Source organism: Amaranthus tricolor, chromosome 11 (assembly GCF_026212465.1).
Source record: "Amaranthus tricolor cultivar Red isolate AtriRed21 chromosome 11, ASM2621246v1, whole genome shotgun sequence".
NCBI lineage: Eukaryota > Viridiplantae > Streptophyta > Magnoliopsida > Caryophyllales > Amaranthaceae > Amaranthus > Amaranthus tricolor.
The window spans coordinates 1,067,250-1,137,249 of NC_080057.1; the positions used below are offsets into that span (position 1 = coordinate 1,067,250).

General features: G+C 36.6%; 3 protein-coding genes across 4 annotated transcripts; 2 read left to right on the plus strand and 1 right to left on the minus strand.

The window, feature by feature from the left end:
- The first annotated feature begins 14,739 nt into the window (after positions 1-14,739).
- On the plus strand, positions 14,740-28,875 carry LOC130827502 (J domain-containing protein spf31). Of its 2 annotated transcripts, XM_057693234.1 has the most exons (9): positions 14,743-14,908; positions 20,263-20,353; positions 20,455-20,515; positions 20,825-20,902; positions 21,146-21,219; positions 24,064-24,174; positions 24,255-24,362; positions 28,374-28,412; positions 28,523-28,875. In XM_057693234.1, exons 1-9 carry the CDS (start codon positions 14,826-14,828, stop codon positions 28,607-28,609), a joined length of 732 nt encoding a protein of 243 aa, XP_057549217.1. In that variant the 5' UTR covers positions 14,743-14,825; the 3' UTR covers positions 28,610-28,875. The 2 variants fall into 2 exon arrangements, with proteins under 2 accessions (XP_057549218.1, XP_057549217.1); XM_057693235.1 differs by lacking the exon at positions 20,825-20,902 and having other exon boundaries at positions 14,740-14,908.
- Positions 28,876-29,041: 166 nt separating this feature from the next.
- LOC130827501 (serine/threonine-protein phosphatase BSL3-like) lies at positions 29,042-45,342 on the minus strand. Its single transcript, XM_057693233.1, has 21 exons — positions 44,637-45,342; positions 43,723-43,783; positions 43,501-43,579; positions 43,313-43,392; positions 43,132-43,226; positions 42,932-43,031; positions 39,763-39,832; positions 36,318-36,419; positions 36,158-36,239; positions 35,612-35,791; positions 34,816-35,089; positions 33,789-34,029; positions 33,346-33,516; positions 32,652-32,890; positions 31,757-31,841; positions 31,552-31,650; positions 31,244-31,443; positions 31,080-31,155; positions 29,861-29,996; positions 29,634-29,773; positions 29,042-29,536 (listed from the first exon to the last, which is right to left on the minus strand). Exons 1-21 carry the CDS (start codon positions 45,013-45,015, stop codon positions 29,453-29,455), a joined length of 2,973 nt encoding a protein of 990 aa, XP_057549216.1. The 5' UTR covers positions 45,016-45,342; the 3' UTR covers positions 29,042-29,452.
- A 12,914-nt stretch (positions 45,343-58,256) lies between these two features.
- Positions 58,257-59,561, plus strand: LOC130827344 (uncharacterized). The gene is made up of 3 exons (XM_057693027.1): positions 58,257-58,574; positions 58,731-58,935; positions 59,068-59,561. The coding sequence occupies exons 1-3, from the start codon at positions 58,257-58,259 to the stop codon at positions 59,559-59,561; spliced, it is 1,017 nt and encodes a 338-aa protein (XP_057549010.1).
- Positions 59,562-70,000: the final 10,439 nt, after the last annotated feature.

Consider the following 70,000-nt stretch of genomic DNA (forward strand, 5'->3'; position numbering starts at 1 on the left):
ATATATATGTATTATTCTTTAAAGTTATATTTTTATATATTTCATACTCATAAATTCGTGTATTGCACGAGTTTTTATTCTAATACATATATATTAATCCAAATTTAGACATATAAACGTAAAAAAAGAACATTAAACAAGAGATATACTGTTGGCTCTCTTAGATTTTGATGATGACTACAGTTAATATAAACGAATGTATTTTAGAGATTGTGTGCAGGTCAATATCCGATCTTGATAAAGATTGTTGATAATGCCTATGACTTAGTCTATGAACGTTGTACATGTCAAATACATACAAGGATGTTAGATAACGAAGATCGCTTAGGATGTTAAATGTAGATATGAGGTCTACTGTTTTCAAGTTTGATGATCTGACAATACTTGTTGATGGAGACAGTGCTCTGTTCCCAAGACTGATGTCTGGAAGAATCAACATCAGCTGAAAATTCTGTAGAATATATTTTTCTGGTTTTTAGTTGATGTATTGGTTAAAATTAATTTGTTGCATTATTTATTTAATAAGTTAATTGGCAAAATATTTTTTAAAAGATATATAACCGTTCCATTTAAAGTGAAGAAATTTTCTTATTTTTCTCCACATAAATAGGCTTGCATTATGGTTTAATAAAGAAAAACTAGCTTACCTATTTTAGAAAATAACCTTGGCTTTTTGTTGCAAATCAAGATTCATTTACTCCTCCTTAATCATAGGAATAAGGATGTGGTGAGAAAATAATCGTGGCTTTTTCTTTAGATTTAAGATCCACTTAATTCTCCATAATCTTAGGAATAAGGATGTAGTGGGTAGTTATTTCTTTTTACTAGCTACATGAGCTCCTATATAAAGGGGACTTGTTTTTCAACTGAAAAAAAGGGTGTCCATACGTGAGATCGAAATTAAAAAGAAATATTTTTGCTCCAAAAATTTCCAATTAACTTAAAATATTTTCTTGTGCAACTTATCAATTTTATCCTTAGGAATTTATCCTTTGTAAAGGGTTTTTGAGAGAATTGTTGTAATTAGACTTGGGGAAGTCTAGGGGAGAAGAGAGAAGCTTCGAGTGAAGCAAGAGGAGGAGAAAGAGAAGGAGAAGGAGAAAGAGAAGTTGGCCTAGTTTTGTTTATTTGTTTTATGTAAATGTAACTAATTGCCTAAAACATAGTAGAGAATTTTGAAATCCCGAGGGGTTGTGGTTTTTCCTTTTATTTAGTCCTAGAAGGTTTCCACGTAAAATTGTGTTGTCATTTTCTTATTTTTCGCATCAAGTTTAAGTTTTTAATTCCGCAAAAAATAAGGCAAAAACACTTAAACTTATCAAACAACAATTGGTATCAAAGCCTTGTTCCTCAACTGATTAGGAAACCCTGAGAGCAATATCTTGGTATTTTAGAGATGTCGAATATGAATGAACGAATGGAATAGGGGTACTCAACTCAAAGGCCACCTATGCTCGATGGAAAATTCTACATGTACTGGAAAAATAGAATGGAAATCTTCATTAAAGCCGAAAACTATCAGGTATGCAGAGTTATCGAAATTGAGATTTTAAGGTAACTACTACAAACTCCAATAACAAAATCCACTAGTGGAAAAAAACGTATTTGCTGCTTTTCATTTGCTGCGGTTTTTGTATATACGCAGCAATATATAGGAAAAAGAATAAGAAAAAAAATAATCGTTAATTGCTGCAGTTTTAAGGTGTGACCGCAGCAAATACTCCATTGCAACATTAATTGCTGCGGTTTTGCTAGGGACCGCAGCAAATAACCCTTACACAATTTCCTTAATTGTTGCGGTTAATGAGGGGCCCGCAGCAAATACCGTTAAAGCAATTTAATAATACGTATCAGTAGCATTAATTGTTGCGGTTGACAAGTACCCGCAGCAAATAACCGCTGGTTTTTATTAATTGTTTTATAATGTACAACAGCTACAACGTATGTTAAAATCCGCCATTTCTTTTTTCACAAAACTCGACTACAACGTACACTATACACTTTGTTTCATTCTCTCAAACCCATTGAAAAAACGCTTCATCTTCATCTTCATCTTCATCTTCATCTTCATCTTCTTCATCTTCACAAACGTAACAGCCCTCCTAAAACCCACCATTTTCGCATACCTGTTGTATCAGTAGCTACTGTTGTATTCGTTCAAAAATCCACCATTTTCGTACATTCCTACAGTTGCTTCTTCATCGTTGTACTGTCTGTTAATTTTTATTATTTTAATATGTTGTTAATATATATAAATATTAATTATGGTTACTACAATAAACATCATTTGGACAATTTAAAAAACATTGTGTTATTATTTGGGTTAATTAGTGTTAAATGAATGATTATTACTTAATTTTATGGTTAGTTAGAGTTCGTTAAGTATATATGTTTAAAATTTATGTATTAATTTTGTTTTGAATCAATTAATCACACTAATTAGGATGACAAAAGATCGTTCTTGGATGTATGGAAGCATTGAATCGTCGAAATTTGTTGATGGCGTATTAGAATTTTGTAGTATTCCGGTTGAACATCAAGTTAGGACGGGGGGAGTTGGTTTTTATTGCCCATTGTCAGTTGTGGCAATGTATCAAAGGTAGATAGTGTTGATATCCTTAGGGAGCACATACTTTGACGTGGGTTTAGGCCTCAATATCATGTTTGGGTTTGGCATGGTGAGGAGGGAGTTTACAAAGAGAAAAGTGTTGTTGAGGACGTTAATAATGTGGCCGATGTCAATGAGGATGTAGTAGATCATGTTGATGGGTATGAGACAGATGAAGAGAATGTCGATGAAGATGTGGATCGTGTTGATGAGATGATGGAGGGAGTCGAGGATGAGTTAGGAAAACGTCCTCGTGTTTTTGACTTGTTGACAGAGGCTTCTCAAAAGCCTTTATACCCTGGATGTACAAAGTTCACCAAACTAACAGCAATGTTGACAATTTTCAACATTAAGTCAAAGTTCAATTGGAGTGACGCTAGTTTCACAATGTTATTAGAAGCGTTAGGTGAGATGCTTCCTAAGGGAAATGAACTTCCAAAGTCGACATATTATGCCAAAAAGCTCATGTCCTTTCGGCTTAGAGTACCAGAAGATTCATGCGTGTCTGAATGATTGTGTGTTGTATCGGAATGAAAACGAGAACTTAGAAGAGTGTCCTAGGTGTGGGTTATCGCGCTACAAGCGTAAAGGGGATCGAGATGCTAAAGGGCACCCGGCTAAGGTATTGTGGTATCTTCCAATAATACCAAGATTCAAGCGCTTGTTTTCTATAAAGAAAGATGCGTTAAATTTGAGGTGGCATGCAGATAGGGTGAAGAAAGGTCACTTGCTCACACATCCATCTGATTCTCCGGAGTGGAAGAGTATTGATAGGTTGCACAAGACTTTTGGGGATGAGGTTCGTAATTTAAGGCTCGGACTGTGTACGGATGGAATGAACCCATTTGGCAATCTTAGTACTCAACATAGTACTTGGCCGGTACTTTTAGTGATCTATAATTTGCCACCTTGGTTATGTATGAAGCGTAAGTACATAATGCTTTCGCTTCTTATCTCGGGTCCTAAACAACCTGGCAATGACATAGATGTGTATCTTGCACCTCTCGTTGAGGATTTGAGAAAGATGTGGGATGAAGGCGTTTCAGTGTTTGATGCATATGCTAATGAGGAGTTCACCTTGCATGCAATGCTTTTATGCATCGTTAATGATTTTCCGGCATATGGCAACATATCGGGGTATAAGAACAAAGGGAAGAAAGCATGCCCAATATGTATCAATGACATGGAATCCACGTGGATTCCTAAGTGCAAACACGTATTCATGCACCATCGAAAATTCCTCCCACGAGACCACCAATATCGTAAGAAGAAGAAGTTGTTCAACGGAGAGGTTGAGGACCGTGTAGCTCGTCAACCGTTGACCGGTTATGGGGTTTATGAACAGGTTAAGGGAGTTGATACTGTATTTGGTAAAACGGGGCAAGTGCAAGGGGGTGAAGATCGATTATGGAAAAAAGAATCAATCTTTTGGAAGCTTCCATATTAGAGAGATCTACAGGTCAGGCATTGTCTTGACGTTATGCATATAGAGAAAAATGAATGCGATGCCATACTCGGGACTCTCATGAATATTCCGGGTAAGACAAAGGATGTTAGGGCTATGCGAGATTGGTTTGAATGTAAGGGTCTTCGTCCGGAGTTGTGGACAAAGCCTATTGGACCTCCCACCTCTAGACATGAAGGAAGGCTTGAGAGAAAAGGAACAATTGGCTCCAAATCGGTCACACCTCCTCGAGAAAGCCTTCTACAAGCACACTTGTATGTGTTGCATCATATTCCAGAAGTTCATCCTTTTTTGAGTGAGCATTTTGATATATTGCGCGCAAAACATCCTTCTAAAGGGGATAGGGCATTGATGCAGTTGCATAACAAGACGTTTATTAATTGGTTTCATAATCGAGTAATATGCGAAGAACTCAAGGGTGTATCCAAATTTGTTAAGTGGTTAGCTTTTGGTCCTCGTGATGATGTCAAAAAATATGAGGATTACGATGTCAATGGCTTCACATTTTGGACTGAGGGTCAAGATAAGAAGTCATTGTATCTACAGAATAGTGGGGTTTCTATTTTGGCGTCATCTATATTTTACGCGAGTGCGAAGGATCAAGCGCCGGTTGATGCTAAATTTGTATATTACGGGCGGGTACATGAAATATGAGAGCTTGACTACTCTACTTTCAATATTGGTCTTTTCAAATGTAAGTGGGTAGATAATAATCGACGATGCATAAAAAATGACGACTCTTGTGGATTCACTCTTGTAGACTTAGCTCGTTTGCGTGATAGTGAGGAGCCATTCATACTAGCCACACAAGCTAAGCAAGTATTCTACATTGTAGACCCGTCTGATAAAAAATGGTCTATTGTTGTACCGGGAAAAAGAAGCATCCTTGGTATAGGTGATGTTGAGGATGAGGAAGAATATGAAGCATTTGAAGACTCCCCTCCCTTTATCAATCCAAAATCAGTGGATCAAGATGATGTAGATGATGTAGATGTTGGTTATATGCGTGTAGACGCCCCACCAATGGATGCTCCCATTACCAGTAAGAAAAGAAAAGCGCGAGGTCCTACGAAAAACCTCAAAGTCACAGAAACCATGCATTTGGAATACAATGCATTAGGTCAACCCTGTGGAAAATGGCGTAGGCAATATGGAAAACAAGTGGGTCTATGTATCCGCAAGCTTTCCATATTGCACACATGGAACGAGGTTCCAGAGGGTTTGAAGAACTCTCTATGGAATGATACTGTGGTAAGCAACTTTACTATTTTTACTCATTTAGTTTCATTTTAAAATTAATTTGATTGACAGTAATAAATATAATTTTTTTTGTAGAATCTTTTCCACATCAAGTGCGATGAGGAAAAGAAGAATGTGTTTCTTTCAGCTGTTGCTGAAAGATTCAGAGATTTCAAATCCAAGCTAGTAACTGGCTGGATTACGAAGAGGCGTGCCCGTACGACCAAAAAGGTCAAAACGGGAAACGAAAGTGGAGAGCAATTACCTTCGAAGATGCCCTACGAAATATGGGGTCACATATCGAAGAGGGATTGAGAGGCCTTTGTTTCCAAAAGAACAACTCCCATAGAAGTTGTAAGTATTTCATATTATATTATAGTTTACCAATATGAATTTACTTCTTTTGATTCAGTCATTAAACTAATACATGACATTCGATTTCTATTGATTAATTAGGAAAAGCGTGGTAAAGCTTCTGATTCTGCAAGCAAAAGGAAGTTTTACCATCGCTTGGGCCAGAAAACGTACGATGAGGTCCGAAAAGAGTGGGTGGATGCGGGTTTATACCCCAATCAAAGTTCATCCACGCCCTCATCTACGAGTACCTCCGCATCCGTGAATACTCCTGCTAGAGATCGGGTGCGTGATTGGTATTGCGGGCTTTATTCCCGAGATGCAAGTGGTAAATTTACCATTAATGATCCGGGAACGAAGAAGGTTGCTGATGCTGTGGTGAGTTTTGAAATTATTAAGTATATTCTTGATTTGTTTTGTATTCTTTGGCTTTGATGTACTTATACTAATTGCTATATATGTCACTTTTTATTTGAACAGATGGGCTGGAAGGAAAAAGAAGCTACGAGAGAGTTCACCCCAAGAGGCAATGTTGACGCATTGCATATGGTCTTAGGGAAAGACCACAGTGGACGTGTAGTCGGAAAAGGAGGCGTCCGCGTGGGGTTACAGAAGGCATTCGGCAAAGAGTGTGTTGCTACTCAATCCCGAACGGCACTGTGGGATGAAGTAGCAACCCTCCGAGCGGAGATTACGAAGGACGTTCTCGCCAAGCTGGCTGCCGTGTTGCAGAAGATGGGAGCACCCTTTGTTGACTTGGCAAACCTGATTGTCGAGGATCAGGAAAGTCAACATGGGGATCCTAACGCTTCGGCCGAGCCAACACCCGAGCCCATTACCCCCGTAGCACCCCAGCTCATTACTAATACCCCTGAAGGGGAAAACCCCACATCGGAGAACATAAACTCTGTTGCTCAAAATCCGGAGCCAACTCCAGAGCCAGTGCTACAGGTACATAGTTTTTAAATATATAAGCACTTATTAATTTAAATTGCAACGCGTTTTAATATTTTGTTATGATGCTTACTATACTAAACGACACAATTTTCAGGAGGCGACTCCTTGTTCTCTTTTGCTGCCTCAGTTAGGTGTTACTAGTGATGGTGACTTAACTGAGGTTGCATATGGTGTGGCCCAGCCAACCAAAGAGGGCCAAACAGTGCATTCAATGCCTGTTATAAGTGGCCACATTAGTGTGGCCGTGGAAACTATTGTAAAGGGGTTTGAAGATTTCTCACTCCCGGTTCCAATGCAAGCATGGAGCCTTGAGAAACTATCAGACGCCCTAGGTAGTTTCGTCACATGGCCATATGCTTGGGTCCGATTCACTAACATGGTAAGAATCATTTGTACCTTATTTTTTTTATTTTTTTAATTGCATGCTCACACTAATTTAATTGTTTAAATTGAAATAGCAAAAAAGTCCAAAAGGATCTTGGAGAGAGGTCGGTTTCTCAGCAAAGGTGTCGATTAGGTCAAAGTCGATGCCAAGCACTCCAATTTTGACTGATGAGGAGCTAAAAGATCTCTCTCAAGATTGCAAATGGTTGCATTATTGTGCATCTCACATAAGTGAGGAGGACCCACTCATTCTGAACCTGATAAAGGAGCAATACTGCTTTTTAGAGAGCCTATTTGTAATTATTGGTCCTAGTGACATCGGGCAATTTTTGAGAGGAGAGATGCTGAACGTAGCTCTTTTCCATGTCTACATGAGGTGATGTTCATTATCTTACAAGTTAGGCATTGTTGTTTAATTGTTTTAATAACCGAATTATTAACAAAATTTTCTTATATGTGAGTTTAGTGCGGCTTACGAGGAGCTAAATTCTTGCGAACCTCCAATAAAAATTGGATGGTTTTGTCCTGAGTCGATTTCGGGTACTAAATGTGTAAATGATCCAGATGACGTCAGAGCATACATTGAGACTGCTTTGACTAATTCCCTTGCATCTAAACACACGTTCATTCTGGCTCCATATACGGAAGAGTAAGTTTTATTTTTGAAATTGAACTTATCTTTTGATTTTTAAAGTCACCTAGTCTCTAATTTGTTGATTTTAAATTTGCGTTTGTAGTTTGCATTGGATACTTTTGGTCATATGTCCTTTAACGAACACTGTGAACGTCTTCACTCATTACAAAAACCTCAAAGCCTGCCTCGCAACACAAAATTCAAAGCGTTGTTGAATGCGTACGTAATATTAATTATTTTACCAATTTGATTTAATTAAGTGTTATACAGATATATAAATAGTATTACTTTTCCCATGCATTTCAGCACAATGAAAAAAGTGCGTGGACAAATCTAATGTTTATATATTAATCTTTTATTTTTATATTATATTATAGGTTTTAAACGACATTCCGAGGGAAACACGCCCTTTGAGAAGTGGAGCCCTTTGAGAAGTGGAGAGATGAGCGAATTAAAAGACAAGATTATCGCGTATCTTGTTAATTTTTGTCCTTGATAAATTGTAATTAGTATAGAAGTGGAGAGATGCGCGAATTAAAAGAGATTATTGTTGATTATCTATGATTATCATTGGATTAATCATTGTTATTACATTGTATTATTATTGGATTATTATAAGGACAAAACGAAAAAAGAAAAAAAAATAGAAGTATTTGCTGCGGCCAGAGGCAAAACCGCAGCAAATAATGTCTGACTGCAGCAAATACTCCTCCTTATTAGCTGCGGTTTTGCTTTGACCGCAGCAAATAATGCTCTTTTTGCTGTGGTTTTTAACCGCAGCATTTAAAGTAGGACATTTCTTGCTATCACTATTGCTGGGGGCCAAAACCACAACAAAAAATGGCCAAAAAACCGCAGCAAACGAGGTTTTTTCTACTAGTGATCATTCTTAAACCTATAATCGAATATGAAAAGGAAGATTTTCAGAAAATGGAGATGAATGCTCTTGCCATCAATTTACTTCACTTTGGTCTTGAACCTAACGAACACAACCGTATTATGGGTTGTAAATTTGCCAAGCAGATTTTGGATCTGCTGGAACTTACCCACGAGGGTACAAGTGAAGTAAAGCGCTCCAAGATAGACTTGTTAATGTCTAAATATGAACGGTTTGTTATGGAACCTAGAGAAAGCATCCAAGAGATGTTTACCAGATTCACAAACATCACAAATGAACTTGTCTCTCTTGGGAGACATATTCCCGCTGATGAACAAGTCAGGAAAAAAATTCTACGAAATTTTCCTCAAGATGAACGCTGGAGAGCCAAAGTCACAGCCATCCAGAATCCAAAGATTTCACAAAATTCAATCTGGAAGAACTGGCTGGTTCTCTTATGACTCACAAATTGCATTTGGCAATAGCTAATAGTTCCCGAAATAAAGGCTTGGCTTTGACAGCAATTGATCAAGAAGAGTCAGAATGTGAAGAAAAGGAGGCTGCTATGTTGGTGCGAAAATTTAAGAAATTCTTCAAGAACAACAAATACGCCAATCAAAGAAACAACAATGAAAGAAGATTTGCAAATTCCAAATTCGTCTACGAATGCCACAAATGTGGAAGTACTGATCACTTCATCAAAGATTGCCCAACATGGAAAAATGAAAAGGGTAAGGGAAAGGCAAAGGAAACTGAAAGACTACCAATGAAAAGAAATCTTAATAAAACATTACTTTCGCAAAGCCATGATTGCTGCATGGGGAGAATCGGAGAGTGAAGCTGAGACAGAGATCCCCGAAGAGGATAAATAGCCAATTGATGTCTCATGGCTTCACACGACAGCAAGAATGAAAAGTCTAAAGGAAAAGAGGTAATGTCTTCTAATTCATTTCCTAACCACCTATTTAGTTTTGATAAATATAAATTAATTGAGTTGCTTATGGAGACACAAGAAAAATTAGAAGAAAATAGTGTCTCTAAATTGAAAAGGACCTTAAGATTAGTAAAGACTATGTTTCCTATCTAAATACTTTTAGATCCGATGTTCATAATAAATTCTTTAATCTGTTAGATCAAAACATCACCTTAAAGGAAACATTGGAAAGGGTAAAACAAGAGAACATTATTCTTAATGTTGAGTTAACCCAATATAAATTATTAGGGTTAAACAAGGACTTTAACGACATATCCACTCATGACTTTAGTTCTGATTATCAAAAATAAAAAATTGACCTAGAATCCAATAAAGCCCAAAATGAAAAATTGAAGCTTGAATTAAATTCAAGAGGAAAAGAGAAAATGAAAGATATATCTAAATGGATTCTAGATGCTAGAACTAAAAGTACTGAAGGTCTAGGTTACTATAAGAATAATAAAAAGAAAAAGGTCTATGTCGATCTCCCAAGTAGTAAAGTCTATACCTTTTGTGGAAAAACTAGAAACCTAAAATATCAATGTGCCAAAAGGGAACAGCATGATAAATCTAACAAGATTTATATCGATCGCATTTGGATAAAGAAATATGATTCATGTCTAATCAACAAGGAACCCAAGGAAGACTGGATTCCTAATTCTAACAATTAATTTGTTTTATAGGTTCTAGTGAGGAGGAACAACTCATAGTATTTCGACAGTAGGTGTTCCAAGCACATGAAAGGTGATAGATCAAAATTTCTCTCACTAGAAACCTGTGATAGAGGAACTGTGACTTTCAGTGACAACATGAAAGGCGAAATCACCGCTAGAGGGAAAGTAGGAAGGTCAAGTTCCCATGCAATTGATAATATATTTTTGGTCGAGAATTTAAAACATAATTTACTAAGTATTTCTCAGTTTTGTGACAAAGGTAACTCTGTAAACTTCAATTCTGAAAAATGCATTATTTATAGGAGTGACACAAGAGACACTATTCTGGAAGGAATTCGTAAAGGGAACACTTATGTTGTGGACATCAATACTGTTCCCAAATCGAGTCTAACTTGTCTCAATGTCATAAAAGAAGATCCTCTTCTTAGTCTAGGTCATGCTAGCTTTTCTTTGATTAATACTTTAAGATCAAAAGACCTAGTAAGAAGTTTGTCGTCCCTTAAATATCTAAAAGATGAAATTTGTGATCCTTGTGCCAAAGGAAAACATGTGAGGTCGTCCTTTAAACCTAAGAAAGTGGTGACCACCTCAAAACCGCTTAAATTAATCCATATGGATCTTTGTGGACCTATAAGAATTCAAAGCCGTAGTGGCAAACGATATGTATATGTTATTGTTGATGATTACAGTAGATTTACAAGGACTATCTTTTTAGTAAGCAAAGATGGGGCTTTCAATGAGTTGTTTCTTTTGCTAATAAAATACAAAAATCTAGTAATAATCAACTTATTGACATAAGGTCAGATCATGGTAAAGAATTTGGAAATTCAAGCTTTTATGGAATATTGCAATGAGTATGGCATAAGTCATAACTTTTCCGCATCTAAAACACCACAACAAAATGGTGTGGTATAAAGAAAAAATAGAACATTAGAGGAAATGGTTAGAACCATGTTAATTGCTAGTGGTCTTCTTAGGAATTTTTGGGCCGAGGTTGTTAATACTGCATGTCATATTTTAAATCATGTACTAATCAGACCTATCACTTCTAAGACGCCTTATGAACTGTTTAAAGGTGTAAAACCGAATATTTCCTATTTTCATGTGTTCGGATGTAGATGCTTTGTTCATGTTAATGGAAAAAGAAACATAGGAAAGTTTGATGAAAGAAGTGATGAAACAGTATTTCTTGGATATTCATCTCATAGTAAAGCTTATAGAGTTTACAATAAGAGAACTATGTGTTTAGAAGAATCTGCTCATGTTATTTTTTAGGAGACTAACTTTATGGCAAGTAAACAGGATACAAATAATTTTAAAAATAGGTCTTGCAAATTTGGAAGATGATGAAGATGTAACTAAAGAGCAAGATCAAAACAATCGGAGAACAACTGATTCAAGAAGAAATCAAAGTACCTGACCAAGCAGAACAGCAAATGAAGACCAACAAGGTGTTCCCAATCTAACTGTTCCCAGAAATGAACAAAATGATCAGGTTGAAACTGAGCAGAATATCAATCAAGTCAGTGATCCTGTTTCCACAACTGTTCCTACAAAAGAATTTGTGCCTAAACCGTGGAAATATCATAAATGTCTTCCACTTGAGCTGATCATTAGTGATTTAAAAAAGGGCATACAAACAAGATCCCAAATGAGAAATTTCTATGCACATTTTGCGTTTCTCTCAACATTGGAACCCAAAAAGCACGAAGAAGCCTTAAAAGATTCCAAATGGGTTGTTGCCATGTAAGATGAACTGCATGAATTTGAAAAAAATAAAGTGTGACTTTTAGAACCGAAACCAAAACTCAAGAAGGTGATTGACTAAGGAAATTTGTTAGCTCTCTTAAGTTTTGATGATGACTACACTTAATATAAACGAATGTATTTTAGAGATTGTGTGCAGTTCAATATCCGGTCTCGATAAAGATCATTGATAGTGCCTATGACTTAGTCTATGAACGTTGTACATGTCAAATATATCCAAGGAAGTTAGATAAGGAAGATCGCTTAGGATGTTAAATGTAGATAGGAGGTTTACTGTTCCAAATTTAATTTGATGATCTGACGATACTTGTTGATGGAGACAGTGCTCTATTCCCAAGACTGAAGTCTGGAAGAATCAACGTCAGCTGAAAATTCTGTAGAATATATTTTCTGGTTTTTAGTTGATGTATTAGTTAAAATTAATTTGTTGCATTGTTTATTTAATAAGTTAATTGACAAAATATTTTTTAAAAGAAAAATAACCGTTCCATTTAAAGTGGAGAAAACTTCTTCTTATTTTTCTCCATATAAATAGGCTTGCATTATGGGTTTAATTAAGAAAAACTACCTTACCTATTTTAGAAAATAACCGTGGCTTTTTGTTGCAAATCAAGATTCACTTACTCCTTAATCATAGGAATAAGGATGTAGTGAGAAAATAACTGTGGCTTTTTCTTTAGATTTAAAATCCACTTAATTCTCCTTAATCTTAGGAATAAGGATGTAGTGGGTTGGTATTTCTTTTTACTAGTTACATGAGCTCCTATATAAAGAAACTTGTTTTTCAACCGAAAAAAAAGAGTTTCTATACGTGAGATCAAAATTAACAAGAAATATGTTTGCTCTGAAAATCGCCAATTAACTTAAAATATTTCTTGTGCAATTTATCAATTTTATCCATAGAAATTTATCCTTTGTAAAGGGTTTTTGAGAGAATTGTTGTATTTAGACTTGGAGAAGTCTAGGAGAGAAGAGAAAAACTTCGAGTGAAGCAAGAGAAGTGGAAAGAAAATGAGAAGGAGAAAGAAAATGAGAAGGAGAAAGAGAAGTTGGCCTAGTTTTGTTTAATTGTTTTATGTAATTGTAACTAATTGCCTAAAACATAGTAAATTATTTTGAAATCCCGAGGGGTCGTGGTTTTTCCATCTATTTAGGCTTAGAAGGTTTCCACGTAAAATTGTGTTGTCTCTTTCTTATTTTTCGCGTCAAGTTTAAGTTTTTAATTCCGCAATCTAATTCCGCAAAAATAGGGCAAAAACACTTAAACTTATCAAACAACAAATCCCCCCTCTTGTTGTCGTCCACAATCTCTAATCGTTTCTACATATACGAAAATGACGCCTTCAAGAATTCCACATAACTAAGGATTCCGTATTTAAAAACGTGAACAATAAAAATGAATTCATATCCAAAAAAAAAATAAAAATAAAATAAAAATTTAACCCTAAGCAATTTGACATAACCAAAAAAAAAATACAAAAATTAAAAACCCAAAAAATAATACACTAATATAAGAAAAATTAAAAAATTACACATTACCTTCAAATTAGGTTGAAAAGAAATCAAATAACTACAGAAAATAATAAAGAATTTAGGGAGAAATTGGCAAAAATATGATAAGAGTGATAAAGAGAAATTAATGCTTTAGGGAGGTAATGAAACCAAAAAGAGAATAGAGAGTTGTATATTTAAACTTACATTATTTTTATTTTTAAGTTCATCTTAAAAGTAAGATGACTTATATTTGGCTAATCTAAATTATATTTATTTAAAGAAAGATTTAAAAGTGATTGTATGAAATTAATGTAACACAAAATTTTAAATGAAACAGTCTCATGGTGTCACCATCTCTATTGAGCTGGGCCATGTATATTTAGTGCGTTAAAGTGATTACTTATAAATTTAGAGTGATCAATTAGAGAAATGGACTAATTATATGAATCCATCGGTTTCGTACAAGACAATTTTATTTTTAAATTTTTTATTTAATTCTGGTTGGCCTATTTCGATTGGCTTTTTCAAGAGGCCGTTTCAGATGGAATATTTGAAATAAACGTTATTTTATAAAAAAATTTAAAAATAAATTTGGTCCTAAAATAATTCTAAAAATAATCGTTTTTGTGTCCGAATCTAATGTCAACACTTATTCGCTATTACTAATAGCGAATAAGAGAAGAATATGTTAAAAATTTAATAACGACCAACAAGCTCTGTTATATAGCTCTAACATATGGACGCTTATATGGAAAAGACAAATTCTTTATTAAGACCGTCTCACCGTGAGACGGCTTAATATGGACTGACCCAATTTTAAATTTCTTAAGATTTAATGAAAAAAAACTGTTTTTATTTAGTTAACTTCTATGTGAGTTTAATTTTGGGCTGCTTATATGGGTCCGTCTCATCATGAGACCGACCTATATATTAGCCTATTTCTTTAATTGATTACATTAAAATTGTAAATGATCGTTTTAAGGTTATAAGTAATAAAAATTATTTAGGACTAAACTTATTTTTATAAAATTTTACAAAAGAAACTTTCAGAGATGGTGTTACGATAAGACCATCTCGATTTGGCTGGCCCAATACACACATTTTGTCAGTAATTACTTATAACGTTAAAGTAATTACTTAGTATAATTTTAAAATAATTATTTTTTTTTATAGTTTTTGAGTGATTACTTATAATCTTTAAACGATCGCTAAGTAATCAATTAAAAAATAGGCTAATATATGAACATGTCTCGTGGTAAGACGACGGTGTTGTGCTTTATTTCAAATATTCGGCACATGTCCCGATTGAGCCAATTCGGATTCTCCAAGCCCATATCACAAGTTTTGTTGTTCGTTAGTTAATTCATCATCGTTCAAGCAAAGTCTAGAGAGAAAGAAAATGGGAGAAACAACAGATGAAGATCTTCTTAAACAATTCTTTTCTGAAGTTGGTGAAGTTGAACGAGATAACGAAGTTATCAGGTATATTTATTAAAAAATCGTGGAACATCCTTCCTGAATTTCTTATTCAAGCTATTGTTATCATTAAATTCGTGGGCGATACCTAAATTTTTCTGCTTTGATTGGTATTACTTTTTATTGCGTATATGTGATTGTACCCGTCCTTGATGGGTTGATGCTTGCTTAATAGTGTGAAATTGTAAATAGCAGGCGCAAAATTTTAAAACTGATTCTAGTTGTTAGCTTTAGATGTTTTTGGTACCGGATTGGCTGAGGGAAGGGGACGTTAGGGAATGGGGTAGTGAGAATCAAACCCAAGTTCCTCGCCAAGTTGTTAGCAATTGAGTTAATACTGGATCCTCTGTTAGCTTTAGATTTTAATATGATGAATTTTATTTTTGTGCGTGTATTGGGTGAGGCAAATTATAGGTATATGATTTTTTTAGGGTTTAACTTGAAGAACCATGTAATTGATCGAGATTTTTGAGGATGAGAATGTGAAGTTTGATAAGTTTTTATAGTAAACGATGTGAAGCTGGAATTTATGATCATATAACAACTACTCCCTTTGTCTTTGAGTTTGCACAATAAATCTCAAATATGTGAGCGCTTTTTGAGTTATATGGTGTAAGTCAAAGGCACAGTGGAGTATGATGGCATAAGCTTAAGCCAAGAGATGGACTATATTAACATGAACTAAAATTAATCAGCATCAGTTATCTACACGTCACCAAAAAATATTATGGAGTACTTTATTGGATCCTTCCTTTAATACTAATCTACAATTAGCAATACAATTCTAGTGATTATCCATATATATTGTCTTCCCCCATAAAATTCTTATCAATTTGCATATGCTTTTGCAAATTTAATTCTTGTTGTGACTTTTCACTCATATTATCCGAGCCAGTTTTAGCGTACATTTTATTCAATATCTATGGACCTGTTGAATGTTGTGACTAAATACTTCAAACACTCACTTAGGTGGACTTCATTCACATCTAACATTACAACACATCTACAATGATTCTCCAAACCGACACTCATATACTAATTTTACTTCAATGTAATTTGAACCCTATTTTATCCCAATTTTTGCCTCACAGCTCTAGGTTAGAATTGATAGAATAGTTTTGTCCATTAATATGTTATCATCACTAAACAATACCCACCATAGAATATCTTTTTAGATATGTCTTCTTATTCCGTTAAGGACTACTACAAACAAGAAATGACTTTAAGAAAAACCCCGATGTAGATTAATTGTGATTGGCAAATATTTAGTCGTTCCTGATATGTCTTAACATTGGCTTGGACTCCCTCATTCTTATCTTGGACATATTGACAATGCTTACGTAGTTACGTGGCTTCTCATTTTTCCCATAATCCATCACAATACTTCCCTTATACTTTGCCATATGCCTTGTCTAAGTTAAAAAAATTATGTTTAAATCCTTTTCCCCCCAGTAGTATTTCCCTTGTTGTCATATCAGATGAATATCTTTCGTGGTAGATTGTCCATGCATAAAAACCAAATTGGTTCTTGCAAATGTTTATACATATTATGAGGCGATATTCTATTACCCTCTTCCATAGCTTAATGGAGTGACTCATCTGCATAATTTTTCGATATTTAGAAGTCTCACACATCTTCTTTGTTTTGTAGATAATATTATTGTGCTCATCCTCTCGTCTTTTTTTACATCTTTGTTCTCCATATCTCGTTAAACATGCTAGTAAACCAATTCAATTTTATATGTCGTGAACATTTCCAAACCTCAATAATAATATTATTAGGCGATATTGCTTTCTTTTGTTTTGATTTTTTCAATTTTTCATCTACCTCTATTTTAGTTGTTTGTTTTATAAAATTCTTATTCTCTTCCACAACTATATCAATGGTTTTGTGTTTCCCTCCTTGACATCTATTTGAACCACTCGCCAAAGTACTCTTTTCACCTTCTTTTAATCTCTTCATCTTGGAAAAGAATGTTTTGTTTTCTATCCTTGACACACTTAACCCTACAAAGATAATTTATATGAGTTTGTTACCTTTTGGCTATCCTAAAAAGATTTTTCTCCCCACCTCTTGAACCCAACTTGTTGTATATCTCTTTGCACACTTTTAATTTCGTCTCATGTACCCCTTGTTTTGTCTTTTGCAATGCTATCCTATAAAGGCTTCCCTGTATTTTGCAATGTTCCTTTCACTTTTATATTTTTCAGAAGTTAAACCATTATTTCTTCTTATTTATTGGGATTTTAATTTCCTGATTCAGCAATGTTGCGGCTTTTCACTATGATATTCATGCCACCATTTGATTCTCCTGGAGTGTCCTTAGTACCATTTGGTTCTCCTAGAGTACTCTTAGTCGCACAAACTTCTTCATCCTTGTCCAAGACTATGCATCTGTGATAAATTGAATTCAATCTAATACAATTAGGAATCAAGAAGCAAATTAATGAAGATATTGAGGCAGTTTCGAGCCACAGCAATGCTCCGACAAAGGTTTTATTCATCAAATCAGTTAATCCCTATTGCATATACATCTTGAGTATATAAAGACAACTACATAGGGATGCTATTTATAACAATGCCCCTAAAACAATTACACGTCATTTAAACTGCTTCTCCCGTCCTGCTCTCTCCCTTTGCCCTGGCCGACTTGTTCCCCCTCTTTTTACAGGTTATTATAGAGCTTGGATGTACAGGAGGTGGATCCCTAGTGTGACAATACCTTCCTCATTTCCAATTAATTTCTTTAACGGCCCTAGCTACAAAAAGTTTAGCATTCCATTCTTTTTGATTCATAAATTGATTCTTCCTTGTGCTTGGATTTTATTTTTGTGTGGGTTTAATTACATATGAACATCAATGTGCAAGACTCAATGCATTCACCTAATATGACCTTTCCTTTCAAGTGACTTTTCCAACCATTTTTCTAATTAAAAAGAAATTTATTTGGTAGCTTTCACTCCACTTTTATAAGTTCCCAAATGGTTTGCATGTCTTTTATACAACATGTGAATTACTAAAAAATCATATATTTGTGAAAAATCCATCATTAACTCTGTCTCCTCATTTGTTGTTACTTTTATAAAATCTTCCATGGACTCTTTAAAAGTCACTTCGTATTTGTCCAACATGAGTGCATGACCATCACACTTTAGATAAATATACAACCTTTTTTGTATTAGGACTTAAGATGCTTTGCATTACACCATCCAACTCCTCCCAAAATTCTCATTTGAGTGCTTCCTTTTCTCTAACTTGAGGCCCATAAATACTAATGACATTTAATATTTCACTTTTATAAATAAGTTTTATCCTCACAATTCTATCACATATTTTACACACCTTGACCACATCAATAGCTAATCACTTATCCATTATTATACCAACTTCGTTTATTTTCGTATGTTATCTCAAATATCACAATTTTTATATTTCTCCTTTCTTTAGAATGTCATCATTTAGTAACCATCTTGTCTCATGCATACAAAAAAGCATTCATCTTTTTCTTACTTTTTCTCTTAAAGATCAACCAATTCAAAATGCTTCTTTGAAAGAGTTCTAAGTTCCAAAATTTAATGATGTTAATCTTGACTTAGATCTAAATTTTTTTTCTTTCGACTCTTATATGTAAAACATAATTATTTTATCTCATTTGACATCGCATTCAGGAGATGTAACGCGTTGCTTTTGATGGGGACCTAATTATCATTGTAATTAACACACTCAGAGTCTTGGAGATAAAGTGTAAAGCCCTTACTCATTTAAAACCACATTTGAGCGATGTGGCTCGTCGCTTTTGGATAACAATCTTCAAATACATGTTAAGTTGGACATCTCCACGTTAGTTTGATTTCATCTCTTGACATATGTCACAATGTTTTACCTTGGTGCCACTACCCTACCACAACTCTACTTGTTTGCTTGAGCTTAGGACCAACTTGAAAGGCTGACTACAATTACGTTTGACAAACAAAAAAAGTCGCATGCATGAGCCGAGGTCATAACTCATTGGTGTGGTCGTGCATATGATTGATTGTTAACTGGAATTGAAATGCTTATCAAAATGAAAGAAATGGATGGTTATATTAGGTGTTTTGTCATTTATTTATCTTTTTATGGTGGAAAAGGGAAGGTTGTTATATAGGAGAGATTTCAAATCAATTTGAAACTAGGCATATTGGAATTGTTTTGTTGATTTTATCTATTAGGTGGGGTTGTGTGAAAATTATGATGTTGATTCAAGAAAAAAACTTGAACACTTGGTTCAAGAGAATGAGCTTGATTGCTAGCTTTTACTCCATCAATTATGCCATTCTTTAGGCAACGATTACGTAGATCATTTGTTTGTTGATCTTGGGCAACAAGGGTTTGACCTTGTTGCAATTTTAGGCTAGTTCTTATTATCCTCTACTGATCTCAGAGCAGTTCTTAGGAGTTTAAGTTTGGATATTTTACAATCAAACCATTTCTTTGGAGAATTAAGATTAGAGGGAAGTTCTAATAGAATCCTGTTGTCCCATGAATTCTTATAGCTTAACTGTGTTGAATTGGTGCATCGTTCTCTGCATTGCTGCAAAATATATTCAAATTTTTTTTCATTAAGCCTAATGAGTGACTACTTTCCTTTAAAAGGTAGAGTATGCAGAGAAAGAGAGAGAGAGAGAGAGAGTATAGAAAAGTGTTTTGAAAGTAATATTGTGCATTATCAGTAGAGTCCAAAGATCTTTAGATTTGATTATAAGATTATTTCAATTGGCTTGAATCCTCTACTTAAAGAATACTAGATTCTGTGGAATCATATTGCAATTTGACGACCCATTTTTTACCTGGGTAAAGAGAGATCCTTGTTTACCAATTATACATTTTCTAGGCAAATGCAATTTTCTCAATGTGTTCCTCAAAAAATCTGATTCACACAGATTCTTCCCCCAACTAACAAATAGATTTTGGTGGAATCATCACATTTGAAATTGAGTACAATTTTACAAAAAAGTTTACTTACTTTTTCCAGAGAGATGGGAAATATGTTCAATAGGATGTGAATGAGTGATTGACTAGATGACCCAACCCCTTTTGGAGCTCTTCATTGCTGTTGGATTTTAACAAAAGTAAACTCGAAATAACACATCCAGTGCTTAAAGCTATTTTGAGTTCAAGTTGATTATGTTTCAGATCTACCTCAGATAAAGATAACATAATTTCCAGTTATGGTCCTTCATATACAAAGGGAAACTAGATATTGACATTTTCTCTTTGAATATATGATTCTGATTTCTAATAGCTGGAAGTATAATAAAGTAGTTATGCATCAGCTTCTTTTTTCTTTGAAACTTGTATGTTTAACAGTTAACACTTACAGAATCCTCTCATGCTTCAAGTTGAACCCGTATGAGTTTCTTGACCTATCATTTGATTCATCAATAGAAGATGTGAAGAAACAATATCGAAAGGTATTTTTTTTCATCTAGATGTCATCAATATATTTTATACTGTGTTTATTCCTCTCCATGTATGCCATAACTAGATGCTTTGTATGTTATGTGATGTGTAGTTATCATTGATGGTTCACCCGGACAAATGTAAGCATCCACAGGCAAAAGAAGCATTTGGAGGTGCGTTGAAAAACAATTGCATTTTATACCAAATTATTTGTTTCCAAATTCGTATATTAGGTGTGAAATGGATGTGTAAATAACTCTTTCCCGTTGTGCACTTTGATACATCTTTTACTTCATGTATCAACTACCCCCTAGGAAAAGAGGTTGTTGGGAGATGGGTTCGCTTTTCCTCTTGGGCAGAGTTCAGTTACAATTGCCTTAAATTTTCCAATTTTACACTTGCTTCATGGGCCTTTCTTGTTTTTTGCCTTCTCATCAAATGATAACATTTCATGTTTGCTGATGAGCTCCTTACTTGAGCAGCATTAGCAAAAGCTCAACAGCAACTTCTTGATTTACAAGAAAGAGAGTATGTTCTAAGTCAAGTCAAAGCAGCAAAAGGTTAGAAAAACAGTTCTTTTTCATCAACTTATTGGTTTTATTTCTTTCATGACATTTTTTTCATATTTCTTGTGGAAATTTTAATCTCCATTTTGCTGAAAAATTGCCTCTTTAGTTCCTCTGTCACATCTCACTCTTTCGCTTCCATATTTTTTTGCATTTTTGTCCCTTGGGTTTCACCTAGTATAATTAAGAATTGGCATCGGTTCAGTTCAAATGCTTAATTTTTCATTGGTATTGCAGAGGAACTTCTATCTGTGAGGAAGAAGCAACTAAAGAAAGATGCTGCGTCAAAAATAAAATCGTTGGTAGATGAGGTATATGCATGTGCCATTTCCTTGTACTATTTCATTTTTTTGTTGTAGCATTCGAGTGAATTTGAGTTGTGCTTTTATCGCAATGATGATATTGTTGTTCTCTATGTTCACTCCCTTGCAATCAATATCATTGTTGTCGAAGATGGAAATAATCATTGTATGTGGGAAAATTTAATTCTAAAGGTCTCACCTTTAGGTGTTTATCTTTTGAAGGTCCGATATTTCACATATCCAATAAAGATCCCTCTTTTGCAGGTCTTTTTCTTCTTGAGCCCCGACCTTTTATCATCCTTTAAATATCCGACCTTTGTGTGACTTTTTCTAAAGGTCTAAATGAAAGGTTGGATCTTTAGAACAAAAAGTCATGCAAAGGTTAGATCTTTAAAGGATAAATGAGAGGTTAGACCTTTAAAAGATGACTACTTAAAGGAGGGAACCTTAGAATTAAATGTTCCTTGTTTTTATTCAATCCTGAATTCTTGATATCCCCATATTGTTATCGGGAGCCGTGACTGATCTGTATGCATCATATAATTGAGCCATCCTGGGTCCACCCAAGACCAGGAAAAGGAAAAAGAAGGCTTATGTTTGATGATCGTCCTTGGTATTAAAACTGTGATAAGAAATCTCTAATGGATAAGTCCAGCAAGGCAGCAACTGTTTGAAGTGAACTCCAGATAATGGTTTTAGTTAGAAACCATTTAAGCTATGCTTACTATGCTAGGCATTATCCACTAGCCTCATTTGTTCTGGAGAACAAGATATGTGTCTAAATTATATCAGACTGATGTGACATGAAAACTTATATGTAAACAGGGAATGAATTTGATATGATGATAAAAATTTAAATACACATAATAATGCCAAAGTCTTTCCCGATTAAGAAGAATATGGGGTCGGTTTCATGAACATAAACAAACTCGTGGGGAATTGTTGCTAATAATAGTAATACTTTAGGAAAATTGCATAGAATAGATCCAATTTTAGCTGAATATACTTATGAATTCTGATTTCACTTTCAAGTTTCAACAATTACAAAGGTAGTTTGAACATTAGTATGGGTTTATGGCTGATGGTTTCTTGTTTAGGTTAATTTATTTTTGGAAAAAATAAGTTTGAATTTGACCCCGATGTTTAAAAATACTAAAACAATTTTATAATTTAAAATCATTTTAATAAGTTTTTTAATTAATTGAAACACAAATTTCTCTCTACTAGCCCTCTACTGTAACTACCTTCTCCCTCACCCACTGCCCGCCGCAGCTACCCCCTCCCTGACTCTTCTCACCACTCTCCAAAATTCAAAGACCCTCCCCTTACTTCACTCGCATAACCCCTCCCCCCTCTTCCTTCCCTGTTTTCACGTGACTGTGAAGAGTATATATCACAAACAATATTTCCCAAGATAGGTTGTTCCTTGATTCTCTTTGTCAAGTGACAGTATAGATGCAACATGTTAGTTTCCACCTTCAATTTGACAAGTAGCAGCCATCATTTCACTAAGTTCATCACTCATTGCACTCATAACCACCTTGTGGTTCACTGACATAGCAATATCTGGTAACCTTGTTGTTCACTGATTGTACCCACCAGAGAACGCTTCATGTTTGCGTAACTTTGTAGGGCATGTTTTGAGATAATCTGAATTTCATTGGCCGACTCATACTCCCCCTACAATGCTCAAAGTCAGTGGCGGAACTTCATTAGGGCATCCCCTGAACGTTTTTTCAAATATGATATTTATATAATGAATTCTTTAAATCTCATATAATAATGCTTATCTTAATGGTGAAGTTAATATTCTTATAACTAAAAGGTCAAGACTCAAGAGTTCATTATAATAGAATTTTTTGAGATCTTTTCAAAGCAGTGTTTGTTTCTACTTCACCAGATAATCCATGTTTATACTTCAAATCAAGGTCCACCATTGTGACTTTGAAACTATGTCCAATGTTCTGTTTTTGGTGGAAGAGCTACTTGCCACATTTTTTCTGTAATCTTCAATTTGAACTTTAAGAGGAGACACCTTCTCTTTAGATTTTGTTTTTAGAACATCAGGGACAAAGAAGAGAAACTCAAACAGGGGAAGGAGAGAGGCTCGGAAATGAAGATGAAAGAAGAAAGAAGAGGAGGGGAAGGGGAAGGACTGCTGAGGGGAAGGAGAAGCAGTAACATAGGGAGGAAAGAAGAAAAGGAGTTTTTGAGCCGTAGGAAGAGGAGAAGAAAGAAGGAAAGAAAGAATTTGTTCCCATAGTGGAGCTGGCAATGAAGAGTTCGAGAAAGGGAAAGAAAATAACAAAGGAGAAAAGCTTGAGAAGACCACATCTTCTAAGTCATGTTTTTTTAATCAAAAGATATTGTCACGTAGTCTGCCACATCAATGAAATGGGCCCCATATTTTGCCACATCATCAATAATTTGTTCTTCGGCTACCACATTGAAGAGTACCTTTCGTTGCAAACTCATACTAAAGTTTATTCCACTAGTTGTAATAGTCAAAATCCGGACCTGTTTTCTGGCTTTCAGTACACATCTCAAAAGCGGACTTGTTCTATGCCATTTTTTTAATACTTTATTCAGCCCTAACTAATACTAATCTACATCTAAGAAAATCAATTCCAATGAGATAAAAATGAAAATGAATTTATTTGTTAATTAGTTTGATTATGAGTTTGTGCCTACCGAAATGTCAGTTAGAGTTAAGGCTACAGGAAGCTCTGTGGTATGTTCCATAATCGTCCATGCTACACTTTCTAATTTTTCTTGTTGTTTGCATTGTCGCTTTTCTTTTTTACATTTTGTTACAAGTTGATAGCAAACTCCCTGTTTTTCTTATATTGATAGAAATTTGATCAAGCATACGAGCAGTCAGATGAGTTCCAGCGGCAGCTAAAATTGAAAGTGCGAGAAATACTAACTGAACAAGAGTGGAGAAGGAGGAAAATGGCTATGAGGGTAAATACCGTCGTCACATATTATAATATATCCAATCGATATATTTTCATGCATTAATTTCCGTTTATTTTGATTGCCAGATATCTGAGGAGGAAGGCAGGCTGAAGAAGGATGAACAGGAACAAAAAGAGATGTGGAAAAGGAAGCGTGAACATGAAGAGCAGTGGGAAGGAACTAGAGAAAAAAGGGTATGCATTATTGCTTTTATCCCTCTCTGTGAACTTATTTCAGGACATTTTCTGTCATTAGCCAAGACCCAAAAGAATAAGCTTCAGCCACAACACTCTTGAAAGTTGATTACCATGCTAAAACTTTGATCCCATTTGGAGTCGGCCATCAAAGTTGATTACGACCATACCTATATGTAACTTATATTTATGCAATCAACCATATCGGAGATTTTTTTTCCAAAAATAACCACCCCTTGTGTCTTGCCTCAGCTATAATATCCTTTCAAAAATCCATCCTTATTTTTCCCCTCTCCTGTGAAAAATACACTTGAAAGATTTACCATCGTGTGATGCTTCAATAGTTTTAAATGAATGAGATATAGATAACTCATTATGTGTAGTTAGATTTGGCTTTTGAATTACATCTTTATGCAACGGATGGTTTTGAATCACAGCAACAATGTCAAAACTGTAATCTCTATTGTCATTTCACATATGCTCTTGCAAGGGAAATAATAGCTATAAAAATTATATTTATTTGACCATATCTAATATTAATCTACTTATATTCTCTTTCTTCATTCATGTTTAATCATATACTTCTGCATACCCAATTATTCGTGTCATTTGCCACGCGTGTTATCTACGTCATCTTAACTCTACCTATTCATCTTCTTCTTCTTTAAGTTTACTCAGTGTATCCTGCTCATTGAAATTTATGATCGGGGATTTGGGAGGTATGGAAGACATTAGGCCATACTCTATTATCATATAAATTAAGAAAGTTGTAGCCAATGAGACTCTCGGCTCGAGAAAGACCATCAAATGAAACCACAAGACCAAAAATACGCCATAGGGAAGACAAGTGTAAACTAATAACAAAACTAAGTTATATAAATTCACCGTTAACTAGTTTTATCCTTAGTCAAGCCCTTAGAAATTTGACAAGCTTATGTCATTCCTGATTTCCGTTTCTCATGTTTTCTTTGGTCAACCACGAATTTTCGTAGATTTACTCGTAGCCTTTCTTTCAAAACATAGTTCCTAATCTTTTCATGCTAGTGTGTCTACATATCCACCTTAACAATCGCATCTCTACTACTTTTATTTAATACTCAAACACTATGTAGAATATACCTTTTAATCTAGTCCACGATCTCTTATCATTCAACCCCTCGGTTATTGCTCTTCATTCAAACCATCTAACTTGAATTGGTGCATTACATCTTCATCAATCTTCTCATTACTCTAAACTACTGATGCTAAATATTAAACTTGGTTGTTTGCACCATAACATCTTCTTTAAGAGTCACCCGAGGTTTTACCACATGCTCCTCCCCACGAAAATTGCAACATGGTAATCTTTTTTGGAACGACTAATTCACAATCCTTTTTCCTTTTAGATACACCATGCAATCCTCTAGTTTCGTATTGACTTATTTACTAGTGTCACTAAAAGCACAATATTGACAGCCATGTACCACGGAACACTTTTATGAATAAAATTGGAAAACCCATCTATGTATTATGATAAAAAAAAAAAAAAAAAAGAAAAGAGCTTAGGGTCGATCATTGATGAAAACTCACATATACCGAAAAAGGCTTTGTTTGCCTCATACAGGTGATTAACTCGACTCTCTCCTACAATTTCATCGTGTGGAAGATAAGTTTGGTTCCCTATAATTCCCACATAGTTGAGCATTGCCTTTGTTTTTGAATAGTGGAATGAGTGTGCTTCCCCTTCATTCCTCTAGCATCCTACTTGTCTTCAAAATAATATTAAAAAGGTTTGTCAACACAAAATACCCTTTAGCCTAAACAACACCACATCTTTGGCATCCTTACTTATCTTTAAAATAATATTAAAAAGGTTTCTCAACCACAAACTACTACTTTCACCTAAACAACTCCACACCTCAATAGGAATATTATTTGAGCCATCTACCTTAACTCTCCCTATTTTCCTAAGAGTTTTTTAACCTTTTCCATTGTTTACTCGTAAAGACTGTATTCATGACGATCTTATGAGTCGGTAGTTTCTCTTACCTCCTCTAGGCCTCTAGTTCCATTGAACAACTAAGAAAAATATTTCTGCCATCTCATTTTAATGTTTTCATGCCTCAACAAAACTAGTTCGTGCACATCTTTAATGCACCAAAATGCCTCATTGTCTCGCCTCCTAGACTCGGCCTTTACAAGCTTATAAATACACATTTCTCCCTCTTTCGTGTCCAACTTTTAATAAGTCCTCATACTATTTGCCACCGTCACCGCCTTCTTTGTTATCCTTCTAGCTTCGCTATAAATGTCTTCACAATTTTTATAAAACCCCTAGTCTTGTTCGCAAGTGATGCTTTCAACCATACTTTCTCGCATATAATTAGCATCTTCCGAAAGCGTCGGAAATCCCCAAATTATTCTTGGTTAACAATATTGTAATTGCTTTACCTTTAAGGTTTCTTGACATGTCAACTTCACTTTCGGTGGAACCTTGCAATCATCACATGTGGTGCAATCTTTTCTACGTACTAAAACATGATCAATTTGAGTAGCATGCCCTCGACTCCGATATGTGATCATGTAATCACCTTCCACTTTCGCTCCTCACTATTAACCCAATCTTCCATGCACCAATTATAATTGTTCATCTCCTTTCCTATATGTTCATTGAAATCCCTTCCTAGAAAAGCTCTTCATCATCATCGATACTCTCCACCAGGTTATTAAAGCAATTCTACAACTCTCTTGTTTTGCTCTTTAATCACGGCATGGGGCCTATTAGCACTTGTACATTATAGTTAAACTTTTTCTCCTACTACCATTCCAACTTGCATAATTCTATCATTACACCTCTCCACTTCTACCACAATGTCTTTGAATTTAGTTGAAACTAGGATCTCAACCCCATTACACTTGTTGCCCAAGCCTAAATACCACAATTTATATGATTATATCCATTAATTTCTCATTGATTGTTCCTTCCTTCCACCTTATTTCTTGAATACATGCCCCGTCTATTAGGTATATACTGAGCACATCCACTAACTCCAACGATTTGACACATAGCTTAGCTATATTCCAAGTCCCCACCCCGTAGCTTGTATTTGTATCTAACATTCCACCGAGCACCTCTCCTCCCTTGAACCAGACCTCACGGTAACACTTTTCACCCTATGCTAAACCTACGGAACACTAAAATAAAACTCAACCAGCAAAAGCAACTAGCAACAATGAAGTGAAAAAAACACATGATTCAAGTTGTAAATTATCTAATATGGGTGAATTCTGAATTAGGTGGCGAAACAAGATCACCGGGCTAAAATTGCTAATTTAGAAGGAATTGAATTTTTTTTCCTTAAAATTTCAAAATCCAAAGTCCAAACTATACATAGCAAATGGTCAGGAAGAAGATCAGATGTCCATATTTTGGGTGAAACTGTTGATTAAGATTAAGCAACACCAATTTATAAAAACCCTCAAAACAAAGTGAATACCACAACACAACAATGTATTACCCTAATTAAGAAGCATGATTAGCAAATATAACGCTTTGCTAACACCAACAGTTCACTCAAACGAATCCAACTAATCAATCAAATCGAGGGAAAGCTTCCCTAATTTTTTGGAAAATGAAGTAAATCTGACAAGAAAAGAACGACGAATAAGTTCGTCGGAATTACTCCTGGCGTTCTCTTCCAGCGAGAGAGAAGTGCCTCTTAACGCCTAGTTGTGCGTTTGGTAATAACAACCAATTACCAACTATAGTTTACAATGAATAAACATGAGCTCGTGAATTGATTTGATAGTCTTATATTCAATCTAATTTTCCTGAGTATCTGCAAAAAAATTAGATGGTTTATTTGTCTAATTTGTTTCTCAAAGCAGTAAGCTTTCTTTGTTCGGCATATGCTCGTATTTTGTTTCTTTCAAATCCTCAAATTAAGCTGTATAATACACTGGATCGAGTTACTATATTGTATTTGTTACAGTGTGAGAAGTAGGCTGACAAACTTTTGCATCTGTTTGCAGGTTTCTAGTTGGAGAGATTTTATGAAAACTGGAAAGAAGGTGAGAATTTCCATGCTCTTTGTTTTCACATAATTGTAGTTAATAGCTGTAGTACTTGTGAGCTTGCAGCTCATTTTTCAGATACAATATGCTCACAAGACTGTTTACAGGGCAAAAAGGGGGAGATTCGACCACCGAAGCTTAAAACAGAAGACCCAAACAAATCATACGTTCAGAGACCAGTGAAGCGAAGTTAATGTGTCCCCACAAATCATAGTTGTTTGGCATAAGGTGATTCATATTACTGAAGATCTTTGTACAGTTTTGTAATCAGAACTTGCCCTATTAAATCATTTGAGTTTTAAAATTCTGGGCTTCACACCCATTTACTTCTATACCATATTCCGTTAAAGTAAGGCAGAATCATTGTATTTGTAAGACGTAGTATAAACTACGAAGACATCAGTCTTTGGTTCCTGTGATTTGTAGACAACACAAAAAGTAAAACAAGCTGAAGAATATACACCTTTTGTGCCCATGATTTTACATCAGTCTTTGTATTCTTATATTGACAAAAGAAAACCTTTCATACCATTGGAACATAAAAATTACACAGAAAAATGAGCATAAAATTAGACAAACATTACCTCTATAATACAAGAACATCTCATTCTCTCCCTGGATTGGATATAATAATGTTACCTTTCCAATAGCACATACACCCAACTTGTGACAGATACACCCTAATCAATGACCAAAACGAACAAAAAATATAGAAAAACTAATCAGAATACCCAAAACTATCAACCTGACTAAAGAATAACCCAGACTCTGGACTTTCCACCATCATATTTTGATCAAATGTACAAGGGCGAACTCCTTAGGATACCCATGCAGGCAATTCCTGCCGCCCACACTGAAATCCATACATCTCACATCTTCAATTGAAGACCTCCGAACGTGTTGTTATGCCATGTATCTTCAAATTTTCATAGCTCAAGCGACTTCCGGGCATTCTACATACAGCATCCTGCTATACCAAATGCCAAAACACCACGGTGGCAGAAGCGTTCTAAAAATAGTGAAATATTTTCACTTCTCTAGATCCAAGCAAGAGAGCCTCGATCATTTGCAACTTGAGGGCGACCTCTAGTTGGAGTTGGCGGTCGGTTTGCGTTAAGCTCCTGAAGCAATTGCCAGAATAAAAATTTAAAAAGTGCTTTTAGAAGAAACTAGTGCTGAGCACTAAATCTTAAGAGGAAATTAACGAGATCATCCAACCTGCATCCAAGTATCTTCAATTTGTCGCTCCGGAGATGTCTCTGGTGATGAAATTGCTGGAGGCAGAGGATGAATAAGTTTTGGAACCACCACCAGATCCCTCCCTAATACCAAAATAGCTCCTGCATTGTTTGCGGTACCTGGAAAAAAAGAGATCCATGATTTTAATAAGCCAGTTATGTCAGAAAATCAACAAAGCAGAATCAGCAAAATGGCCTTGAACTTACCACAGTAGTTGGTAGCAGAAAATAATGTGATTAAATGCCCCTGCGCGAATCGTTCAAAACCATCCATGACACATTCATGTGCACGTACGATCAACTGGAGATCATTGTTGTTGCAGAACTCCATGACACGGTCGGGCTGCAAAATCAGAATATAACCACCATTTTAAAATGTACAGATCTAAGATAACAGCAGCTGACCGTTATAGTGTTCTAGCAGGAGTACTATTCATTAGAATTTTAACATCACAGGCAATGATTTCATGATCTAGATCTCTGATAAGTAAAGACTTGATTGGAGCATAACATGAAAAGATAAATACAAATTCCCCACAAACGGACTTCAATAGCCAACAAGTAGAGATGTTCAAAATAGACCCGACGACTCGACATTTACCCGACCTTATAACCAAGTCCGACTTTAAAATGAATTCAATATTATTTAAAAACTAATGTAGACAAGACCCAATTTTGAACCAAACCGAATCACCTAACCCAAAATCGAACGGATGGACCTAATGAACACCTCTACCAACAAGTATCAAGGTCCCATGAACTGAGGCCTAAAATACCTAGTCAAAAAGACATGTAAAGCTCCAGATTCTCCATAGTTTCTCCAGATATAAAACTGTACAATACCAATTGGATCAGCATCCTTGATTAAGATAATATGTCACCAGATACTTCAAATGCACTGGAAACAAGGAAAACAAGCATTCGGAAATTTAAATCCACACAAATATTACAAAGGTAGTGGCATAACTCAGTTTAAGATTAAAAAAAAAGTCATTCAACTTAACTAAGCATCATGAATGCTCACTGGCAGTTATTTTTCCATGAATACCTCAATATGTACAACAGATCAAAAAGCACAAAGACAGATAACTATGACTGAGATGTAACATATGTTAAACCAATAAGATTTTATTAATACTGAATGTTGCAACAAAACTTCAATTTAGAAAGATCCAAAGTATGGGACATGTATTGCCTGTTGATGGCATTAAAGATAGGGATTGAAATTAAAAGTAACCAAAATTTCCATGACAGTCAGAATTATAGCAATCATTAAATATAAGTTCAAGTGGGAACCATGACTTTATGGCTCATCTGATAACAAAGAAGAGAAAACAAGACAGGTGCGTGGAGTAAGTCTCTAAGCAAAAACAAGTTAGCTTCAACAACTACATTTGCTTCCTTAACTTATAAGATTATCACTTACCCCAAAGGTGACTAAACCCGGACCTCTTGCATTTGGACGCAATCCTTCCACACTGTCATTTTCTGTTGGATCCGACCTGAAAAATTCATTCTAGTGTCAGCTCTATGGTCTGAACCTAGATCCAAGTGTCAAAACAATGAGCTATAAAGAATGGGGCGTCTAACCACAACAAATCCATAAGAACGATCGACCCAGCTTCCATTGTAATGGGACGCTGAATGTTCTCAATCTGTTCCACATGATTAATTGAACGGCCAATGCCACCATGCATACATATAATTTTCTTCTCTATAAGAGCTGCCAAAGGAAGCCAGTTGAATAATCTGTTGAACCGATGCCAAGCCCATATACCATCTCTTTCACCCTATGAAAATTGGAGCTCATCATCAACTTCAAAAATTACAAATGCAATTTGGAAGTTTCATAACAATCTGATGTTTTATATCATTGCATATACAACGTAAGTGCGTACCATGCGCTCAATACACTCGATCCTGAAGCCAAAGAGGGCATTTATATCAGCAGCTTCATGATTTCCTCGAATTAAATGCACGTTAAGAGGATATTCAACCTGATAATACATGTGAAAAACAATAAAAATTAAATGAATACTTCTCTCTCCTGCCCCCCACACCTTTTTTCCTAAACCTCCAAACAAAAGTTAACAAGAACAATACCTTCAATGCAAGTAGAAGTGTGATAGTTTCCAAGCTATGTTGTCCCCGGTCTACATAGTCTCCTAAGAAGAGGTAATCTATATAACTGACAATATTTATGGAAATGTAATCAGCATGAGAAAATCCAATAAAAGAAATGACTTATAGCATACTCCCTCAGTCCCTTTGAGTTTGCAAAAATCAAAGTGAGCCACATCTAGAGCAAAAATCAACTTTCAGAAACTCCTAAACCACATTGAATATCCATCAATGATACTTCACCATTTATTAACATTCAGATTTCAACGGGACAAAGTCCAGTCAATCTCTAAACTATTAAAATCTGAAGTTGATATTTGAAAGCCAAGCAACGCAAAATTCAAAGAACACAGATTCTGCAGCCACAGCCATGGAATCCTACAGAATTCCATCCACAATTGCCCCCACCCAAAAGGTAAGAAAGACGAAAGAATAATGTGCTACAAAAAAGCTTAGCAGTTGTTTCTGAAACTTTCATAAGGCTACATCACTCAATGGCATCCAAAAAAATCTGGAGTTGCTTCAAGTTGCCAATTAATAGTAATCTGTCCCCCTAATTTTGCCACATATACTACTTTTGTCCGCCCCACAAGATTTGCTATATTGCTTCTTTTGGACATAGCCCCACATACAATACCCCACTAAAACCTACAATGTATTTCTCCATCCTACATTGAGACCTATAATTACTCCACGAAAGAACATGACCCCACCTACATACCCCTTAAAATACCTACTTTCCACTTTTTTCTTGGTTTGTGTGCAAACCCCCTAAGTAGCAAGCTCAAAGGTACATAGGAGAGCATAACAAACGTATATAGAACCAAGTAATAAATTTATAATGAAATTGAGAATTAACCACCGCAACAACACTTACGATATGTCTCCAGCCGTTGAAGGAGAACCATATTCATCAAATAGTCGCATAAGATCACCAAACTGGCCGTGCAAATCACCAAAGATTTTAATTGGAGCCCTCAGTTGAAGGACACTTGGTTCAATTGCAAAAATCCGTTCAGCACTGTCACAGAGATCTGCTATATCATTGCAATCCAAGAAAAACTGCCGACGAACAGGAGGCTTCCAACCTCGAGGTTTTAAAAGATGACCTATAACCTGACAAGACAGACATGGTATCATCAGCAAACAGATTTCAACCCTTGTGCTCATGGCTTAGCAACCTAAAAATTCAGCAAATTGAAAGTATCATAACAAAATCCAAACAGCAAACACGAAAATTAAATATTTGATGCTTTTTCCAGAGTAAGCAGACACTCTTGGCATAAATTCGTACAGTAACATCTGTAGATAGTGGAGACACCATCATAATGGGGCCAGAAATCCTTTAGTAATAAGAAATGCATCTTAATCATGTTAAACCCACAATAGCTCCGTCTTTACTAATTTCTTTATCTTAACTGTTTATTATATGGGAAATTTCAAATAAACTCCTTTAACGCTGAGAACGAACATCTAGACCCCACAAGACCACAGACGATGGGCAAGATTTATCATGTGCTACCCTCCTTTGTATAATTTGGAGATGAGAACAAGAAGAAAAATCAATATACCTTCTTCGGGACGCTATTAATAGACATTTGCCGGTCAAGTAGTTTCCTTGCAGCAGTAGCATTTTCCGGCGTTCCGTAACTAACACGCCTACCTTCATTCTCAAACTGATCAATAGACAGCTGTCTCACCATGCCACCCAAAGCACCACCAGTTTCAGCAGCTACAACCACCTGCAAACGCAAAAGAGGTTATCAAACAATAAAAAGACATTGCTGGAAAACCACAAGAAATGGGTACAGGGACACTTAAGTATACACTTGAAAATATATAACTATAGCCCGGTGATTAAATTCAGTATTATTCACACAAATATTCACTAGTAACCAATTTACTATTTAGCACAGATGAAAAAATCATCCACATATCACAGGTCCAAGACCCATCTTCTGTGCTTAGTGTATAAATTCAACATGCAAATGAGAAGGTAAAATGAGGTACTCACAGCTCTGTGGTGGAGTCTGACTCCAGGTGGAGGAGTACTATTCAGAGAAGACGAGTCAGGCTTGATCATAGTTGGTATAGCCTTCCCACTAGGTGTTGCTTCAGCACCACGGTCACCCCTATCTGGGAGTTCTACTTCACCATTAACTTGTCGTGCTTTAGCAGCCGCTAATGTAGCACTAATAGCCTCTGCTTCTGCTGCAGAGGCTTCAACCAAATACTCAACTCCTTTGCTAAGCCTCCTGCAAACACTCTCATCAGCAAATTTTACCATGCAAATACTGTTTCTGGTTGATAAGTATTAAATTTGACCAAATAAAATATAATTTTTAGGGAAATTCCACGTGGTAACCCTAAGGTTTTGGGTTTTCCACGTGGTAAGCAAAACTTTTAAAAAATCCACGTGGTAACCTGAGGTTTACCAAATTGTTCTACTGTGACCTTTTTGCACATAAAACATTAGCAAACGTTAATTTTGGAAGCGTTAAGGCTGTTGTACGCCTATTTATGCAACTCATCATTTCAAATGCCATCAATTTTAACTTTTTTCACCAAAACTTAATCCCTAACTCTACCATCTTTGGATTTGAGGGAAAAATGATTTAGATGAAAGATGGTAAAGTTAGGGTTTATATTTTGGGGGAAAAAGTTAAACTGACGGCATTTGAAATGGTGAGTCGCACAAATAGGCTTACAACAGATTTAAAGCTTCGAAATTAACATTTGCTAACATTTAATGTGCAAAAAGGTCACGGTGAAACATGTTGGTAAACCTCAAGGTTACTGCGTGAATTTTTTAAAAGTTTTGGTTACCACGTGTAAAACCCAAAACCTCAGGGTTACCACGTGGAATTTCCCTAATTTTTATTAGCGATGATATCCCAATATTTGGTTTGGTTCATGTAGCCAACCCCATACTATTGGGATTAAGGCCTTGGCATGGAGTATACCACTCCAATTCACAAGTCAAAATGACCATTCAACAGTTTAACATCAAACCATGCTCTGTAGCTTTGAGATTGGCTCACCTGCTTCCCTGCAGCATGGCATTTTCATGGCTTATATCGGTGTACATGTCACCATTAACAGGAGGAGCAACTGGGCTTCCCAGCACAACAGCACCATCAGAAGCTGACTCAGGATCATTCTCATGAATCCTGTCATCAGCAAAGCCATATCGTCCTGTTAATCTTCCTGGAGTTGAATTTGAAGCAGCAGCTGCAGCTGCAGCGTGTGAAGCTGCACTTGTGGTCTCAGCAGCAGCAAGATCTTCAGCGACAAGTAAGTCGTCAAGTAACACGCCTAAAAAGATAAAATAGAGTCAAAAAAGAATTTGCATAAAACAAGTACATCAACCTGGCCTGTATCTATTGCAGGAAACAAGGGATGAAAAAAATTAATCGCACATCAAGAAAATATAACCACAGGAAGACTCGTTAGCAGGAAAAAAGGAAGACTGAAACTGTCAGCAAAAGTGCTAAAGAAAAAAATAACAAGTCCAAGATGGCTGAAGATCTCAAACATCAAAAAGTACAATATGTTGTAAAATCAACATATAACGGATTAGAATTAAATCCAAGCTGAGACTCATGTACGCATAAGGACTCCCTTAACTTAAAACATGGGAATAAAAACCAAAAATTTATAGGATCTAAGTATTTGATAGAGCAAGCACACGTAAGCGTCAAATTCAGAATCAAGAAAGCTAAATCTACTAGATTAGAAATTAACAGAAAAAACTCCATAAAAAAAGGCATATTAATTTGATGTTCATTTCAGTAAAAATAATAGAAAGAAAGAAATACATAATATCAGCTGTCTTACCACCACGTAAGCCACCATAAATGAAAATCATATCATTGATTGCAGCAGCTGCATGCCTGCATCTTCTTGTTAACTCAACAGAAGCATCTCCTCCAGCAGCATCAGCACTGTATCGGCCAGTCCTTGGACTAGTAACAACAGACTTTGTATCACACCATACTCCTGCTGCTGTATCCAACACTGCAATAGAAGAGAAAATAAATAAGAATTAAGCAAAACACAGTTTAGAACAAAATAGATAGAACCACTGCGCAAAAAAAAGGCAAACAATATAGAGCATTAAGAGGATAAAAACTGAGGCATATATGGCAGAAAATACTTTACTTTTTTCCCATAGAGACAACTCCCATTTTGAAGTCAGGAGATATTATTTTTCAGAAGCTTCAAGGCAAATAGGATATACAATCAGCAATACCAATTTACCTTTTAAGCTCCGAACAGAAATTCAAAGAGTTTCAATCACCGTTTTTCAAGGGAGAAAAAACACTAGCCAAAATAAAGCATGTGGAAACCAACTGAATCAAGTTCAATGACTGTGATAATAACCTGCCACACTAGATGAATCTTCCACCATTCGCCCACCACCAAGTGCACCTCCAGACACATGTAGTCTTGCATTAACAAAAACCTATAGAATATAATCACTAGTGAGTATTTGACAGTAAAAATTTAGAAAATCGCTGACAAAAATAGATATGGAGCACACCGCTGCATGCTGATATCTAGGAGATGGTGAAACACCAGGAGCAATTGCCCATTCCCATCGACCATCTCTATGCTTAGCAAGTCCATATGCACTCGGTAATGGCTGCACATAAATATGAAAGAGAAAATTCAAGATTAAGAGACAAAAAAAAAATAACAAAAGGAACCTTATTTGTAGAAAGGTTTTGCACATTGTCTAACAGGTAAAAAGCAAAGACATTATATGAACCCTTCCAAAGTGTCCACCAAATCAGTTTCCTATGCAACTTCTTTAACTGTTAGACCAAGAACCAAGGTCCTATAATCTTCTTATTCAAAAAAAGAAAATCCTAAAATCTTTCTTCTCTAATCTTTTTATTTTTGCTATTATCATTTTTAGTTACAAAAAAAAAAATCCATTCTCTCAATATTATGGAGTTATTCTATCCATTAATTGGATTCGATCTACCCATATACTGGGTTTTAAAGTGTATCATGGTGAAAGTTTAGAGTTTTGTTATCAGTTCAATGGTAAAAAGGTATATAATGACATCACAAGGTTCAGTTTTTCATTTGTTTCAAAGCCACATCGGATCTAAAGACCCCCTCGGAGGAGGTTGTATCAAACAGCAATGTGATAAAAAAGCTTTAGTGTTAGATTTCATTTCTAATGATTGTAACTTTTTCTATATAAAATTGGTTCGATTAAAATTGTTATGTATTTGTTCGATTGTTACCCTGTTGTAGATGTCGAATGACATTTTCATCAATTAATTATTAGGTTCTTTTCAAAAAATAATCCACACAAGGTCCCCCAACATGTCATTAACAAAGAGCTAATTATCACAGGATATAAAAGTTTTGGAGCAGCCTTTCTCTTCTTTCTCTCTCTAACTTACCCTCCCAGCTGAGTGACTTCTCCGCGCAGGAGGGGAGTTCAACCTCTGAGAAAGGCATTAGAAGGCTTGCTACGTGTTGCTTCACCTTCTTGCACCGAATACATGAATGAATTGCCGCAAAATCGAAAGTGGAACTTTGATTTTTTCAGACCCGATTTTGATATGGCGAAAACCCTAAAATCTAGCTGCCAAATTTCACCCTCACACCTGTTCAGTTTGGGGATGATTTCTTCGAATTATTTAGAATTTATGTTTTGTGGTCCTCATGCGAAGGTTGGGTAAACCCTAACCCCTAAATCCATTAAGAGATTAAATTTTAAGACTTGTTCTGGTTGAGATGCGGTTCACGGACCCAAATCCGAGGGGTCTCCAAGCCACCATGATTAAGGTATTTGCCTCTTAGTTTCGATTATTATATTGCCTCTAGCCTTAGGTTCGTTTTGTGGGGTTTTTTTATGAAAAACTTTTGTAGAAATACTCTACTAATACCAAAGGATAGGTGAAGTGAATCTGGTTGAAGTTCATAGAAAACTACAACAGATGAAATGTTTGATTGGAAATTCCATGAGTTGCTTAAGAAACTTAGTATTGGAGGATGCTCAATGGCTATTCCTAACATTATGGTTTGAGCCCAAGCCTTGAGATGCTTATAGCATCTTTGTATTGAGGGTAGCAATGGTTATTCCTATCCTCTTAATATGAGCCCTAGTGGCTACTCCATTGGGAAACTAGAGGGCCTGTGCACTATGTAACCCCACTCAGAAGTATAAGGATAGGTCTTGCTCACTTGATTGCAGTGCAACCTGCTGATTGGCCCTCTAACGCATTGTCCACCGAATTTGTAGACCGTGTGGCTGTAGAGGCTTAGCTTAACTGGATGAACTACCACCCATGATTGTTGATATAGCTAGTAGCAGCTATTGTGCTGAGCAGTGATGTGGGGATGGATCCTAGTGTGCTTGCTGCTGATTGCTGTGTTGCTGGTTTGGTGAGGTTGGGTGCTGTTTATGTTGGGTAATGCTGAGTTTTGCTGATTACTGATTGCTGATGCTGTATCAAAATATTATGTTAATGCGGATTTGAGGCGATGGCTATTGGAGTCAGAAATTGAAGATGGACAGTGGATGCATATGAGCTGTGGCTGGAAACATGGCTCAGTTCTGCTTGATGTGATGCCTCCTGGTTAGGCTTTTTGGATATAATTTGTATATTGGTGTATTTGTAATTATTGAGCTACTATGCTACTGAAGGTGTGGAATACCTATTCCATGTTGGTTTGCTACACTGCTGTTTTGCTGAGAGTATGGGTGCATGTGGGCTGTCACTTGCCATGTTGTAATGTGTTGATCCAAATGGCACCCCATGTGTGACGCTGGTCTGCAATGCCTTGGATGTGTTCGTTTGGTTTTGGTTTATTGTTATATACTTAATAGTATTAGTCAGCTACTGTGGGTGCTTAATTTGCTTTGTATAGGCTAATTGTTAGCTTCAATCTTTTGAGGTGCCACGCCCCTTAGGGAATGATGAGGGGATTGTTTGACCCTTCGGAGGTTCGATTGGGTTGCAACATCTAAGTTTTTCTGAACTCAGTTGCAAAGCTTTGGCTTTTTCTGGCATTTTATAAAATTTACTTTGCCAAATTTATCTTGATAAAAAGGCGTGGAAGATATAGTTTACCTACATAGACAAAAATTTAAGAGAAAGATAAATGCAAAAAAAAGACGACCAAGGAACATTAAAAAATATAAATTCAAAACAACTGTCATACATCAATGGAGAACATCAATGGTACTATGTTTAGTATACTTCATCAGGGAAATAAGGAAAATTTGCAAAGAAACACCTTTTAAAACCCTTTTTTGTAAAGAAACACCTTTTATAATTTTTTTTTTGTAAAAAAAACACCTTTTAAGAGAACTTTTTTTAAAAAAAAACACCTTAAATCAGTTTCCGGTGACTTTTGTCAACTTTCCGGCGTTGACTATGTCATTTGTCAACTTTCCGGCGTTGACTATGTCATTTGTCAACTTTCCGGCATTGACTTTTGAGCTCAAATGGCATAGTCAACGCCGGAAAGTTGACAAAAGTCATCGGAAACTGATTTAAGGTGTTTTTTTAAAAAAAAAAGTCTCTTAAAAGGTGTTTTTTTACAAAAAAAATTATAAAAGGTATTTCTTTACAAAAAGGGGTTTTAAAGGTATTTCTTTGCAAATTTCCCGGGAACTAATAGTAAAGAAAAAAAGGGATCGCAAAGAAGTACATTCCCACAGGCCACAATTTCTTTTGTTCACTTAAAACTCACTCTGAAAGCGATAACCAATATGTCTAAGCCCCATTTTATTGTCTGCTTCAGCTAGAATGTACGTTTTGCCGATCATTATGGTGTCACATATACTACAGTCTACAGGTTGATGGCTATTAATTAATTAAAAACTTTAGTATTTGTGAGAAAGTAATTTTGGAAATTATTTATTAAAAAGGGTGTAACAGGGATAAGACATTTACAAGTTTAAAGAAACATTTCAACATCCATTTTCAACACTCCAAAATTTCGATATTTAAACTCACCACACTGTTTGCATCCCTCCCTCCACAAAGTAGAAGTAGACCATCAGAGCGTGCACTTGCAGTTGCATACCTAGCCACAATAATAGAAAAACAAATCAGTAAAGCAAACAACAGTCCCCAGGGTATGCAGTAATGGCACCATCTAATTATTAAAACTCGGCAAAAACAAAAAATTATTTTTCTAAAACCATTCAAGGAAGGAGTAGGAAGAATTATTTTGATCTTTAATATATTTATTTGCTACTCTTGTTGAAATTAGTTGCTACACTTGTTTTCACGCTATCCAATGCATCAATTTGATCTTTAATACATTCAATTGCGCATAACCAAAAAAAGTTGATATTATGACAATACACATCTAGACGAATCAATCAAGATCCCCCTTAAATAGGTTTTTCCTTGTACATAAAGAATAAAAAGTGAAGTATTGATTGATGAATAGTAATTACTATACAAATGCGGTAACTAATTCAACCAAGAGTGCAAAAGGGGCTAGATTCTTATAATATATTCTACGTTGCATGTCACAAAACAGTATTTTTCTAACTGTAATAATGCATCTAAGATCTAACTAAGGCACATCATTTATCCTTTCTCCTAATGTATGCTATCTATCTACTTGGCCGTTTTTTGATCTCACAAAACTAGAACACATGAATTAAGATTAGGAACATGATGGGCAGTTAGCTCACATATTGTATTGAAGTACAAGTCGAAAGAGGACTATCATTTACAATTATAGATGAAGCTCATATGTCATTAATTATTCTTCATTGCTATCCTAAAGAAGTTAAGGTGTTGAGCTTGTGGCAAAGACACTTGTAGTTTTCCCTCTTGTATCAAATCTTCCTTTCTCTCTCGTCTTGGACTTTCTCCCATCTTTTCCAAATCTCTATTTTTCTTTGTTCAATTTTCCCCTCTCACTCCCTAAAGATCTTCTCTTTTCAATGCATCAATACCCATCTCCCTCTTCCTTAGTAGCTCCCCATTGGCAATCGCGATCTCAACTAAAATAAACAAGCAATTTAACTTGACATTCAGCATGTGTGTTTTTGCACTAGCATATCTAACACATCCAACACAACAAGGTCACTATTTCCTAATCGGAGCACCAGCTTCTTCGGAATCTTAGAGAAACTTCGGCAACTTTCATTGATACATTACCAAACAGATTGTTTACTTGACACGAGATATGCTCCCTTCTACTATACAAATGCTCATTTTACCTCTCATAACACATTTCAATAACTTAACTATATCCTGATGGCTAATCACACTTGCATTCTTACTCCTACAACAGCCTCCTAGAGAATACTAAATTCTCCCCTCTGACCATAAAGAGGAAAAAAATTCTTAAATTCATCGATACTATATTTTAGAAAGCTTGAATTTTAAATGCTAGAAACTCCTCTTTCCTTTTGCATCATTGGTTATTGCATTAGATGTATTCCGAAAGCTTGAACCGCAATCCTTATTAAGCACAACACATATCTAACACTATTAGTCTAATGATCAATCTACTATAGTTCAGAAAATAACCCCCAATAAATTCCCCTTTTCCCTAGAGCAAAAGGAATGAGAGATACAAGACAAGAAGGGTTCCATCTACTTTACAAGGCAACAAAAAGAACTTTTTCCATTTCACAAACTTCACCTAAAATCTAATTTGTCCCCGTGTTTGCTTTGATTAAATGCAAATGCATCTTTGGTTATGTAACTAGAGAATTATTCCCCTTTTTTACCTTTTTATGCGAATCCATCTTTCGTTGTGCGACTAAAAGATTAGTAATCCAAGAGCAGCAAACACCTTATCTACACTAGATAAGCTACAGGCATATTATCCTACTTCTATCACTTGTCACTAGAGCTTTATAGCTAGTTACTAAAAATACTTGCAACTAAATCAACCCTTTACACAAAATAAGAGAGAAAAGAAAGCAAAAGCATATTATCCTACTTCCATAACATGATACTGAGCCTTTAGAATAATAAGTCTATTACCGCCCCACCACCTCCTCCCAAACACTTCACCAAATAGGGAAAACGCAAAATGCAGCTAAAGATTGTCATTGCACCTAACAACACAGGCAAGGAAGCTATTAATCAGCATATGCATTATTTCTTATTCAATATTATCAAGCCAGTCTCTCCCATGGAAAAAAAAATAAGGTCGTTACATTACATAGCAACCACTTTACAACGGATTTAGAGCTTATCTAACCACCAAACCCCCTTAAGTAACCTATGATGCCGTAACAAGCATTATAAGTTGGTATTCTAACATATTAACCATAATTATCTTTTTTTAAGTGTATTAGGTTCTAAAAAACCTATTATAAGCTTTAAGTTGAATATATGCTATATCAAAGTTGTCAGGATCGAGATTCTACGTAGGATTGAAATCAACTAGTGGGATCGGATCGTAGGATTGGTTCGTAAGATCAGACGATCCTACAAATTTGCAGAATTAACAAATTGTATGATGTCTATGTTTATTATCTGATCATTTTCAATATAAAAAAGCAATAATAACCTATATTTTCTTAAGATTTTGCTTTAATTTTAAAATACATACATATCTTACTTTTCTAATGTCATTTTTTTCTCTATTCTTAACGAAATCACAAAATATAAATAAGATATAAACTACACATAATATATTTAGAGCACATACATACAAGGATATAACAATAAACCATAGTAAGCAAAAAATAACAAAGATACTAGCAAAAAAAAAAATATATCAAATTAGTAGTTTTGAACGATCCTAGCCAATCCTACCCGATCCTACTAACGATCCTAGCCGATTCTATCCGATTCTAACGAGCCCACCAACGATCCTACATGATTCTGATTCCACTAACGATCCTAGTCGTTGGGATCGATCTGGATCGTAGAATCGTACGATTCTACTATCCGAATCGCGATTTTAACAATGTGCTATATATAAAACTTGAATTACTATGATAAAATGAATTTTCCTCAAGTTAAAAATTCATATTCCAATGCTCGCAAAACGATTCATAACAATGTGAGATGTCGTGTCCCCAACATTGCGATCATTTCCATAATTGCGACAGCTTCCACGTCTTTTCATTGCTCCCCTACCTCCTAAATGAACCTTATAGTGAAAAGAAAACGAACAAAATGACAAAAAGGTGGCACTTACATGCACGGAGGAGGACCTTCACCTTCAGGTTCCAACTTCCTCCATTCATATGGTTTTGCTGCTGTATCTAATGCCCAAACATCAGCCAAGGGACGCTTTCCTACGAATAGTTAACATGACTCACATAAGTTCCAATAAGAAGATTAAAAAAATGCTAACTAATAGCTATGAGAGGAAAAAGAACAGGGAAATAAACTCACCATCATTTCCGCCAATGCACATAAGATATCTTTGCCCCACAAGAGCCATAACATGCCCATAGCGTGGCCCAGGACCAGGGCCTTGAACAACAACCCTATTCAAAAAATTTATGTCAAGTCATACTTCACCTCAGCTACTTGGATAAACAATCAAAAGGGTCATTGTATTAAGGCATCAAACCTATGCCATCGTGGCTTTTGTTGAGTTAGGTCAAGAACATGTAGATCCTCAGCAGACAATCCAGCAGGACCAATACCACCCTATCAAAAGTTAAAAGTAGCAACAGTGAGCACCATATGTGCAAAAGATAAATGAGGACCATAAAGTACACCAAATTCACGGCCAAAGAAATGCTAAATACAACCAACCTGTATGACCACCATAGTGCCGACAGCAGTGGCCACGTGAGCTGCCCTGGGTGTGGGAGGTTCTCCAATGGGAGTAATCCTGCAATTTCAAATATGATAAGACATGGAATTAAACATGTATAAAATATTTTGCCTCTAAATTCTTCCTCACCAGTGATAAACGAACCACAATACAAAAAGACAAACACATTTGAAAAAGAAAAGGTTAAAAACATATCTTACCGTGACCATTTATTCGTGATCACATCATAACAATGAACATCAGCAGTAGCACCTGCTAACCCTGCCATCCAAAGAGACACAGTTTAAACGATTCACAAAATCACCATATGTCACTGTCAAACACCAAGAACAATCCAGAAATATCCTTAAAATAACTAATTAGTCCACTATCCTTCCTTTCCCTAGGGAAAAGGTAAGTTTCCACCATAAAATTAAATCCCTTGGTCTCATTTGAATACAAATTACCACTCCACGCCTCCATCATTAAAGAGTCAACAACGGTCACAAACTACTCAAGGGAAGACAATTACATCAATGGGAAAAACCAAAGCTCGAGACACACTGATTTGCAAACACATGACAAGACACGTTAACAGTGAAGAACACTTCTTTTCAATGGTTTATTAGTCGTGTGCTTTTTATCGATTTGCAAATCAATATTAAGGTTTTTAAAAGATATCAAAGCAAATTGATAACAAAATATAATGGCAAAAACACTCCAGTAGTCCAGTTGTTTGAGTTTTGGCCATTCATATTCATGTGATTAGTAATAATTTGCAAAATAACAACGCATTGTTAGCAAATAGATGACAAACACGTGAACACTAAAAAACATAAAGATTGCTTATTATTTTTCTTCAGCAACTATTATTCATGTATCCTGAATCGTCATTAAGCCCATCCTTCCTCAATACTGGTATTCTACTTCAAAAACACTTCAAATTCCACAACAAATCACAACTCACAAAACCTGTTATAGCAAACTAGCAATATACACAGCTCAGCTCAACTCAACTTAAATCATTACATAACATCCACAAACCCTAAAAGAATCAAAAACTTAGCTCAAACTCAAAATCTCATTAAAACGGAAAAAACCGCCAAATGAAAGAAAAAAAAATCTAGCAACATACTGATGCCAGCACTTCCAGCAGAAGGAGTTCCAGCAGCTGCAGAATTCCCTTCAAGAGCTGTAGCACCACCAAAAAGTATCAACCTAGGCCCAATATACCCTGGACTTCCTTCTTCACCAACCGCCGGAACTGCCGTCAAAGTATGTCCACACCGCGGCCCAGGCCCATCCTCTTTTTTCTCTGTTATTGCATTCGCATCTGTATAACTCGGCGCACATCTCGGCCCAACTATCTGCTGCTGCTGCTGTTGTGCATCTTTCTCCATTGGAGAAGATGGAGACGAAGACGACGTCGTTTGCGGTGTAGATGAAGGTGACGAAGACGACGTCGTTGTATGATCTTGATCGTTCTCCATTGATGTAGTTGAATCTACCTCCATTCTCGAATAAATTTAGAAAAATTAACTCAACAAAAAGAAAAAAAAAACTAACTCTGAGATTAATTATTACACATCTATTAAATCAATATCAAAGAACAAAAAACCCTAGGATTTGTATTAGATCGTTTTTTCCCTCTTTCGATTCAAAAAAAACAATGGAGGAGAGAGAAAATGAAATAATTATCACACTCTTTCTCTCTCTTCGCTGAAAGCCACGAAAGTCGAAAGAGTTGCAAAATTTTCTCTCTCCTCGCAAAAACTTTTGTTTTGTTTTTTAAAAAATTTGTTTTACAAAAAAATTAGGTTTTAATAATAATTAAATAATGGAAAGAATTTATGTCCAATTAGAAAGGGGAGCGAAAGTTAATATAACGGCCGACGACGGGCTGTGAACCTGTGACGGGTCAGATAGAAGATAGACGGTACGCGATAATGAGATGAGAGTGGTGTTTTTTATCAAGTGTTTTCATTGTTCAAATAAAAATGGAGTGATAAATTGTTAACATTTGCTTTATTTCAATTAGAATATATTTCACTTTTTCAAGTAAAATTATAAATTTAATTAAAAAATTATTTTTAAAAATACTATTGTTAAAGACTTAAAGTAATTTAAATGACTTTTTGTAATGTTGAAAGCATTTTTAAAATATCGACATTACAAATAATTTAGATAATTAGTTTACCGAATAGTTATCCAATTAGTTAGACATCTGATAGTATGAACAACTCTCACTTTTGCAAGGATCCTTGTTCACCTGTTGTTGATGGATTGGGGAAGTGGGAAAATAATGAATCTTATATAATCTGTGGTCTTGATAAATAAATTTATCATAAAGAATTTGGTCAACTTTTTTTTTTTTGATGATGACATATCAACTCATCATAAGAACAATATTTTAAATGTAATATAAAATTAATATATGAATAAAAATATGAAATTATAAACTTGAGTTTAAAGTGAATTAAGAAAAAACGTGTAAAACTAAGAAAAATCTTATCTTATGTAAATCTAAATGAAAATAAAGTAGATAAAAGTTTGTGTAACTCTAGTGTGACAAATTTTAAGACTTGTGTATAATATACCCCTTAACAAATAGCAGTTGACAAGAAACAATTATTTATATAATACTCTATGTATTTCAATTTCAGTGACTTTGTTATATTTGGTTTTTTTGATATTATTTACAATTCTTAATATACTTATTAATTAGAACATAGTTAATTGAGATTATGTTTGATTCGTCTCAACATAATGATTATTAATATTAACTTTTTATAATTTTTAGTTATACATAAGTAAAGATATTAACGCTTCTATAACTGTTTTGACAAACTTGCTTATATCAAATAAGACAAAGTCTCTGAAACCGTGAAACAAAGGAAATAAGTTTTTTAAAAAATAAAAATATAATGTAGGGTTTATTAGTGTATTTTATGGTGCGTATACTTCACACACGAGATAGTGTGTAACACTAAGTAGAGTAGTTAGTAGTGGAGCTGTTAGTGCTAGTTCGTGCTAGTTAAGTAATGAGTAATGAGTAGGAGTATTTGTTAACTGTTTGCTTATTTGTTTAATGATATATATATATATATATATATATATATATATATATATATATATATATATATATATATATATATATATATATATATATATATATATATATATATATATATATATATATATATATATATATATATATATGGGCATTACTGGTCTACTTATTCACTTATTTATTCTATAATCTATGTTATTGTTATTCAATAGCTTCAAGTACGGAGTTAATTAATATGTGTGCTTCGGATTCTTTTTTAGTTTAGAGTGATTAGCATTTATGACAATATGTTATGTTATTGTTCAAAGAAATGGAAAACGAAAGGAGTCAATTGTTTATTTAAATAAAAGCCACATAATGAAAATTTTAATTAATAATTAATTTAATATTTATAAAAATGGATGTTGTGTGACTAGTCATCATATTTTAAATATAAATTTTTGTCTGAAACAGTTTCTCAAAGAAATCATCTTTAATTGGGTCAACCCATAAATAAAAATGTAGAATAAGTTACTCGGTGGTCATTAAAGATATTATAAATAGGAATTTAAGATATTGTAAGTATTGCTCGCTTACTCGATGGGCATTAAAGATATAGTAAGTAAACATTTACGATATTGTAAGTAGGCATTAAGTATATGGTAAGTAAGCATTTAAGGATAATGTAAGTGGGCATTAAGTATAATGTAAGTAGGCATGTAAAGATAATGTAATTATGCATTAAGTATGTTGTAAGTAGGCATTATGGATACGGTAAGTAGACATTAAGGATGATGTAAATAGGCATTAAGGATATCGTAAGTAGGCATTAAGGATATCGTAAGTAGGCATTAAGGATATGGCAAGTAGTAGGGATGGTCATTGGGCGGGTCTGGAGCGGGTCTGGCCAGACCCGGACCCGGAGCCTTTTATTTTTTTGGATCCAGACCCGGATCCGGACCCTAAGGGTCCAGAATTTTCAGATCCAGACCCGGACCCTACGGATCTGACAGGGTCTAGGGTCCTTAATGGGTCTTATATATACAAGCCTCCTTGATTTGTCAAAATTGAACCTTTTTTGAGTCTTTTAGTATTTTCGTAAGCAACTTATTATCATATTACAAGTACTTGTTCGAGTCCATGAAATTCAAATACAAAATAATTACTAGAACGTAAAAATACTTGTCTAAATACATAATTAAAAATCAAATATAAAAGACTAAATGAGAAACATAGTTTATATTCCATAACATTAAAAATTAAAAATTACAAAGAGAAATTAGGGTTACTGGAGTAGTGGAGTTTAGGGCTTTTGGCTTTATTTACTGCTTAGTTTAGGCTTTAGGAAAAAACATGTTTTCAACTTTTCATTATATTAGAAATAAATTAAGAAATTAGAAATTTAAAAGTTTAGGGTCCGGGTCCGAGTCTTCACCTAAGGACCCGAACTCGGATCCGTCAAATTTTTTTAAGATCCAGACCCGGATCCGGATGCGATGGGTCTAAAAAATTAAGACCCAGACCCTTAAAAAGGGGGCGGGTCCAACAGGGTCCTGGACCATGACCATCCCTAGTAAGTAGACATTAAGGATACGATATGTAAACACTAAGGGTATGGTAAGTAAGCATTAAGGATATAATAAGTAGGCATTTAGCTTCAATGGACTAGGCCTGAGAGACGGTCTCTCAGGAGACTGAAAATGGGATCTCGACTCCAATTCTATTTGTCCGTGTAAGAACCAATGAGTATGTTGAACGGGTAACCTTTGTTGAACGATATGTACAATAGAAAAAGGCTTTATTTGATTAAAGATGCAGAGAAGTATTATCTCTTACTCGAGGAAGAAGATCCATATAGGTTAATTTAACAACTATGTCATTACAAAAGTTATGTTTATTGCTGCAATTACTCGACATAAATTTGTCATGCTAAGAAATCAATAAGATTTTTTTTGTAAGATTTGAATATTCCCGTTTATTTTTCATGAACCTGTCAAACTTAATAGCAAAAATCGTGTTTTGGGAACATTAGAAACAAAAGCTACTCATCCAATGACAAGGTATGTTGTAAGATTGTTTGGTTATAAATGTTTTACCTTCAATATGTGCTAATTGGCCCGTTAGTTTGTTGAATGAGACCATCTTTATCCAGCAAGATAATGCAAGACCCCATATTAACGATAGTTGCATTGCATTTCATCACAATTGAGATTGATATCAGACTAGTTCATCAATTTACAAACAATCCATGTTTCAATGTATTGGATCTTGGTTTTCCTTGAGTTGTACAATCATTACAACAATTGTTGCAAATACCATTGATGAACTTTGCCTTCAATATATATTAAAGTTTCTTTCTTAGAGATCTTCATACTATTTACAGGAGTTAAATATTTTTATCATGTTACTTTAAATCAAAAACACCTATGAATCCTATTGAGGAACAAATGACTAAAATTACGATTTTATCTCTTTAAGAGCTTACTTTTACAAGATCTAACTACGATAAGAATCAAATTAAAATTATCAAAAATATCAATCACCTTTAATTTTAAAACAAATAGTCAAGAATGAAGAAAAAATTTCTGAAAAAAGAAAAATAAAGAAATGACTATTAAAGCCTTTGAAGGAAAGAGCAAAAGAAGATACGAGTACATTTGATGATTAACATGGAAGAACTTTGGGAGTGCTTGCTGGTTTGTCCCATTATCTAGTGGGAGGGACTCTAATGAGTGATGATTAAAGCTTTGATATGGTGTTGCAGCTACTATTTTATGGGTTGCAGTGTAGTATATGTGCAGAGAATATGGCACAATAGGATTGAGAATAGTCAACTACAAAGTGTATACATAATACGAATGATAAACTACTGTGTATGTACAGAATTTTTTACAATGAAGGAGATTTTTGTCTGTGTGTAACAATGATTGGGCTAGTTACTACTTAAGAAGTCGATCCTAGATATTAGAGGTTGTTTGATATTTACTAACCGTCAACAAATCTTATTGTGGGTTGTTTCTTTGATATGTAGGTGTAAGATTAATATGGTTTAAATTGAGAATGGTGTACAAGGTGTGAAATTGCTTAAAACATTAGAATGGTGTATGTAGAGGATTAGAATTCCACTCTTATGTTGTTAGCTTGAGTGGCTTGTCTCTTGGTTCCCTCTCTTAATGGCTTCCCAAGTTTTTTATGTCAGGGGTTTCGGATTCCCAAAATTTAGCGTTCTTTATCTAATAATTCTCCCATTTTTCAAAAAACAAAATATGAAAATGACACAAACGAAGAATTAAGAGAAAATTACATTCCTTAAATTTAATTTCTATAAAGATGCATTTAATAAATCATCATTTTGCCACTTGTAATAGAGTCTTCTTTAGGTGTACTCCCCTAAAAGGTAAATGATCATTAGGAGACCATCATTTTTGGTAACTATGGTTAATTTTATTTATTTTTTAAAGGAACCTAATAATTCACTAATATACATATATTCTACATGGTAGGTACGAACTTTTGCAAAAGACTAGTGGTAGCAAATCTTAAAAAAAATCCACAAAATAGCATTTAACTTTTGCAATTTAAGCTGTCGTAACATTAATACCCAAAAAAATTTGGTTATACGTTAAGTTGGGAAATTTTCTTTTTATCTTTGTCTTCTTCTTCATCCATCTTCATCCATCTTCTTCTTCCATCCACTTTCTTTCATCAAACTATGCTTATTTGGACGATATATGGGTTTTTTTTTCTCTATTTTGAACATCTTAATGGATTAATTTTAAGCTATTTGTGAGGGTTGACCAAGACATATCAACTTGAAAAGATAATGTTCCTCAAAAATAAGTTTTCATCGATAAAATTTAGTTTCGAATCAGTACAATCAGTAACTAATTTACTGATTTAATCATTTTAGGCTCAAAGAATGTAGTTAGGTATAATATCTAGTAATAAAGGTTCATTTGATTGAGCATAGCCTGAAAAAATGCCATAGATGAGCAAAAAACATAGATTTGTACCAAACATCAGTGACATATTGTCTATCACACATAGTAACACGCAAAATTCGATCCATGTAGTGCTCTCTTTTTCTCCAAATGGCATTTCACCCTTTTAAGATTTCTTCTCCCATCTTTCCTCGATTTTTCTTTGTTATTCCTGGATATCCTCCTTTAATCACTGCGATGCTTCATAGTTGTTTTCCCAATTGATGGGCGGACTAGAGCATACCTAGTAACCTCCAGGTCTAAAAACTCTATCCACTTCGATCATGCACATTCCATCTACATAGAAAAGCTTATTTAATAATTTTTCCTAATGATACACACTAAAGGAACACAAACTCCATACACGTATTATAAGCTACAAACATTCTTAAACTCCGAATTTTTTTCTTAGATTGATCAATATTAGAAGAATTTGACAAAGCCACTTACCATTTGTACTCCAAGGAATCAAACACCTAGAACAATGATGGTAATAGTCAAGAGAAAACTCCTCTCTCAAGAGCAATAATATCAAGTCCTCTAATAATAGCGGGAACTCATCTCTCAAGAGCAAACTGAACATGTGCTTCATGTGAATCTCTCGATGCAAAGGACATACATAGCACATTCTTTTAAAACAAGTATGCTCCCCAACTCGTAACCTAAAAAGTCTCATTTCTCAATCTCTCTCAATAAACCAATTAATAAGACGGAGAAGATGGATGAAAAAGAAGACAAGGGTAAAAAGGAAATTTCTCAACTTAACGTAAAATCATACGTTTTTGGTTATTAATGTTATGTTAGCTTGAATTCCAAAAGTACATTGCTATTTTGTGGAATTGTTTTTAAAATTTGCTACCACTGACCTTTTACAAAATTTCGTGCCTATCATGTAAAATATCGATTAATAAAAATATCATACGACTTCTACAACAGAGTAACAATTGATCAAATACTTAACAATTTTAATCAAATAAAATTATATATAGAAAAAGTCACAATTATTATAAAAAGATCTAACACAAAAGTCTCCCTCTATCACATCGTGTGATAGTATTGATTGTATTGACTGTATTAGCAAAACTGACATCCATAATAACGTAATATATCTTTTTACCATCAAATTGATAACTAAACTCCAACTCTCACTATGAGAGACTATAAAACACTTGTAAAAAAAATCCTTATTTGTATCTTGATTTTAAGCTTATTTGTATTTTATATTGGGTGCTACTAATATAGGAGGGTTACAAATAACACATTATTTGTATTGTTTGAAAACCAAAGATACAAATAACCTTCTTTCAAATTAAAAATAAATTTGTAATTCTATATATCTATATCGACTAAAAACTAATATAATATATATATTTATAAAGGCTACTCGAGGCTATAGGTACACTTCATAAAACTTAAGAGAACAATAATAAATATGTAACATACGAAAATATTCATTTACATAATAACATCCACTAGTACACACACACATACATACACACACACACACACACACACACAAACACACACACACACACACACACACACACATATATATATATATATATATATATATATATATATATATATATATATATATATATATATATATATATATATATATATATATATATATATATATATATATATATATATATATATATATATATATATATATATATATATATATATATATATATATATATATATATATATATATATATATATATATATATATATATATATATATATATATATATATATATATATATATCACCTATACGATTGAATAGTAGTACTAATGCTTGTACAAAAATCACATTTAGTTAACAAAAATTTCGATCGAATAATTAACTTTGCCCATTGCTCACGAACCTCATCTATATGTACTTGATCTTGCAATACCCCTTCAAAACAAATAACAAAACAAATTTAAATACACACATTATTAATGTAATCCGTACAATAAGCTAAACTAACATGACAAGACCTATGTCAGATACGGCTGAAGTATCACCCTGACATCCATGGTAATTGTGAGACCTACTCAGTACTCAAAAATACATTCTCAAGTAGATGGATAAAATCATACGCTTAACTAACACGTTTACATGCACAAACAAGAAAATTATATATACTTCTCGCGAGCAGAAAGTAGGTTGACAATGTATCAATTAATCCGCGTTTTAAATATTGTATGTTCTCAGCCATATTTGGCCACCCCATTGCATCACAACAGGTACCACAATAAGTTTATAAAAGCATGTATATTTTTGTTCTAAACACTAAAGCAACAAATTAAACAACTTGAGTTGGTATGAGTACATATAGCAAAATGCACAATATATTAATTGAGGAAATAGAGCATTCCTATTTGACCTGTTTATCTTTTATGCAATTTCATTCCACTTGTACGCGATGGGCATGTTCTTGCTAGTGTCTTTGCTGCAAAACACACTTTTTCTTATCAATATGTGCATGTATAAGTGATATTAAAAGTAAAAAAGAAGACCAGGGAGTTAATAACCTATTTGAAGGAAGAGCTCATTGACATTATGTTAAGTTGTTGCAAAAGCTTTGAAGAAATGCAATCCATTTTCGCTTGCAATTGCTCTGCTACCTGCAAAAGTTTCACTCTCATTCATTACCATCTTAGCATAGTGTTTATCATCTAGAAATTTATATAATGACACAAAACTATAGTTGTATTTAGTATTGTTTCAATCTCTTACTACAATTATGAGTACAATACAAAGGTCAATATTACAAATTTCTGACTTGGTGATGCTTCAGCTCTTACTTATTTAGTAAAAAGTATCAAAACAGAATAGCCAATCCTCATAAAAATGTCAAGCCCATAATTCCATTTTACTTCTACTGAGATTTACATCATCAATTGATCTAAATACTCAATTTTACTTCTATTTGAGATTTACATCAGATGTCCAAGATCATAGAAAAAAGCGGCCTACATAGATAGTTTTGCAATTTTCTGCAGCCAGTGTAAATAAAAGAATGACCATAAAGAATAGATGAAAACCAACTTAAACAAAAATGTTCCTTGCAACACTCCTCACAATGGCAGATGCAAATCAAAAAATGAATAACAAGTTAAGGATCATACTTCTCCTTATTCTGTTTGTAACGTTCAAATAGCTCTTTAATAGTAGATGATTTGATTCTCTCATCATTTTCAGCATACTTCAGTAAACCCATGTGATTGATACAACATTTAGATTGGATCATCCATTGAATACTGATTAAGGATCATAGTTTTATTTATATAATAGAAACATACCATTAAATTGATTTAGAAGTTCAATAGAAGGTAGTTCTGGACTTGTGACTGATTCCATTACAAAAACCCTGATAAAAATTCTGCTTGAGCTACTATTTTCATCTTAAAAACACAAAAACATTGAACCTAGAAAATCAGTACAACCCTAGTTTCAGTTGAAGATGATTGATGAAACTTAGTTGGATTTAACCAGCAGAGAGCGAACGAAACAACTAGAGGTACATAGTATTTTTGCAGTACTAAGAGAGCTTTGATATACCTTGCTAAGAATTTTGGCAGTCCATACTTAGACTCTTAAACAAACTTAATAGATGCTAACATCAAGAAATAAATTGATATTATCAAACTCACCAAAGATGCCTTACTATTTAGTGATTGCTGAGAAGCAAACGATGATGCAATCATGAAAGCTATTGACATTGATATAAGCCCAAGGATAATAAAACACAATCCCCAATAAAGAGTAATCTCTGCAACTTTATGTAAAGTCATACCCAAGATGAGAGTTATAGTTGAATAGAGACAGAGACAGCAAGATAACAATGAAGGAAAACTAGTTATGGCTGCATCCCTAGTGAGTCCCCAAACTATAATTTTTATGAACAACATGGATCATGAAAACTGAGAAGCAACACGAACATACCCAAATCAATATTCGAGGCTACTGTTTATTTTTCTTTTGAATGAAAACAAAATAAAAGTTTAGCTATTAAATTTGTGCTTTTGTAGCTTGAGAAGAAAATTGGGGGATTAGGACCAATAAGTTCACATATGAGCCAATAATCTTAGATATGTTGAATACTTATATAAAGATCAGTTACTTGCTCAAGGAAAAAATAAAGTCACGCATTGCGCACAAATTGGTCTTTAATGTTAGATAAGTTGAAAGTTCTATTAACGCAACATGAAGCAAACGAATGTCTATCTGACTGTTTACTAAAAGTTGATCTTTTACCATGAAATTCATGAAATGGTTTGCAAGTCTAAAGCTTTCTTGTTTCCAAAGTTAAAAATTAGAAGTTCCAAATTAAAGAAACATTCAACCAAACTAACACTTAGAACATCCAACCAACTAACAAGTAAACAACAATGTCACAAACAATGTTCAATAAAGGTTGTTCATTGTTGAATATAATCAACAAATGTGAAAAACCTAAGTAACTTAACATCTATTTTTTCTTCATCTCAATTAAAGAAATCAAAAATAGTCCTAAAATAAAAGCATATTTGTTCAAGGTGACAACACATACAAGACCACATAAATTGAATTCATGATCAAAATAGTTAGATTTTTAAGAAATGAAGTTTCTTTGGGGCATTTTATCAAGCACCTTATAGGCATACTTTGGTGTTGAGGAAGAAAATCTGTATTCTTAAAAAATTAGAACCCTAAATTAGATAGCAAAAGAAATTAGATTTCTAGGAGGAAGAAAACATACCAGCAGCAATGGTGGTTGAGGACTTAGAGAATCTTGTTACGGTTTTACAATTGCATCTGTCATGGTATCATTTATCTAACTTATTTATTTGCTTAAACTTATTAATGTCATTTTACCTTCATGACCTTTGACTCTCCATATCGACTTTGACTTTCATTCAATAGGCCTTTGTCTAATTTCTCTCCTCCCTTGAAAGGCCCAAAGGCTGTTTACCTCTCAATACCCTAACTCCCTTTCAGAAAAGTAACTTCCCACTTCCCCTCAAATGCATGGTCATCCTTCTTCCATGGGGAACAACTACCCATACCTCCCACGATCTTCACCTTCCCCTCTCTGATGTAACTTCCTCCTTCAACATTATAAATAGGGACAGCCATCAGAGAGGAAAGGATGATCTGAGAAATCATCTACAAGAGCCTTACTTGTTCTCTACTTCCTTTTCAACTCCATTAGCCTACCAAAATTCTGTAACATCAACCGCAACATCTTGCATTCAGTTTATAATCACTTACTACATATTATCATATCCACGTTCTAACTTGAGCGTCGGAGGGGTTTTCCGGGAGATCACCCCCCGTACGAGGCTAACGTGTTGTTTCGCAGGAATTCAAGACGCTTCCTTCCACGAATTGCCGCTCCTGATAACGCTTCCACTTACAGTATTTCAAGTGTTTTCCACTTCCTCGTTTCATTACCAAAACAGCATCTTTTTTCTTCTCCTAGCTAAATTGTTGAAAAAATTGCATCGTGAAACAAGGTTGAAAGCGCTAAATCGCAGAGAAGAGAATGAAGATATTTGCAACAATACTATATTGGGTGCAGAAGAGAGGAGGCCGAGTATGGATTCGGTGAAGAAGAGGGGAAAAATATGAATTCAGTGAAGAAGTGATGGAAGGTGTGAATTCGCTGAAGAAGAAAGGGAAGCAGAATATTGATGATGAGCAGCCGGAAGCCTATCAAATTGTGCAGGCTTCGAAGATACGCCTTCTGTTTCAAAATACTTGATGAAGCTAAATATTGGGCGTTACATTATTTGTTCGTTTGTCTTAGAAAAATACAAATATATATATATATATATATATATATATATATATATATATATATATATATATATATATATATATATATATATATATATATATATATATATATATATATATATATATATATATATATATATATATATATATATATATATATATATATATATATATATATATATATATATATATATATATATATATATATATATATATATATATATATATATATATATATATATATATATATATATATAATTTTTGAAAATTAGGGATGATATATATATGAAGCATAAACATCACACTGTATCCTGATCATACCCCTCCCGCCGGCATAAAAAACCCCGGGTGGGGAAAAAGCCATGGGAAGAAGGGAGCTCGATACAGGCCACCCAGAAACAACATAGGGGTGGGCTATGCAAAATACAATACGTTTGAGCACCACAGGCCTATGGGCTAACTCTACACCTTACACACCATGTCTATGGATCCCATACTCACCACAGGTGTTGTCGTACACCGTTTCAACCTATAGTATTTTCTACGGACCTCAAAAACTTGCATCAAAAAAGAGAGTCTATGTTATATGTTACATCATGAGGCGATACACCAGAGTATCCCAGCATCTCCTTTGCCCATATTCCTATCTTGATTTTCAACGAGGAAACGAACATGTTATTTGGAGACCCCGTTTCGAATTTTATTTTGTTCCTTTCTTACCATAGTGACCATATAACGTAGCCTAGGATAAGACCCCAAAGTTTTCGACGTTTTCGACTTTTTACCAGGCCAAACCATTCCATGCTGACGTTTTCTCAGAAAAGTAACTTCCCACTTCCCCTCAAATGCATGGTCATCCTTCTTCCATGGAGAACAACTACCCATACCTCCCACGATCTTCAACTTCCCCTCTTTGATGTAACTCCCTCCTTCAACATTATAAATAGGGACATCCATCAGAGAGGAAAGGATGATCTGAGAAATCATCTACAAGAGCCTTACTTGTTCTCTACTTCCTTTTCAACTCCATTAGCCTACCAAAATTCTGTAACATCAACCGCAACATCTTGCATTCAGTTTATAATCACTTACTACATATTATCATATCCACGTTCTAACTTGAGCATCGGAGGGGTTTTCCGGGAGATCACCCCCCGGACGAGGCTAACGTGTTGTTTCGCAGGAATTCAAGTCGCTTCCTTCCACGAATTGCCGCTCCTGATAAGCTTCCACTTACAGTATTTCAAGTGTTTTCCACTTCCTCGTTTCATTACCGAAATAGTTTGGCACCGTTTGTGGGGAGAGAATAAGAAGTCATGGCTCCTTAGAAAAATCCGACTCAAACCGCCACCGTGCATAGCACAGATACAGACACTTCTACAGGTCACGCTAATAATCAAGCCGTGACTCGCCGTGATCTGGACATGCTAGCACGAAACCTCACTGCCGCTTTCTCTGAACAACTCCGTGCCGTCATAAATAATACTCCTACTCAACAACGAGTATTAGAAGACATGGCGGATCAAATAAAAAACTTGCGGGAACGAATCGAACCCCATCATAAGATACCAAAGTCTCATGAATCTCAAGATGGGAACTCGAGGACTTCCCACTCTAGTAGACGCAATAAGAAGAGGCGGGAGAGATCCAGAACCTACCCGAGTCTCAGCAAAACAGATCTGCGAGATGACGAATCTAAAACCGCCTCTCAAGACGCCCGCACCTTCCTAGAGAGCAAGAAACAAAAGACGTCTGAAAGCGTCCAATCACTGGTGGATAAAAGGAGGGAAGAAAGAAAGCAAGCCCAAGCCGCGGAGTCTAGCCGCCGCATCACCATGCCGCGGAATGAGGCCGGCAAAAGTAGCCTTTCTGGAAATCTTATACCAATAATCTCTCCACTGGCCCCGGAGATACTAAATACCCCCAGTAATGGAAAAATAAAGATTCCAAACATGGCGGCATTCGATGGAACGTCCTGCCCGGAGGAACACCTGATGGCCTACAAAAACTTGATGCTGCTGTATACCAATGACCCGTCGTTGTGGTGCAAGTTCTTCCCGACTACTCTTACGGGAGTAGCGCTGACGTGGTATACCTCCCTTCCAGGAGGAAGTATACACAACTTTGCCCAACTGGAAGAGAAGTTCCTGGGCCACTTTGTAGCTTCCAGAAGACAGGAGAAATCAAACTTCCATCTACTCAGCATCACACAATTGGAAGGGGAGTCCATATCATCCTATCTAAAAAAGTTTCATGAGGCGGTGCTGAAAGTAACCAATTTGGAAGAATCGGTTGCATTAAACGCCCTGATTAACGGAATGAAGGCCCAACGGCTGAAGTTCCAGTTGGTCGAAAGTCAAGTGAAGACATACGCGGAGGCCATGAAGCAATGCCAAAGCTATGTCACGGCCTCCGAAATATGTCAGGCCCATGATCCTAAAAAACGGAGGTCGGATAAGAAGGACCCCACAGCCAATCACCCCTCAAGGAGCAGAGAGGAACAACCATCAAGGAGGGAAAGAAACTACATGCCGCGTCGTCCGGAACCCCCGTCAGATATGGGGCCCCCACGACCCCGTCACGTATATGTCACTGAAGGGGAGCCCAGGACGCGGAATCTGTTAGATGGAGGCAATGATCCGATGTTCAACCGGAATAGGAAGGACATATTCTTTGCCATCAGGGATCAATTGCCAACTCCACCTCCTACGGCTACCCCCTCTGATAGGCGCAACTACAATCTGTGGTGTGATTACCACAAAGAGCACGGCCATACTTTAGCCCAATGCCGCGAACTCAAACGTATCCTCCATCAATTGGCGGACGAGGGAAAATTGTCCAGGTTCATCAACCGAAAGGACTACGACGCTAGAAAGGAAGCAGAAAGAAGGCCATGGAATCCGAGACGCAGATCCCCCAAAAGGGATGAGGCTAGGCACGAAAGTTCCAACACTCAAGGAACTATTAACATGATTTGCGGAGGATATACGGAAGAATATCCTACCATCCGCGCAGCGAGAGATAGCATCCACACCCTACTAAAAGGGCCCCCGAAAGCCTCGTCAAGTGGGCCGATCATGAGGTTCGATGCCACGACCTCTCAAACACTGCAACAACCCCATACGGACCCTTTGGTGGTCACTCTCAAGATTGGGCAAATGAAAGTCAAAAGGGTGCTCGTGGATACCGGGAGCACGGCCGATCTCATAACAATGGAGTGCCTTAGAAAAATGAAGTTCGAGGAGAAGCACTTATAACCCCTAGACAAACCGCTGATTGGGTTTGGGGGAAGTCAAGTTATCCCGCTGGGCACGATCATCCTCCCCGTACGGGTGGGGGAAAGAAATGAAAGCAGAACCATGCCCATACGATTCACGGTGGTGGACCTCACCTTTCCCTACAACGCTATCATGGGGCTTCCACTGATCAACAAAATCAAAGCCGCGATCTTTCCCCATCAACTCCTGCTACAATTCGAGCGGGATGATGGACAGGTAGGAATCCTCAAAGGGGATCAGGTGACGGCACGCCAATGCCTCATCAACACCTTAAAGCGAGGAACTTCCATCACCCCCTCCAAAAGGGAAAGGGAAGAGCAATCCCCTAGCGTCATGAGCGTGTATCTAGAGAGCCCCAACCCGCAAGAAAGGCCTCGCCCCGTAGAATGATACGAGGAGGTAGACATATTAGGAGGAAAACGCATCAAAATAGGCAAGGATCTCCCTGCCCCGATTAGGCAAGACATCTTTGCCACCCTTACTGAGTTCCGCGACGTCTTCGCTTTTTCCACGGAAGAGATGCCTGGCATCCCTACAAGCGTCATGTGTCATAAACTTGATATAAAGCCAGGCTACAAACCCGTGAAGCAAAAGCTGCGACATCAAGGAAGAGAGCGGATAGAGGCCGCCCGAGAGAAAGTGGAGAAATTGCTGAGAGCGGGATTCATCAAAGAATGCAAGTACTCCGACTGGCTCTCAAACGTCGTCCTCGTGAAAAAAGCGAACGGCAAAAGGAGGATGTGCGTTGACTTCACGGATCTGAATAAGGCCTGCCCCAATGACGATTATCCTCTTCCTAAGATAGATCGTCTGGTAGATTCCACAGCAGGCCATGCTCTACTGAGTTTCATGGATGCAAACGCCGGCTACCATCAGATCCCCTTGGCCATAGAAGACCAGCCACATTCGGCCTTCATTACAAATGCCGGAGTATACTGTTACAAGGTTATGCCCTTCGGGCTAAAGAATGCTGGAGCTACCTCCCAGAGAATGGTCAATAAGGTCTTCCAATCTCAAATAGGCCGAAATTTAGAAGTATACGTGGACGATATGATCACAAAAAGCAAACAAGCGTCCCAACCTGCCGCGGACTTACGCGAAACATTCAACACCCTCCGGAAACATCAAATGAGACTCAACCCTGAAAAGTGCGTGTTTGGGATCACCGGTGGGATATGCCTTGGTTTCCTCGTTGACGAAAGAGGAATAGAAGCCAACCCTGATAAGATAAAGGCAATCCGGGACATGAAGTCCCCAAGATCCGTAAAAGAAGTTCAAAAGCTAACAGGATGCATAGCTGCTTTGGGAAGGTTTTTGTCCAAGTCCGCTAACAGATGTTCACCCTTCTTCAAAACCCTCAAGCAGAGCAAGTTCGAATGGACAAAAGAAGCCGAGGAATCCTTCCAGCAGTTGAAAGAGCATTTGTCTTCTTTGCCGAAACTAGTCTCACCATACAACGGAGAGAAACTGGTCTTATATGTCTCGGTCTCCGAATACTCCTTGCCAGGAGTATTGATCGCCGAAAGAGAGAGGAAGCAATTCCCCGTATACTATGTGAGTCACGCCAATCGAGGATCTGAAGGAAACTACAGCGAAGTTGAAAAAGTTTTATTTGAAATCGTGATGGCGAGCAGAAAACTGAAACCTTACTTTCAATCCCACCCGATCATCGTCAGATCCAGCCAACCCTTGAAAAAGATTCTGGAAGGAAAGAATAAATCCAGCCGCGTCACGGATTGGGCTAATCAACTTGCGGATTTCGGCATCGAATACGAACCACGAACGGCGATCAAAGCACATGCCTTGGTGGATTTCATCGCCGAAAGTACTATCCCCCAACTTCTTGAGCCTAATCAAGAATGGAAGTTATACGTGGATGGATCCTCGACGCAATCAGCAAGCGGAGCTGGGTTGCTAATCTTGTCTTCCGCAGGGGTCCGCATGGAAAGAGCGGTCAGATTCGAGTTCGCGGGCTCTAATAATGAAACAGAATACGAAGCATTACTCATGGGGCTCAAAATCTGTCATGAAGCAGGGGCGAAAGTATTATCCACTTTTTCTGACTCCCAGTTAATTGTCGGACAAGTAAATGAAGAATTCGAGGCCAAAGATGAAGGCATCAAGATGTACCTGCAACAAGTAAGAGAATTTGTCAAGAAATTCGACAAATTCACATTAGTCCACATCCCAAGATCTCAAAACGCTCAAGCCGATTCCCTGGGAAACTCGCCAGCTCAGCCCAATCAGTTGCGGCTCGCGAAATTATCTGGGAAGTTCTTCCGAACCCTAGTATCAACCTCATGGTTAACACAATTGATAGATCAGATATGTGGATGGAACCGTACATCAAATTTTTGCAAAATCAGACGCTCCCCCACAACGAGAATCAAGCCAAAGTGCTTCAAAAGAAGGCCAGATGGTTCGAGCTCCAAGAGGGCACGCTCTATAAAAAATCATATACCCATCTCCTCTTGAAGTGTGTTTCTCCTGAAGAAGAAAACTACATCCTTCGCGAAATACATGAAGGCGGATGCGGTATACATTAAGGAGTACGAACCGTCATTGGCAAAGTCCTCAGAAGCGGATATTACTGGCCCTCTCTCAGGGAGGACGCGGAAATCTTGGTCAAGCGATGTCCCCAATGCCAATACCACTCAAAGATTGAAAGAAAACCATCTAACTACCTGTCTGTCATGCAAGCCGTCTTACCGTTCGATAAATGGGGTATGGATCTCCTTGGCCCCTTCCCTCCCCCAAAGGGACAACGCAAATTCATTATAGTAGCCATTGATTATTTCACCAAGTACGTAGAAGCAGAGCCCCTCAGCTCCGTCACGGATAACCAAGTCTGCCCATTCATATGGCGAAATATCATCACACGTTACGGCATTCCTCGTGTGATCATCACTGACAATGGGAGACAATTTGTCAGTAAGAACACAACACATTACTGTCACAGGTTTGGCATTCAAATCCGATTCAGCTCTATATCTCGGCCACAAACAAATGGGCAAGTTGAATCAGCAAACAAGGAGATCCTTAACGGTATCAAAAAGAAGATAGAGGGGGTTAAAGGTACATGGGCCGAAGAACTACCCGGCATCCTGTGGGCAAGCCGAACAACCGTCAAAGAAGCAACGGGACATACCCCATTTTCTTTAGTATATGGATCTGAAGCAGTGCTCCCAGTAGAGATAGGCATACCCTCCACAAGGGTTACTTACTACTCACACAACGAGAATGAACAGAGGAAAAGGGAGAACTTGGATCTGCTTCCAGAAACACGGGGAAATGCATTATTAAGGTCCATGGCCCAGAAGCAAAAAATGATTCGCAGCTTCAACCGGCTCGTCAAAACCAAACATATTCATGTGGGGGACTATGTCCTACGCAAAGTCGAAGCCACAGGAAAAATCGTAGAGAAAGGAAAGCTTGGAGCCAACTGGGATGGTCCTTTCAAAATCAGCCGTGTCATCAAACCTGGAACCTTTGAACTGGAAGACATGAAAGGAAAGAAGCTACCCCGTCCATGGAATGGAGATCATCTGAAAAAGTACTTCATTTAATAAGATTCGCAAGAGGCCAGTCTGATCATTAATGTCATCACAAGTTCGTCCCGCGACATTATCACATTGTTCAAAATCAGTTGTATCTCATCCCGCGGCATGAGTCGCGTTGTCATTACATTTTTCAATAATAATCGAGATTTCATTTTTCAGATTTACCCGGCTCTAAAAAGTATTCAGTTATATTCTACTTCTTTCGGTAATATTGCAAATCTTATAAAATTCAGTTGTGTCCATAAGTCGGACCCCTTGAGAGGGGTCCCATATCCAAATTAACTCTAAGTCATCACGAATCAGGGACATCGACAAGTCGGACCCTCAGATTGGGGTCCCAAGTTCAAAATTATTCCAAGTAAAAATCTCACTTGATGTTCCCTAACCGTGACATCGACAAGTCGGACCCCCAGATTGGGGTCCCAAAGTTCAAAATTATTCTAAGTAATTCGCCAAGATGTTTCCTAACCGGGAAATCGACAAGTCGGACCCTTAGATTAGGGTCCCAAGTTCAAAATTCTTCCAAGTAAAAATCTCACTTGATGTTCCCTAACCGTGACATCGACAAGTCGGACCCTTGGATTGGGGTCTCAAGTTCAAAATCATTCTAAGTAAATATTTAGCTGGATGTTTCCTGTCCGCAACATCGACAAGTCGGACCCTCTGATAGGGGTCCTAAGTTCAAAATTAGACCAAGTAAATTTTTAAGGTCACCCGGCCGTGACATCGATAAGTCGGACCCTTAGATTGGTTCCAAGGTCGAAGTTGTCAAGTTTACACAAAGTAAATATCGTTTAGCCGTGACATCAATAAAAAATTATTTCTTGCCTATTGATGGAAAGAAGCCGCGGCCATTGAAATAGAATTGGAAATACTTAAACACAGCAATACATTGGTATCAAGAATAATCATTGATCATACGAATAATTCGGCACAAAAATTGATTCTATTCAAGGTTATAAAAGTTAATTACAAATGTCAAATTTACATTACAAAAATCAGAGATCATCCAAGAAGGCGTCTACATCTCCTTCCGGATCTTGAGGAGGGGACCCGGCCACTCCCTCGCCAAGGCTCGGAGTGAAGCTTATGAATTCTTCAACATCGAACGGCTCCACTCCGAACTCAGATAAGTCCCTGGATAAGCCTTGGAGGTTTTTGCCCTCGTCAATCAGCAGATTGGATAAATCTAAACATAAACTCTCCAGCTTAGAGAGCGCCAAGTTCTCGGGGACGTCCGAGGCTGAGGGAGGAGAGAGAGAGAGAGTTTATCCAAATCAAGACACAAGGCCTCCCTTTCAGCAACAAGCTCCACTCTCTCCGACCACTCTCTCGCCTCTTCCGCGTCCCAATGGGGTCCACCAGCACCGCTGACTCCCGCTCCAAAATCGGAGCTAGTTTAGCCAAAGCTTCGTTCCCCTTCTCGTTTGCCTTCTCAAGGAGGGAATCGAAGTCAACGCCTAACTCCGCGGCAGCCAAGCGGAATTTTTCATCGCTTATCATGGTACCCGGCGCCCACCATCTCCGTGGTCAGCGCCCCCAAGAAACTTGACGCCTCCGGCTCATCCGAGGTTAACCAATCCCTTACCATCTGCGACTTCCTACCCAAGCAAAGCTTGTATATTCTTGCCGCGGATAACAAGGTTTGGAACTTATCCGAATCATCTGACACCTGACGCAGAAGTGACTGGTTTTGTCGAACCAGCCTAGCATGAACATCCGTCAGGTGCCCGATCTCATGGCCAAGGGTGGCCGACATGTTTGACGCCGCGTCTAAGTTAGCCACGGTCCCCTCTAGCTGCTTCCTAGCCTTCTCTCGCCATTGTTCCGTGCTGACTAAGCGCTCTTTTAGTTTGACGCACTTAGCCAACTTCTCTTTTAAGACCGGCAGCTCCTCAAGATCCTCCCTCAGCTTCTTCAGCTCCTCCTCTTGTTCATGGCAATGAGAAGTGAGGGCCGCCAGGGTTTCTCTATCCGCGGCACTCTGACAACTGAGTTTCAATTCGAACGATAACCTCAAGTATGTCTGCAAAAAAGGAATCAGGTCAATAGATTATCCGGTCGTCTTATTCAAACAGACTATGAAAAATGTAACATCATACCTCAGCCGCCGAGGCTTGGAGTTGGCGAACCCTGTCGACAGGAGGCAGGGACTCCAGATGATCGACGTCCTTCCGGCTGATCAGATGGGACGTCGCCCTGTTGAAACGGGTGATCATACCCTTGTGGCCCAATTCATTGAAGAGGGTATCGTGTTGGAAGGGTGTGACCTCCCTACGACAATACACCTCCTCTATCCGCGGCTCTGGGGCCGCAGACGACTCCCCGACCGTCTCCTTGCCTTTATGGGAGATGGGGGCCTCGGCCTGGGGAGTCGATGTCTCCTCCCCCGCCGACCTCGCTTGTAGAGGTACGGCGGTGTGTATGGTATCTTGGGAGGCCCTCTTTGTCGCGCTCTCCCCATGGGAAGGAGAGTCTCTTTTTCTCTTTCTCTCCTTCCCACTCTTCTTCTTCCTTGATTCCTTCTTCTTCCTCGATTCCCTCTTCTTAGAGGGAATTACCCTCTGAGAGTCATCGGGAATGTGAACTCTCCTCCTCTCCTCGAGGAGGCGGAGAGCCTCCTCCTCGCTGGGCACTTCATCTAGCCCCTTCTCTACTGTTGCCGAGTCCTACAAGAGAAAAAGTTAGAAGAAATCGAAGAAATCTCTCAGTTCGGAAAAAATGTATGAAGTTATACCTTTGGAGGAAGAGGTAGAGGCTTTTCCGCGGGCCGTTGGATGGCCCCTTGAGCAAGTCTCATAACGCTGAATTTCTTCATGAGTTCTGGACTTTTCGCTCGAAGGTTTTCCTTGGCTATCCCTGCAAAACCACGAGTTAGAAACAAGCAAACATACCATAGAAAAGAGAAGGAAGAAATCCGACAACTCTTACTTCGATCGATAGCCAAGCTGATGCCGAATGCTGAGAGGAGGTTCTCATTCTCCAACTCAGGACGACCTGGTATCCAGTTGAGCTGGACGTTCATGGGTTTCCTTCCCAATTGAACGTCCATCTTTGCGTACTCAATGATCACCGCGTCACTAAAAGAACACTGCGGGATCCCATTATTAAAACCCGAAAGGTTGGGTTTGATGTCGAAGGAGGTCTTAATATTCCATCCAACCGAATTGTATAGGTAGGCAAACTTCGTCCTATACCCCTTTTGGTTATCGGGGAGGTCGTGGACTATCTTCAGTCCACGACGGTGGGTGAAAGTTATCCAGCCACAGCCGTATGATTGAGAGTTACATAGGCGGGCTCTAATATATATCTAAATGCGGTGAGTGTTGGTGGCACGGCCAAAACTTTACATAAGATCAAAAATGCCACCATACAACCCCAGGTGTTTGGGTATAACTCAGGTACTAAAACGTTCAAAAACTCTAACACCTCCCTAAAAAATGGGTGAAGAGGAAACCTAAGTCCTAATTCAAAAGAAGGAAAATATACGGCTATACAGTGTGGGGAAGGAAACCTAACGGTGTCAGAATTTCCCGGGGTAATGATATTTATGTCGTCTTTCAAACCCCATTTCTGAGAGATGGCTTCCCGACGCTTGTCTAGGTCTCTCTTGGTTTGTAAATATATGAAATAGTTAAGGGGACCGCCGTTGGGAATGTAGAATGGATGAGGAACCGGCGCTGCGCTTTCCCTTCTAGAAGATTCGGCTGATCCTTCAATGTTTTCCATATCTACATACAATAACCCTTCTAGGTCAGGATTTATTCGTGCCAAGTAATTGGGAAAGAAAGCAACGCTCACTTCCCAAGGAGCAGTTTTCATTATCTCCAGAGGATATACAGAAGATACAGACGACTCATCCCCAACTTTTATTGGTTCATAATGGGGGGTGATTCTCACTGAACTAGTTTCGTCCGAATCATTCATTAATAACCCCTCTTTATTAAAGCGTCTACATGCTACCAAAGGAATTTCCGTCGGGATATCCGAGTTAATGTCGAAGTTAGCTATTATCTCATGAGTAGCCGCGACATCAATATTAATGATAATCAAAAAATAGTAGGCGAAACTTGTGAAGGATAGGGGCTAATTTCATAAAATTAATTCAAAACTAAATATTCAAGAATGCGAAGAACAATCTGAAGAACAGTTTGAAGATTAATGTGAAGAAATTCAAGAAATTTGAAGAAAGATTTGAATACCTTGAAAATATTTTGAAGATTTGTCAGAAGTTTGATGAAGTTCTGTTAGAATCCTTGAAGATCTTCGAGAGGATTGTCAGAAGTTTGAAGAAGGATTGAAGATTCTCAAAGCGTCTCTCTCTACTTTCTCTTTCTAACGATATGAAGAATTGAGGGAATTAATGAGTTAGGTGAAGAAAGAACTGTTCCAACAACCCTATTTATTGTAGCAATAAATGCTTTAAACATCGAATCTAGACCTCCTTTGAACGAAAGGTGGTATCCTAAACTTAAACCGGGGAGTCGATAAGTCGGACCCCCAATAAGGGGACAAACGTCAAAGATTTGTCCAAGTATTTTCATATATGTCCGTGAAGTCGATTAGTCGGACCCTCCATGAGGGGAAATATTGAAAATATTTTCTAAGTATCAGATCTTGATTATGACCGGGTAATTGATAAGTTGGACTACCAAGATGGGGTAAAATGACAACAGATTCTCTAAGTTATAAAAATTCTATTAAAGCCGTAGGGTCGACATCGGACCCTGAATTACACCCCAGGACGGATACAAATTATTTCAAGTATTGGGATTTCCGCATGGTCGATAAGTCGGACCCCCAAGTGCCCCCAGTTAGGGTGAAAAAATTCTAAGTATGGGAGAGATTCTTCCGTTTTTTCATTATCATCCGAGGCATGGAATTACAAAATCTTTCCGCGTCCTAGAAGGAAAAGGGGGGACATGTTAGAAAAAAGAAAGCGATCCCAAGCAATTCCAAGTCTTTTTTAATCCCCCGCAATATCTATAAGTCGGACTCCCTTAAGTACCTCAGTGAAGAATGAAAATCTAAGTACATATTCAAGCCGCGTCTTCCATACATATGGCTCATTTGACTGGCGAGTCAACTCATTTATGCCGCGGTATCATATTTTCCCTTAACTCTCCGGCTCGTAGCACGACGACGAAAAGGAAGGTAGATCAGGTCAAATCAGCATCCTGTCCGTAGGGTCTTAAGTCGGACCCGCCTTGATGGTGATCTCCTTCAAAGATATCTAGGTCCTTGGAAATCCGTGCGGTCGATAAGTCGGACCCTCCTTGGGGGCTGGCTTATTCCAAAATATTCTAAGTATTGAGGCTTCCGCGGCATCAGTAGAGCATGTATCAGGATCCGACTCCTACATCTATTCTCCTGCTGCTAAATGATAAGGACGGACAAAGATATTCCGCGGCATGCTCGAGGCCGCGGCTATACTGATGTTATTTATTTTTCTTTTTCTTGAAGCATCTCCTGCGGTTATTTTAAAAAAGGCTATAACTTCTCTGTTACAACTCGGAATTCGGCATATGAATAGTCGATTTGAAGCTTACAATTCCAATTTTCAGGATCCTCCAGAGAATCTGCTAACTGACGATTACTATTTCCACACGAAGAAAGATACTTCGATTCATCAAGGTTGCCTTTCTCACATCGTTCTTCGTGCGTGGGGCTAACTGTCATGGTATCATTTATCTAACTTATTTATTTGCTTAAACTTATTAATGTCATTTTACCTTAATGACCTATGACTCTCCATATCGACTTTGACTTTCATTCAATGGGCCTTTGTCTGATTTCCCTCCTCCCTTGAAAGGCCCAAAGGCTGTTTACCTCTCAATACCCTAACTACCTTTCAGAAAAGTAACTTCCCACTTCCCCTCAAATGCTTGGTCATCCTTCTTCCATGGGGAACAACTACCCATACCTCCCACGATCTTCACCTTCCCCTCTTTGATGTAACTTCCTCCTTCAACATTATAAATAGGGACAGCCATCAGAGAGGAATTCAACGTGTTGTTTCGCAGGAATTCAAGACGCTTCCTTCCACGAATTGCCGCTCCTGATAACGCTTCCACTTACAGTATTTCAAGTGTTTTCCACTTCCTCGTTTCATTACCAAAACAACATCTTTTTTCTTCTCCTAGCTAGATTGTTGAAAAAATTGCATCGTGAAACAAGGTTGAAAGCGCTAAATCGCGGAGAAGAGAATGAAGATATTTGCAACAATACTATATTGGAAGCAGAAGAGAGGAGGCCGGGTATGGATTCGGTGAAGAAGAGGGGAAAAATACGAATTCAGTGAAGAAGTGAGGGAAGGTGTGAATTTGCTGAAGAAGAAAGGGACGCAGAATATTGATGATGAGCAGCCGGAAGCCTATCAAATTGTGCAGGCTTCGAAGATACGCCTTCTGTTTCAAAATACTTGATGAAGCTAAATATTGGGCGTTACATTATTTGTTCGTTTGTCTTAGAAAAATACAATATATATATATATATATATATATATATATATATATATATATATATATATATATATATATATATATATATATATATATATATATATATATATATATTATTTTTGAAAATTAGGGATGATATATATATGAAGCATAAACATCACACTGTATCCTGATCATACCCCTCCCGCCGGCATAAAAAACCCCGGGTGGGGAAAAAGCCATGGGAAGAAGGGAGCTCGATACAGGCCACCCAGAAACAACATAGGGGTGGGCTATGCAACGTTTGAGCACCACAGGCCTATGGGCTAACTCTACACCTTACACACCATGTCTATGGATCCCATACTCACCTCAGGTGTTGTTGTACACCGTTTCAACCTATAGTATTTTCTACGGA

Bases quoted from the DNA above. Each gene is read 5' to 3' on its own strand.
- LOC130827502 (XM_057693234.1), top strand. From the start codon at position 14,826: ATGGGAGAAACAACAGATGAAGATCTTCTTAAACAATTCTTTTCTGAA. The intron at 20,516-20,824 runs GTGCGTTGAAAA...TTACTTGAGCAG, and splicing joins GGCAAAAGAAGCATTTGGAG to CATTAGCAAAAGCTCAACAG. The intron at 24,175-24,254 runs GTAAATACCGTC...TTTGATTGCCAG, and splicing joins GGAGGAAAATGGCTATGAGG to ATATCTGAGGAGGAAGGCAG.
- LOC130827501 (XM_057693233.1), bottom strand. From the start codon at position 45,015: ATGGAGGTAGATTCAACTACATCAATGGAGAACGATCAAGATCATACA. The intron at 43,784-44,636 runs GTATGTTGCTAG...TTTGGATGGCAG, and splicing joins TGCTGGAAGTGCTGGCATCA to GGTTAGCAGGTGCTACTGCT. The intron at 39,833-42,931 runs GTAAGTGCCACC...TATTGTGGCTAG, and splicing joins GAAGGTCCTCCTCCGTGCAT to GTATGCAACTGCAAGTGCAC.
- LOC130827344 (XM_057693027.1), top strand. From the start codon at position 58,257: ATGGCGGCATTCGATGGAACGTCCTGCCCGGAGGAACACCTGATGGCC. The intron at 58,575-58,730 runs GTAACCAATTTG...GAAATATGTCAG, and splicing joins TTCATGAGGCGGTGCTGAAA to GCCCATGATCCTAAAAAACG. The intron at 58,936-59,067 runs GCAATGATCCGA...ATTACCACAAAG, and splicing joins GCGGAATCTGTTAGATGGAG to AGCACGGCCATACTTTAGCC.